This window comes from Fundulus heteroclitus, unplaced genomic scaffold (assembly GCF_011125445.2).
Source record: "Fundulus heteroclitus isolate FHET01 unplaced genomic scaffold, MU-UCD_Fhet_4.1 scaffold_741, whole genome shotgun sequence".
Classification (NCBI taxonomy): domain Eukaryota; kingdom Metazoa; phylum Chordata; class Actinopteri; order Cyprinodontiformes; family Fundulidae; genus Fundulus; species Fundulus heteroclitus.
Window position 1 is genome coordinate 1 of NW_023397188.1, and position 57,212 is coordinate 57,212.

Here is a 57,212-nt window from a genome sequence, read left to right on the forward strand (position 1 = left end):
CTTTGCATTGTCTTTGTACTGAATTGTTGTTATATAAATAAATTTGCCTTGCCTTGCCTTACCGGTAAGTCCATATAGTCAGTGACATGTGACCTGCGGCTTCCAGTGCTTTCTTTCGGTGTCCTACTACTAGGTCGTCCTTATGTTTTGCCCATCTGCCGAATATGTGACGGAGGTTCATGCCTGTTTGGGTAGACACTAAGGCCTTTTTCACACCCGACCTCTGATGGCAGGCCCTGGCGCCATGCAAAGATGCGCCAAGTTTGGCTTGGGCCATATGCCTTCTGTCGGACATGCCATAGCATCCCTTATTGTGACGCTGGAGCAGGCTTTGAGAGCTAATGGCAGTAGTCCTCGTCCTCAGTGCCGTGTGACTGATGATCTGCTCTGTAAAGTCTATGGTTCGGGGTCTCGTTGGGGCGACTTGGCAACTAATTGTCGCATTTATTACTGCGTCTCTCAGCCTCTTTGGAGGGCTTTGCGATTGATGCGCCTACTCAGGAGTTGTTGGACGCACCTCTTCATGCATTTGCTCTTTTGTCAAGGGAAATCGGCCGTGTCCTGTCTACCCTTGTTCAAGCACGCCGCCAAGTTGGCTGGCTCAGTCTCCTCTAACCGAAGCCTGTAGAGGGACCCTGATGAGCCTTCCAGTGGTTCCTGGGGAGTTTGCAGTCTTAGAGTGGTCAACCTGAGCTTTGCTTACCAGGCAGCAGCTGGCCGGCCTGCATCGCAGACGATTGCAACGTCTTGCTGGGAGTGCCTCTGCGTCTCTTTCGCGCACTTATCCTACCCCGACTAAACTGTCCGTGGGGAAACCACGGACTACTCATGGCCAGTGCATCACCGAGCTGGCGGTGGCACTTTACCCAGGACCAGCTCTGTTGCTGGACCGCTCTCGTTTCTGATCCATGGGTGGTGTCTACGCTTACCCAGGATTACACGCTACAGTTCCCGCCACCGCCCTCCTTTCCTGGTACGAGTCATGATGACGGTTAATTCCCGACCAGGTATAAGGCTAAGACTCTGAGCCACGAGATAGATGCCTTGCTGGCCAAGGGTGCTATATTGCCTGTCGACCCCTGCAGGTCCCAGGGAGATTTTTACTCAAGTAATTCTTAGTCCCAAAAGACCTGTGCATGTGCAAGAGTGATTATTCAGTGATCATTCAGTGCTTTAAGCACTGCCTCTGGCGGTCATCCGGGATTCATAGAACCGTAGTTACAGTCGTAACTTTTGGTTTTCATTATTGATGGAACTACATCTGACAAGGAAATCAATAAATTCCACCTGGAAAAAGAATTTCAATGGTTTTGCTATGAATAGCTTTGGCGTATCCAAATAAATCAGGAAACTGCTTCCCATCATCCATTCAGCTTCATTGCTGCGGCTTCCTACCTGCTTTTTGCTGGTTTCCTGCTCCTCCTGGTAGGAGCAGATGGCAGTGGCAGATTTGGGACAAGCAGTGTTCCCGGCTGCAAAAGCGGTCACAGGGAGTAGTAGCGTTGCTTGTCAGCTGAGGACTGACGATGTTTCCTCTCATGGGAGCGCCCACGTTTATGGGCTCGCTCTCTGGAAGCAGGCACGTTCAGATGCCGGCTCTTCAGGTACGCCTTAAATGGAGGAATAATATAGAGGTCGACAAGTTGTGTATCTTATGGGTTTTTAATTTTCATCTCTAACAACTAAGCATTTTAGAGCAAAATCTTTAAGGTGTAGGGTAAGATACCAACAACATAAAACAAACTGATATCGAGTTAAAGCGTGGTTCTTTCATTTGACTTCTCAGGAAACATGTTTGCAAATTTGTCATGATTTTGTTATCACTTTCAATGTTTTGTTTCTTATTTCAGTTCCGTTTATGAATAAGTGGGAATTTCTCCCATTTTTGGAGGAAGAAATGACCCCTGGTCCATGGCCTTATTGTTGAAAAAAGACATTACTGCAGCTATCGTTTGCCATTAACTCTTTTTTTCTTTCCCAGTGAAAGTCATCATGGACCAGCCCTTTCATGTTTTATCTCCAGCAGTCATGGGGAGAGATGTGGGGTACATCCTGAACGGATCACCAGTCTATCACAGGGCAACTTAGAGTCACACAAACATGTACACATACACTCCACCTAAGGGCAACTTAGAGTGACCAATTAATCTAACCGTCATTGTTTTATAAATGCTACCGGTAGAAACAGGGGGATTTAAAAAAAAAAAACGCTACTGTTGTTGCTGACTGACCAGCTGAGCTGGGAGGCTGACCAAGAGGGGTTATCCAAAGACCTCTGTCTTTTTCTCTTTCTCCCGGTCTCTGCGGTGGTGGCAGTGATGATGGTGGTGGTGATGGTGATGTGTTCTCTCCTGCCGCGGTTTTTCTCCAGGGTGTAGTCCCTCAGGTTAACCTCTTGGGGGCGCTGTGGTGCTACAGTGGAGGCTGAGCGCCTCATAGGGCTAGCATCCTTTCCAGACTAATGGAACAAGGAAAGAAAAGACATCAATGACAACCACACAAGTTAGTTATGTGGAACACAAACTCCAAAGTATTACTACACATGATTCTTACCAAATCTGACAGAAGAAATCACATTAGATTCAAAGATGAGGATGTAAATCCTGGATTTCAACATTTCTACATATTAGACGACAGAAAGCATTCTCCAGTTTTCTTTAAAGCTGCGGCAATAATAGCACCAGGCCATATACAGTAAGGACATAGCTGCATGTGTACTGGCACTACTTCTATACATCTATCAATTTTCATTGACACAAATCTAATGTAATTGTTAACTGTAAAAAAAACATGGAGGTACTGAATGACATGAGAGAGAGTATACATACATCTAAATACATCCCTGGAGAGGGGTGGGAGTGGCTATGCTGTGAGGCAGGAGACAGAACACAAAGAGACAAAAAGTCAGCAACGCAAGCAATATGAAACATTCTAAGCATGAATTCTGCTGATCCAGACGTTTATCCAACCCAAAGGAGAGGTTCATCAGCCTATTTAGGGAAAAAGAACGACAACAAGCACTTCTACAAAGTTTGCCAAAGCAACTCTATCTCAGAAATTACTATAAACAAAATAATAACCATTACTTGTTCAACACTAAAAGTTGTATATAAAGTTGTGTATATATATATATATATATATATATATATATATATATATATATATATATATATATATATATATATATATATATATATATCAGAATCAGAGTCAAGACTCAAGTTTAATCGCCAAGTAGGTTTGCACTTACAAGGAATTTGACTTGGTGTTGATGGTGCTGATAAAAAATAAAAATACAATAAAATAAAATGTATATATATATATATATATATATATATATATATATATATATATATATATATATATATATATATATATATATATAGAGAGAGAGAGAGAGAGAGAGAGAGAGAGAGAGAGAGAGAGAGAGAGAGAGAGAGAGAGAGAGAGAGAGAGAGAGAGAGATAGGACCAAACTCTAATCAAGCTAATGACCCCTTTCCAGAAAAAGCTGCTCACATTTCAGCATTTCCATACATTATATTAAAGTCATCTTATTTAAGTAATTTGATTTATAGGTGAAACTAATATTTATTACAGAGATTAATATATTCCAAGTACTTATTTCTATTAATTTTGATTATTATGGCATACAGCTAATGACAACCCAAAAGTACGTATCACAGAAAATGAAATAAGACTTGCTACGTGACAGATTCCAGCAGTCAGACACAACCTCCACAAGGAGGGCAAGCCACAAAAGATTGTTAGTAAAGATGCTGTTGGTTCAGTGCTGTAACCAGGAAAGCATATAGTGCTTCAAGGGCCATTAAAGAGATTGGGGTAGACTCCCAAGGCACAGACTACAGCTGACCGAAAAACCGCCACACAGACATATCTAGTACATGGGCTACAACTGTTGGGTCTAAAGTCGGTCTATCTAGGTTAATATAAATAATTAGTTTCGTTTTAAAATCAAGGTCCCAGAGCCTGGAAAAAGACCAAAGAGGTGCAGAAAGTGTTTTGAGGTCCAGTGTGAAGTTCCCCACCCACACTGATGATTTGGAGAGCAAGTCTGGGTTTGGACCACTGGGTTTTATCAAGTTCAAAGTGATCATAGCTGTCTGTTAAGGATATCTTAAAGCCATTCATGCTTACTTCTGCTGACTAGGATTATGGAGGAGGTACCAATACCTGTGTTATGGACCATGGTATTAGACCATGGTATCATGGTGCTTTACTAGCTACCAAGCTCGCCTAACCTAAAGCCCATGGAGCATCTATATTGTCAAGAGAAAGATGAGAGACACCAGACCCAACACTGCAGATGATCTAGTGATCACTATCAAATAAGTTTTATAATTTTTTTTATGATATTATCATTACCTGAGAAGCTGAATTTTGTTAAATTTTTAGTTTTTAAGTAACCCATAATCATCAACATTAACAGAGATGAACACTAAATATATGGGATCACTCTATATCTAATAAATATATAATAAACAAATTTCACTTTAAATTGAATAAGTGAAAAAATGTATTTTGATGGGATTCTAATTAATTTAGTTGCACTTGTATTTTTTATCTGAACCATAGTCTATAACAACTATACATTATATAATCTGCAATTATATGATCTGTTCTGTCTGGGTTGTTCTATCCCACACCATCCAAAAAGGATTACCTGACACATTGGCCCTTTATGAATCATTGTTGTCACAGAGTTAAGCCCATCCCCTCTAACTATGAGAGGTTAACTGAAACCAGCTCTTCATCCAACGGGTCATGATTCCTAAGTCTTTTGGGTATTACCATGTATGACATTCTGTACAGTTTGTTTGGTTGTTGTTGAGTGGTGTTTGTTTACATTGTAGCCTAGTCCTACCATATTTTAGTTGCAAAAAACTGGTAGTGTGCTATTCCCACCTAAATAAGCTATTCTGTTTATTAGTTATTATATTTATTTTCATCAAATAGTTATTTAAATATTGACTGGAGTTTCTGGTATCTTTAGACTATTCTTTATGTTTGTAAGTATTTAATGATATCACTCAGGTCTCTTGATTTTGTTTATTTTAAATGTCAGTAATGGTTAAAAAAAGGTGGTTAAAAAAGATTTAATTGGAATTTAGTGTTTGTGTTCTTTATTAAAAGTAGGTCATTAGGCAATAGCATAAAATGGCTGCTATTCTTAAAACGTGCAATTGGTGTCAGAGCTAGAAAGGTTTTAGTGACTAGGAAAATAATAAGTCACCAGAGTGTTGTTTAGATTGGGCCAATGCAACCTTTGAAAAAAAAAAAAAACCCAAAAAACACATGACTGTTTAAACCCCAGTCGGTCTAGGCAGATGACCGTTCACACTGAGTCTGGTTCTGCTGGAGGTTTTCCTTCCTGTTAGAGGGGAGTTTTCCTCTCCACTGTCACTTCATGCATGCTCTGTAAGAGGGATTGCTGCAAAGCCACCAACAATGCAGACGACTTTTCCTGCGGTTCTACGCTCTTTCATGAGGAGTGAATGCTGCTTGTCAAGACTTGATGCAATCTGCTGGGTTTCCTTAGATAGGAATCCTTTTGACCAATCTGTATGATTTGATTGAATTTGACTTTGGAAAGTGCCTTGAGATGACATGTGTTGTGAATTTGTGCTATATAAATAAAATTTAATTGAATTGAATTGACTTTATTACCTGGAATAAAAATATTTTTAATCTTGTTTCTTTAATTAGTAATGACTAGCGGGGCAAAGTTACAGCAGAATCCACAGAATAATCAAATCACAAGAATATAATTTATTATATATAGGGGAGTGGTGGCCTAGTGGGGGGAGTGGTGGTCTAGTGGTTAGAGCATTGAGCTTGGGTTCCAGAGGTTCTAAGTTCAACTCCCACAGACCGCCACTCTGGGTCCCTGAGCAAGACCCTTAACCCCCAATTGCTCCCCAGGCGCCACACAGTGGCACCCCACTGCTCCCCAAGGGGATGGGTTAAGATGCAGAAGTGAATTTCTCCATTCTGAGATCAATACAGTTCAATTATTATAATTATTATTTTATTCACTTATGGAAACTCTCCCTAATTTGCAGATACCAATGAATTCTGAATGAAACTTTGATGAGAAGGTCTTTCTTCTTATCTCATTTGATCTTAATCCTCTGGGTGTCGACTTCCCAGACTTCCTGTATGTGAGGCAATGCTGTTCTGTGGTCCTCCTTCCTGGTGATGATGCTTTCCTCCTCTGGTGTAGATGATCAGGAAATGTGCTGAGTTCCAGGGGTAGATGAAACAGTTAAACTGGCAAGGGGCTCACCTGGGCAATTGTGAGCTTGTGAAACAGCAAATTCTGGAACAATTAAGCTCATTCAGATCACCAGCTGCTCAGGTGGAAAGTCTGTGAAAGAAGAGTCAGATCCTGCTCAGCTGGTAAAAATCTCTAAACTCAAGATGGCTGAGGGTAGGTGGAACAGCAAACTTTGATACAGTCAGGTTTTTCCTGCTGTCCAGGTCGTTAATCCAATTGAGAACCACACCATCACAAAATATCCAATGAAAAATAATCCTATTTAGAGCTACGGCGTCTCAAAATATCCAAGGGAGAATAATACAATTTAGATCCACAGCGCTCAAAAATTATCCACAGAAAAATATTCCAATTCACCTAGGAGAAATAATCTATTCTGGAACCACCGCCTTCCATAGTTTCTAAGGAGAAGTAATCTAATCTGGAGCAAGAGGATCACGGACTGTGGGTTGATACTTGCTGGGTGTAAAGTCTTCAGCCGAAGCTCTTTTACTCCTCGTGGCTCCTCTTCTGTTGCAATGATGTCCCGATATCCAGCACAAGGAAACAACGTCAATCCTTGGTGAAACTTCCCTTTTTATTCTCCTCTCCAGGAGCTAGGATGGCCCCTGGTCCATCCTGCTGTTCATTTGTTGCTCTTGGATTAATCAGTTTTTGCTGAAATATCTCTGAAATATATCTTTACTGCATACCGATTTATGGCCTTCCTGCCCCAGACGTCAGAGGCCAGCTCCTCCTATCTCAGTCATATCCCCATAGAGTCAGCTGGGACTTATCCAGGGCCTAGTTCACTGGAGAGCTGTATTCAGCGTCTCTTATTCTTTTGTGGTTAATTTCTTCTTAAAACTTTTTAGACCTTTTAAAATAATATCGGGTTGACAGTGCTTAACAACTTTAAAGAGACTATAGAGATTTGAAGTAAAAAACAGACATGTCTGATCTGATCTGCATGTCTAAGATGGCCTTCAGAAATCAATATCATTGCTGTTGGTAAAGGGTAATAAAACTCCAAAATAATGGTTGAATGTTTTGTGTCAGTGTATGTGTATGTCGGTGAAGGCCAGACTGATCTTGTCACTGCAGAACAGTATGGCATGCTAAAGGCCACGGTGCTCTGGCTCTACTCTAGAGTTCCCATCACACTCCAGCAGGCTGCCTCCAATAGGCCAACATTAATTGAATTGGCTGAAGGATTTCCTGCCCTCAGTTTCAAAAGGTGAGAAAATGAAGACACCAGGTCAGCATACCCTGCTATCTTCCATCTTTTCATTAATCCTTCACTGCAGATCTTTCTCTTTCTCTTTCAATAACCAAATTAGCATTCAGTGAATGTTGAGTCCAGACCCATTTGGAGCCTCTATCATCTTTTCAGTAGGCAGCAGGAGGAAAACAACACCGCCAATGGCTGGCAGCTGGCCAGGGTGTAATCACATTACTGTACACTTCTCTGCTGTGAAAGCAAGCCAAACAACAGCTCTGTATACTGGAACTGAGGAGTGCACTTTAAACGCACAAATCAATCAACATCGCTCAGGAAATGAGCTGCTTCTTATATTTCTGTGGATGTTTCAGCCTAAGCTGGATGAACAGGAAGTCATCTATGCATGCCAACTGCAATATGTTGTGGCTTCCCGAACAGGTTACTGTGTTAAGATATACAATGTCTCATGTTAAAAGGGTTTAGTGGCCTAGTTGCTCATAATAATATCAGGTTTTAAAGAGAACAGGAAATTCAGGCAGCAAAAGTTAAGATGATAAATGAAAAGGGACAAAAACAAGAAAAATAGCCCATTACATGGACCTCGTTCAAATTTCTGAATTTTCTAAAATAAACAAATATTTCCTGATGAACCCCAATTTACTGCCTATATGTCTGTGTAGCTGTTATAATTCCCCAATATGGCAATTTAGCAGGTGCAACCACTTACAGTTTCTCTGCTGAGAATCTTCACAACAAAATCCAGCATTCATATGACAGAGGCAAAACTAGGTTGCAGGTTCAGGGGTCTGTTGCAGACTGGTTGAGTGTTAAGTAGGAAGATCTTGGTGCCCATGTGAAAAACCATTCACCGTTTCATGTTCTTTGAACCAATTAACAGACTAACCAGCTCCAGAAGAACAAGAAGAAAACAGAGAGTGGTACTAAAGTTATTCCTGCACTCTGGATCAACATCTGTCAATAAGTAGGCTATGTGAGCATCTTGGGGTGTGTGGCTGCCATTTTTGCTAGTTTTGTCAATAGGTGTGACGTTATTGGCTACTCCCTCCCCTTAAATAAAGATTTTTATTTGCTGTTTTATCTTGCAGAATTCTTCTGGTTTGACAGAACAGTGTTTGATATAAGTAAAAATATGCACATTTCTTTTAAATGCACCAAATATAAAAGTCTGTATCTATTTACCAAACATTTTAAACACCTTATCTTGGCATTATGTTTGCAAAGATCCCTGATGGAAGAGGCATTTTGCCATTGATGAGTAACTGGTGTTCATGATTAAAGCAGTACCGTGTAACCTTTAGCAACTAGTGGGCACTAGACCTGTAACTTCCTGCGCTGCTGAAGACCACTGGAAGTATTGCACTTATAAATAAACAGTCTCTGTGTTTTGGAATCCGATAGCAGACCACTTTTAGTAGATTGAGAAGTAATTGTAAAGACAAGGGCACGTTCACCCCTCTAGATTATATCCAGAGTCTCCCATTGAAACGGAGAGGGAGATGACAAGGCAGAGCCAGAGGAAGAGGGAGCAGAACTCTAAGAGCCATGGAAGAGAAGGATGGGGGAGGCAACAAGCTCAATCATTTGATTATGAAAGGCTGCAGAAACTTCAACAGAGGAGAAGAGCTGACATGCATGTTTGTGAACTATATTTACTATATTTTGTTATATTATTCATGGCCATGTTAACATTAATAAGTTGAGCCAACACCAGAGTGAGCAATTTAACAGGAGATTAAATGATTATATGGCTCCATTTGCTAAACAAAATATAGAAACTTCAGTGTATATTTCTTACAAGGCATGCAATTAAGTAATGCGTAATTAACACACAATACAATACACATAAACAACTAGTAATTCAAGGTATGGTAAATTAATGAACGGAATTTAACGCATTGAGAATTATGCAGATTTCATTGCAGCGCACGCACTTTAACCAAGGGTATGCTGTTCCGATGGGTATGGTGAACAGTCAGAACACTGGATCTGCACCACTCAAGTTACATAGCTGAGATTTTGAGAAGGGCAGCTTGCACTAGGCATCGATATGTGCCAAGTGATGTACATTTTCCTGAAAAATAATTTATTGAATCTCAAGTTAAGCTAATACTTGGGTCAAAACTTACATGGTGCCGCATTAAAAAATGGAGATAAATACATTTGATTTATTTTTTTGTTGTGGTCATTACATTTTGAATGGTAAATAACTACGATGGTATTTGAAGTACCAAATGGGCTAAGAATAGTTTAGAAGTTTTACCAGTGTCTGGGGGAGAAATAATCTTGAGTTCACAAAAAGAAAATATAGGCCTGAAAATGTGGATGAATGAATGGATAGAAAATTGTTAATTTTCTTTAAGTTTCACTGTCTTTTCCAAATAAATTTCAAAAGAATTAGAAAAGGTTAATAAAAAAAATCTCAATTTAAAGGGGAAAGGATGACTAAAACTGGAAATGCTTCTGTTTCTTTTTCTGAAAATCTGAAATGCACACTGAACTGCTGCCTTTGTTGTCTTTACACAGGCTCAAACCCACCTTGAGTGATTTCTCCGAGTTGGATCTGGCTCTGAGCGCAGCTACCCCAATCCTAGGCCCTGCTGAGTCAAATGAATAGTTTCGCTGGAGCACTTTCAGGCATCTTGCTTGGCCTGTCTGCTAAAGAACTGTGCCACCTGACAGAAGCGGGTGATTCTTCCTCAAAGAAGTTTGGTGACATGAGAAGAACAAAGAAGGTGTAAAATACTTAGAGAAATCTGATAAACTTCTGCCTGACCCTCTCTACCTGGGTACTGAGTTGTCAGCTTGCTGCTAGTTTCCATCACACAGAGAAGAGAACTCAGAGGAATTCTGGCCAGGAATCTTATATGGGCAGAAGGGAGAAACAGGCCATGACAGAGGCTTCCTCCTGGTTAGAAAATTATTCTCCAAAGGGTGGTAACTTTTGCTTATTTAAAATGAAATGTTATGTCATTTAGATATAAATGACTGTAGGCAATTGAGTACACTCTGCACTCAGAGTACTGAGGAACTAGGTCCACAGGTATTGCTATAACCAGTGTGCGATTTGCAAAAAAAACAGAGGGGGGGAATAATTTCAAAAGTTGTATTAATTAATAAAAGTTTTATTAATAATGGTTAGCTAGCAGGTGCTCTTTCAGGTTGCTAGCTAGATCCAATTCAATTCAATTCAATTCAATTTATTTATATAGCGCCAAATCATGAAACATGTCTTCTCAAGGCACTTTACAAAGTCAAGTTCAATCATATTATACAGATTGGGTCAGATTATACAGATTGGTCAAAAATGTCCTATATAAGGAAACCAGTTGATTGCATCAAAGTCCCGACAAGCAGCATTCACTCCTGGGGAACCGTAGAGCCACATGGAGAGTCGTCTGCATTGTACATGGCTTTGCTGCAATCCCTCATACTGAGCAAGCATGAAGCGACAGTGGGAAGAAAAACTCCCCATTAACGGGAAGGAAAACCTCCGGCAGAACCGGGCTCAGTATGAACGGTCATCTGCCTCGACCGACTGGGGTTACAGAATACAGAACAGAGACACAACAAGAGAAACAAAAAAGCACAGAAGCACACATTGATCTAGTAATCTGTTCTACATTAAATGGTCCAGTAGGTTAGACTTTTGTTTTTAAACTTGCGCCATCTACTGTCGGGACTCAGGAGTGGGTATTAGTTTACTTTAACCGCTTTGAGCAGAAAATTTAATAATACTCTTTAAAAACAAACAACAAAACTAATTTACAAATGTGAAGGACACAAGACATGTATTAAGATCAATTTTGAAAAATCCAAAACATTCAGGGGTTAAAGCAAAAATAATCAATTTGGCTGAAAACATTTTCTAGTCAGGCCATATATTCCTGGGCCGTGGACGTCATGCCACCTTAGTAACCTCATTTGGTTATTGTGCAAAGTCCACTTTAACCAAATCTGGTAGTTCCATTGACATTTCCTGTCTCTCTCCCACCTTCCAGCTTCAGAGCCTTGGCGCCATCCTGGACAGCCCTCTCCATAATCTCCTTCACTTTCCACATCCAGAACATCAACTGGTTAACTTTCATATCATTATAATTAAGCATCAAGCAAGTTCTTCCTTCGCACTTTTGCCAAACTGGTCCACAGTCCACTCACCTTTCCACTTTACAATTTCAAAACCCTCCATAAACTGCAGCTAATTCAAAAGACAGCAGCTTGCATCATTACATCATCTTCTTCACACCTGTACATTAACTCTACTGTAACATTCAATATAAATCAATCCTATATACTCTGTGTCCCCACCTCTCGCTCATTGACTGCTGGAGATGGTCAACAGCCCCTCCACGACCTTCTTTGTTACAGAAAAGCGCAGGTGGAATATTATTTATGATTTTTTTTTACTTTTTCTGAATCAGACCCAGTCAAACCGGGACATCGTTTTACATTCCGACCCTTCTTCTTCTTAAAAAAAAGTGTGTCATGCTAAATTAGCTGAGCTAAGCGTTACTCTTTCAGTTTTATATAAAACATAACAGCGATAGACACACTTACCGAGGGAAGTCGTTGTCAGCTGTTCTATCCACTGAACTTTCTCACCTGCTGGTTTGCATAAATCCAAAGAAAACCTTTGACCACCACAACTTTCATTCATGCATCTGTGGTCAGTTTGAGATGTTCTTCCAAAAGTTAAAATGATTGAACACCGATAAACTAGTAGATTTCTGCTTTACAAAGACCCGCCCTACTCTTCTTCTGATTGGCTAATGTCCTGGCTCTGCCAGATTTCATTGGTTAAGCGCAGCTTCTGTTTAAAATCTTGAATAAAAAGTCTACATGGAACATTTTGCGCTCATTTTTCAAATGACGAAAGTCCCTCACAGCGACGGAGAACATTACACCCCTGATAATATTACTTATTCAGATCAGAAGGGGGAGGAATGTATCCCCCCCAGGGATAAAACATGAATGACCAGAGGGGGGGGACATCACAACCAGAGGGGGGGGAAATCTCCCCCATCCCCCCAGCAAATCGCACCCAGGCTATCACTCACTCTTATTTATAACCCACAGTTATATTATACACTGTGAGTTATTGAATAAAACTTGAATTATTTATAAAGTGTTCAACTAAGTGATTTCGTTTTCAAAGTCCTACCCTATCTAGGAGTACAAAACACAATTTTAAATTAAAGCTGCAAGCAGCAATGGTGGCACCGCGGAAGCGTCGCTTGACGACCTCCATGCCAACCGCGGGATTGGTGCTCAATTCCACCTATCACCACCAATGCAATAGTCATAACTAGTGATGGGTAGATGAGGCGTCATGAAGCGTTTCGACACATTACCAAACTGTATTGATTCTGTGTCAATACTGTGTCACTGAATACGGATTCTGCTGGAACTAAAAAATCCCTACAGGCAACCTAGTTGACAGACTCAACTGACATAGATTTGATGACCTAGTATCAGAATAATATAATTTAGCTGTTGCTTCTAGAAAATGGATAAGTGAGAAGACTTTTGTTAGTGACTGTGCATGATTTGCTTTGTGAGAAAATCCAGATCACTCTTGTGTAACCCTCAACAATTGTCTTGTTTAAAGACTACATACTAATATCTCATTTTATTAATAAACTTACTAAAATAATTTTCCCATTTTCTATTTACTGTGATACAAATGTAGTTTTTAAATAAGGCAGAATCTCTTCATTTATCTGCCATTCAAACGTACTGTAATGAAAAAGGGTGAAACAGCGCCAATAGTGGCCGAAAGTGGTATTTATTATTCCATAGAGAATGAGTAGGGCAGTTTCTGTGAAATTCAAATATTTATTAAAATTCAACCGTTGGCCCTGAAAATATTTACAGGTAATGTGGAAAACGTGTTCTAACTGCTAAATTATTTCCATGTAGTTTGACGCAGAAATTGTAGAGAACATTTTTTAGAGCTTATACTGACATAGGCAAAAAATTTAATGTGACCTAATTTAGTCAAACAGGTATGGATTTGCACCAAACTGACAACGTATTTTAGGCTCTGTTAACTGAAGATGCGTGCCCATTTACAAAAAGATTGAGACATGTATGTTGCAGATATAGTGATTTGTTCATTTGACCAACTTTTAAAGATTTAGAGTGACGGACATCAAAAATAAAGCTTGGATTAGTGTGTACCATATGCTTTAATCTATCCAAGGAATACATCCTGAGATTCTGAGCCCATAAAAACAAACGACAGATTTTTGGTGAATTTTTTTTCATTTACCGAATAATAGGTGTTTGAACAGACAAAATGGTGGTTTTGATCCAAAATGGTGGACTTCCTGTGGGGTTTGGACCATGAGTCCAAGCGACTTTTTTGTAGGTCCTCATCTGTTACATATGTATATCCAATTTCAGAAACCTTGGACAAAGCATGGCTTGGGGCTGATGTTTTGAAATATTCTAGAGGGCGCTGTAGAACAAGTAGGCCACGCCCACAGGAAATTTCACTGGAAATCATTTTGGGACTGGACCAAGACCAGATGGAAAATGTGGAATCTGGAGCCAAACGTATGGTCATGGCAAGATGGCTGACTTCGCCACGCCACCATGGCCAGACGCTGCATCCAAATGTCTTTCTACTTAAAAGCAAGTGAGACCAACATGTTATCTGTCTTCTGACCCACTTTCGTGTGGACTAGGTCAGTGGTGTCTGCATGGGACCTTTCCAAGCTAAAAACAACACTTTCTGACCTCAGGGGTCATGGCTTTGACGACGTCATCTTTTGACCACAGAATTTTGTAGGGCACCTGACAAGCATCCATCATGACAGGTTTCAGATTTTTTGGTCTTTCAGTTGGAATGTTATAAGGGTTTGAAATTTTTTTATGAAGGTCAAGTTTGTGCCTTAGCCACGCCCCTAAACATTTTCAAAAACTCATCAATTTCATAAATTTAACTCATGAATTTCATAAATTTAAGCCCTAGGAAGAGTTCGTTAAAGTTTGAGGTGAGTAAAAGTAAAAAAAGGGCCCAAAACGGCCTTTGACCCAAAATGGCCGACTCCCTGTTGATTTTAGGTCATACCCCCAAGAGACTTTCTGTCATGATTTGGGAAGATCTACCTACATTAATTTTTTTTTAATTTTTTGGACTTACCAGTAGCCACAACTCACTTTAGGTGGCACTGTAGAGCAGTTTCACCACACCCATTTTCAACTCCATTAATATCCGAAAAATTTTCATTGGGGTACAACCTTCTGCCAAGTTTCGTGAGTTTTCGTATATGTTTAGACCCCCAAAAAGGCCGCTCAAGGGGTCAAATAATAATAAGAAACCAGACAGATACAATAGACCTTCGCAGCGCTTTGCTGCTCGGGCCTAAATATAAAATAATCATTATCACCATATGGATTTCAGGGGCTTCCTTGGAATATTCCTCCTAAATCCAAAGATTTGAGAATCTTTCATTTAGGAAAGATGTTTGTTTTTTCCTTTTTAAAATACTGTACTGGAATGAATTCCAGTTGGGACTTAGATAAAGGAAGTTTAATACTTATGGTATTGAATTCTCATGGTATTTGTGTGTTCACAATCACACGAGAATCCATCTTGTCCCACTCCCATGTCATTTGTTTGAGCCCCAACCGGTTTTGGTTCAGGCCAATTACTTTGCAGTATTAGTTTGAGGTGGGACATACCAGGTGTTTCACGAAAACAAGAGGTGCCGAGCCCACAGCCGAACTGTCACGATTTGGGTTTTGTCTTGGTTTATGTTATCAGATTTATTAGTTAAGTTTCTGCTTTTGGGGTCTTGTTTGGTTTTGATTTAGACATGTTGTTCTGTTTAGGTTACCTGTTTTCCACCTGTCACTTTATCAGCTCTGTTTGGTCTCCCCTCAGCAATCTGTCAGCTTTCTTGCCCTGATTAGTTTCACCTGCCTTCCCTGTAATTAGTTTTCACTCCATTTCACCTGTGTACTCCACTATATAGTTCTGCCTCGGTCTTCAGTTCTCTGCCAGATCATTTACGAGCCCACGGTGAGTTTTGTTCCAGCGTTCTATATTCTGATTGACCTGTTGATGCAAACCTGATTGCTTTTTGATTCTGAGCCAGCCTGTCCCTTGATCTGTTTTTTCCTGCCCTGTCTGACTGATTGCCTGTTTTGCCTACCCGAATCTGCCAAAGGAATATCCGAGCTTGCTTTATCCCTGTCGGTACTTCTGCCTGATTTTCGACTGCCTTTTTGTGTACCGTTTTTGGACTGCCATTTGACTTCTGATCCTGCCTGTCCCTGTCCTGCTTATCTGAGAGCAATAAAACATCTGAACCCGAAATCTCTGCTTGTTAGCCTGAATACTGAGTCCACCCATTCAGTTCCGTTCATAACACAAACCACAATAAACATGGCAACGATGGAGGACACATGCATACCTGCTGCTATCACATCTGATTATTCAGAATCCACAATTTCTTCTTTGAAAGAAGAACAGCAAGAAGTGTCTTGACCAGTGTAACTTGTTGTGGTTCCTCATGGTGCCTGCAGCTTATATTTTCATTTGATAACGTGATTGGTTAAAATCCATCTTTGGTAGGCAGGCACTAGGTGTCACTTTGCCCAATCAGTGCCTATCTCCAGCAGTTATTGAGTGAGATGTAGAAATATAATTTCTATCAAAAACAGTGATTATTCTGGTTAATTATGTTGCACTGCTTTTGTTTTGAACACAACCCTTTTCACTCAGATACTCACAGGGTGTTATAGTCCTGGAAATGATTTGTCAAATTCTTCTAAACTGTAATGATTATTACATCCTTAAAGGTTCCAGATCAGTAAAAAGAGGAAGCATTGAGGAATGCAGTAATGTGGAACTTGTTATTATTGTGTGTCCAGGTGTCAGCAGAGCTGAGAAAGCTAGAAAACAGCGTGTGTGTGTAGAGTTTGCTGTTAAACAATGCTAGAACTCAAATCTGTCTTTTTTCTGTTGTCCTAATATCAAAGCTATATTGAGTTGATATTCACTGGACAAAGCCTGAAAGACCATGGGTTATTATATTAATCATAAAATAACTTGAAAGCATTTAATTGCACATGTGGTTTGGGTGTTCTGCTTTGGAATGAACCAGATTTTGAGAGCGTTATTAAGTTTGAAATTTACCCAGATGTTGTATTTTGAGACAGCTCTCAATCTTTTTTCAGAAACTCTTAACACATATGGGATGATAATGTTTATACAACTGTTTTCTCCTCTGAGTTGATGTGGTTGGTGAACACCTTAACTTCTTTGGTTTGGATTTTGACCCAAGTGTCATCCACATATCTAAACCAGTGAGTTGGTGCTGTTCCCTTGTGCTGTGCTCTTCACCTCCTCCATGAACTTATTGACCAAAGTGGGAGAAACTGGGGAGCCCATGGAACACCTATGTTTCTATCTGTAAGGGTAGCCCAGTAAAACTGCCAGATGTTCCCTAAACACTTAAATACCTAAAAAAAAACTGACATTCACAAAACAAGGAGAAGGGAAAAACATTTTCTGAAGGGCACCAAGACACATTACGCAAGAGAGGGGAAACACATCAACCATTAAACACTTAGAAAGTGGTAAAAACTGTAAACTGAGATGAAGAACAGGAGAGCAGGGTTGAAGAGGTGACCCAGGTTATGGTTCACATCCAGAGAGAAACAGTCTACCTCTAACCCAGTAAAACTGACAAAGAACAAGAGATATAATCTAACTTTTGGTTTGCATTGAAGATTAACAAAAACATGAGTTAGTACAAATAGGGAACAGTGTCAGACACATAGCAAGAATTACTAAGAAGAGGAAATCTCTTACTATTGTGCTTCTTGTATTTCTTAAAAAAAAAAACGAGACAGAACACTCTAAGCTTAAATTAAAATACCATTTCAGTGTATAGACACATTCATAGCACATAAGAGTAAGAAGATGAGCTTTTACCTGGAGTTCCACGTTGAGTCGAGGCATTGAAGAAGCTCTGCCCTGGCTCTCCAGACCTGATCCAGGGAAAGGGGCTGTGCTGCTGACGCTGTTTTCTATCTTTCTCAGCTCTACTGACACCTGGACACACAATAATAACAAGTTCCACATTACTGCATGCCTCAGTGCTTCCTTTTTTACTGATCTGGAACCTTTAAGGATGTAATGATCATTACAGTTTAGAAAGATTTTACAAATCATTTCCAGGAGTATGACAGCCTGTTAGTATCTGAGTGAAAAGGGTTGTGTTCAAAACAACAGCAGTGCAACATAATTAACCAGAGTAATCTGTTTTTGATAGTTATTATATTTCTACATCTCACTCAATAACTGCTGGAGATAGGCACTGATTGGGCATAGCGACACGTATTGCCTGCCTACCAAAGATTGATTTTTAACCAATTACGTTATCAAATGAAAATATAAGCTGCAGGCACCATAAGAAACCACAACAAGTTACACTGGTCAAGGCACTTCTTGCTGTTCTTCTTTCAAAGACGAAATTGTGGATTCTAAATAAGCAGATGTGATAGATGATGTTTTATTGCCAAAACATCACAAAGGACAAACGTAACCTTTTCATTAAAATCTTGTGTTTGGAAATGATGAATGCCTTTTAGTAGCTGGAAAGACTACTCATTATCCGTGGTCTATGTTTGTTGAAATCCTAAAGCAGAAATACGTTAACACTTAATTTTTTTTCTGTGTTTCTTGCAAGCAATATCATTAGCTCAACATTTACAACCATGATTGCATATTTAAACTCTTTCTATTTATTGTGCAGCATTTATTGTGTATGGAGAATGACTAAAGCTTGTCCTAAATGCGCACAGTATAATACGTCTGTAAATGTACATTGTCTTGTGTCCTGTGATGTTTCATTATAAGTATAATAAATCACTCCCATACTGAGCCTCCAGCCTGTAGAGCTAATTTCAATGAATTCAGTTCAATTCAATTAAATTCAATAAAATGTTATTAATATGGCACTGTCAGGGTTCTCTGTGTTGTCCTGCTCTAACTCTACTCCTCAGGTGTGTCTAGTTAGCTGAGGGGGCGTGGCCCACACCTGCGGCTCGTTGCAGGCGGCTTCCTCTGGCTTCTTAAGCAGAGCGCTGACAGATGGAAGACGCCAGAGCCTTAACCAGTCGTGGTACGATGTGGCCTCTGACCCAACTCCTGGAAACCTGCTTGTGAGTTTTTTCGTCTTTGAACTTTGACTAATTTTGGATCTCCCCGTTTTTGTCACAGTTTTTGGTGCTTGGATGCACTCACCTGTCTTGACGTCTTGTCCGAAGAACCAGATCTTCAGAATTCTCTCGCTCAGATTTTGCTCTGGCTCACCCCTCATACTCCCTGGATGTTACCCAGCGGGGCCTGAGATTCCCCCTCCCGGATTCTACTGGTTCTTCCCTCACTCTGGTCAATCCATCTGTCACCCACTTCCGAGGAGGCTCGCTCTGGATCCCTCACCAGTTACATCTGCCGCCCTCAGCCACTAGCCGCCAAACACCAACAGGGGTAGGATCACAGAGTTCCCTCGGCGCTACTTCCCCCCGGTTAGGTCCGCCCAGCTTTATGGTAAGCAGCGCAGTTTCTAGTAGTTCTCCTGGTTCACCTTCCAAAGTCACTTACTCTTCTCTTTGCAGTCTCTCCAGCCGTGACGTTCTGACCCTGCCGAGTTGCCCGTAGTTCCGTCCTTTATATCTGCCTTTTTTCCTAAATAAACATCTTAAAACTGTGCTTTGCTTCCCGATCGTATCTGCATGTGGGCTCGTCATCTGAAAACCATGACAGGCACCAATTCATGATACATGTCATCTCAATGCACTTGACAAGCAGCATTCACTCCTCCTGAAAGAGCGTAGAGCCACAGTGGACAGTCATCTCCATTGTCCATCGCTTTGCAGCAATCTTTCATACTGAGCAAGCATGAAGCGACAATGGAGAGGAAAACTCCCATTTAATGGGAAGGAAAAACCTCCAGCAGAACCAGGCTCAGTGTGAATGGTCATTTGCCTTGACCGACTGAAGAATAGAAAGGATCCTTTGGCATCAAGTTTGTCACTCTTAAAGTGGTGTTAGTACAACTTTACTGAGACTTTAAAACATAGTTGAAATGTGTAGTACATAAAAAAACGAAAGCTGTCCATGAATGTCTCTACATTACCTGATTGACAGTATCTGATGTGTCCACTGATGGGTCCTTGGATAAGGTTCTTTTTAGTTTAGAATGTATCCCCTCAATGGGCCTCTCCATCCCAAAGGAAAATGTTGACTTATTTCTGGGATCATAACCTGGTCTGCATGATACAACAGCCACATTTCAGTGCAACTATAAGAGCTTCAATTTATATTAAACGTTAGAATTCATTTAAATAAATACATTCGAAAAGTATGTGAGGTTCCCATCACATTGAGGTTCCCATCACTGATACAAGCTGTGGTAAAGACACTGTGAGGTCTGGAACTTACAGGATGCCTCCGTTGTTGATGGAGTTTGAGCTGGCTACTTGATGGAGTGACTCTAGGTTTTGCTGGGATTGATGAACACTTGGTGAGCCCTGCATGTGAGTCAGAGGCAGCAATGGCTTAAACAGAGCCTCGACCTTGCACTGTGGAGGAGAAATTGATGGCAACATGCTGAGGACATTCAGAAGCAGCAGGCATAATATTCTTGGACCCGGGAATAGAAATGTTCCTTTTCGCCACTAAAAAATGGACACTGTGGCCAGAATATTATTTTTACTCATGCATTTAGACATTCTGTGTGATACGTTGTGAATGCAGAAACAAACATGCGTCTGTAAAGTCGATGTGCAATTTTACTAATAACTGTCTGGTTTGAGTAACTCAAGTTTGACTGGGTTCCTTTATAGTGAAATGTCAAATAGCTTAAAGGTGCATAGCCACATAATTTGACATTTTTAAATTTATACATCAGTAACTCACTTTGGTTGCATACAAAGTTTTAATGAAAGATGATCTCTTTCTGCTGGTGTATTAGTTGTTATTTTGGCGTTTTACGCTTTGTTTTTGCTCAGTTTGTTAGTAAATAAAGCCGTTCGTGTTTATAAGAATGGAAGTACGACACTGCCCATGTGCAGGAAGCAGCTAAAGGCTATTAGCACCTCCCAGCGAACTGTGGAAACAATGAAAACGTCCAGGGTGGGAAGGAGGGGTGAAACACAAAAAAAAAAAATTCCAAGAGGGAAAAGGCTGGCATAGTGCTGGGAATACAGTATGAACTTTGGTGTTCACTGAAGCAGAAGCTAAAGCTGCCGAGGCTCAGATGTGACTGCAGAGTTGATGGACGTGAGTAAACGTCCTTATTAATACTGTGATAATAGTAATAGCAATGCTCTTCTTAGCGTACAAACATCAGAAATAAACTGACTGATTTTTACCTTGATGCTGTGTCCCTGTTTACGTTTATGAATGGGAATCTTATTTCTCCGTGATGTTACTGTAGATTGGTTTGTTTAATTAATAACAGTTGGTCTTCGATCACGCCAAGCTGCCGCTTTACTGCGAGGCATTTCAGGGGGCTCAGGCTCGCTTCGGCATTATTTAGTACTGGTTTATTAGTCTCCTTATGGTTTTCTTATTGTTCTGTGGTACTGCCAGTAGATGGAGCCACATCTGTTTATATCTGCTCATCGCGCCCGTTGCTAGGGTTCTATTTAGGCTCAAAAAGGACTATCAAAACACTATGAGGATGGATGCTTGCAGTATACAGCCTTATTTTTTCATGATCAACTGGATTTTGGTCTTTTTGGTATAGGCATATAATGTGGCTACATACCTTTAAGTATGACCAACCTGTGGAAACACAAGTACTTTCCTTGTCTTTCTCAAGTCATGCAGGTGTACAGTGAAATTAGGCATATCTTATGCAAGCTCGATGCCACATGCATTCAGTTTTACATTGAGCGTGCTTCACTGCATTTGTGTGCATGTTTGTGCATATGTGAGTATTCAAGAGGTGTGGAAGATGTGCAGACATTTTACCTGGGCGCCAGAGATGGCCATTTGCTGCAACTGCAACCTCCTTGCTCGATTCTGCTTATAGTAATCGAAGATCATCAGCGCTGCATAAACCTTTCCTACCGTCAGCTCATTGGCTGAGGATGTGAGGGGACAAAAAATAATGTGAGAAGAGAGGAGTGAGACAACTCTGTAAACTTATTGCTTTTCCCTTTGATCTTGGCAAGCACATTTAATTAATGGTTTTGGAAAAAAATTGCTCTTTGTTGTATGCACAATAAATAATTAAATAGATTTTTTGGAGGTATTGCAGCAACTTTATGTAACAATCAAAAAGCCACTAGTGGCTGAGGTCTGGCTTTTCTTTGTCTGACCCGCTCATTTAAAAAAAGGGATCCGCTGAGATCAAATACTGCCTTTGTTAAATTTATTGAGAAAAAAGCAAATAATCAACTTAGAATAAGATGTCTAGATTAACTTAGAATCGCAGCAATATGTATAACGATCAACAGAAAATACATTTTGGGAAGACTTTCATTGAACCGTAAAGGAAATATTAGCATTTACATCCATTTGGTTTTATGTAGGTAATTTGGATCCAAATCTGTCTAAACCAGATAAATATCTTCATAGAATGTTCGTGGCTGCAAGTAAAAAAGGTATTACCAAGCAATGGCTTACCAAAGATCCCCCAAATATAAACCAAGGGCTTACCATAGTGAAAAGCATTCAGTCCATGGAGAGCTTAACTTTTATACAAAGGCTTCAAAAGAGTGGGGTGATTCTCTCTTGGAGAAATGGAAAACCTACCTCATGCTAAGGGGTGATAATTGGTAACAACCAATTTTGGATTCCGAATGAGAGGGGTGGTTTATGCTGATTGATAATCTGATCAACATACATGTAAACGCTGATCAGGATCAAGTTATTCCAAATGAGGCAAACTGACCCAAGTGCGCATGTGCACCTGAATTAAACGTGAGGTGTTTCAGCGTTGTTGAGTGACGAAAATATATCAAGAAGCAAAACTGTCGGGGCACTCAACACAATTTTTCTATTTGAAACTTTAAAAGAGCTTAAAATTATTATTTATTCAAAAATGTTTCAACTTTAATTAGAAGCTGGTGCAAGACCAGTCTGGGCGCTCAGAGCTAAATTACTGCTTTATTGCTATATTTTGTTGTTCAGCAAAGACAGAAGTAATTATTCTTCTTTGTTTTTTAGGGAAATTTGATAGCTGTGCATGTCAGAGTGGTTCTATTCTGAATAACAAAACTCATGTGGGTTGACTGAAAATGGTCCAAAATGTTGCTGCCCTTCCGTTAACTGGTACCAGAAAACGAGAGCACATTTCTCCAGTTTTAGCAACAATTCATTGGCTACTGGTTCACATTCAGATGGATTTTAAAATTCTTTAATTTGTTTTTAAATATCTTCATGGCCTTGCTTTCCAGCATCTGTCAGACCTGCGTCATCTGCACGCTCCCTCTCGTTTTCTCAGGTCTGCAGAAAAGTTTTTATTAGTCATCCAAAAAACAAAGAGTGCAAAGAGGTAACCACACTTTCTCTGTCATTGCACAAAAATCTGGATTCAAGTAGTTTTGTATATCAGGCAGGCCCTTTCACTTTCTGTCGTTAATGTTCTCTTAAAACAGATCTTTTTTCCCAGTTTGAGATGTTAGCTGTTGAAGTTTTATTGTTTGTATTTTGTGGATCTGTGTTTTAAGATTTTGCTTGCTTTAACTTTTTATTCTGTTTTAAATGACTAGTTTTTAGATTGTATAAATAATGTTGAGCTGAGAATGTTATTAATTTTTTAAAAAGGGGAAAATATGGTTGTTTTGCAAGCAGAAGTTCTTCAAAAACAGCTCAATAACATAACACAATACTCCCTGACTTTAACAAGAAAATATTGTAGTTGATTATAAAAGGCACAATGTGAATTATCAGATTCACATCCAGGCAATCAAAACACCACTGATTATCATTAATCTACAGGCTTGTTTATCAATGTAAGTCTATAACCTCATTGGTGACTGAGGCTGAATTTCATCAAGCCTATATGGTTCCCCTCAGCCGCGACACTTGAAGTACAAAGGGATTCACGGTGCGTCTTTATGCATAATCCAGCTGGTGATTTTTCCCTCTTTTCAGCTCTATGCACTTCTAGACTGTTACTGTTTATAACCATTTTTATCACCTTTCGCAGCGACAGATTTGTCATCTCAGTTTCCACCCTGACCAGAATTATCTCCTCTATTCCACAGGGTGCTCTAGTGTGTGATTACGCATGCTAAAGGCGGAGTTTGAAGTTCTCTGCCGAGCACATGTGCTGTTTGTGGTTGGATAAGATGGAATGATTACATTCTGCTTCACTTTTAGCTCACTAATAGTCTTAAATGTGGAATCCTATAGGAAACTAAGCACTTTTAATGCAATACAACCCCAGATTTGATGAGTATAGGCGCAGCTTTTTAAGCTCTTTGCCTCACTCGTTCCTAAGTGAAAAAAAGCACTTTTTTGGTAACGTCTGGTACCAGCATAATTTATACTTAATTATACCGGTGTGAAAGGTGAGCGGATTTGTTCCCCCATTGGTGTGCTGTGCGTGAGGAATAAACAGTGGAAAAAAAGCACAAATAAAGACTGGAAAGGGCTCCTTTAGAGGGAACAGGAGGAATGACGGGTCTGAGCTGAAGCATCTGATGTTACAAGTGACTTCAAATGCCCCTAAAAGTGTGCACCTAAATTACATTTAACTTAATTATGCACACCTGATCCAAGCGCAAGGTGACGCAGCACGCCCACCACAGCACCACTGGTTCTGTGTCGTTATACAAAATAGCATGAAACACAACCACTAACTCTTCTATTGATTTTAAAGATATACTATGCAACCAGGGTTGATTTTCCAGCTGTTCTCAGCTGTTCTGGTTTCTCCGTCAAGCCAGGCGCGGTTGTTTTGAGCTTAGCAGACAGGCGAATGCAACGAAAAGTCGAAAAAACGGCAGTACAAACAATGACTAACACAGTGAAGGTATGAACATCAGGGTTTCCCGCAGCGCTATCTTGGCGAGGCGGCCGCCTCGCCAAACTCACGCTACCACCTCGCCAACATTCAAAAAAAGAAAATAATTTAAATAATAATAATAAAAATAATTATAAAAAAAAAAAACTCGATATGCTTGCATGTTTATTTGACGTTAACACGCGGTTCTTTGTTGCTTTCGCGCGTTCATATAGTGAATGGCAGGGCAAAAACACATGGAGTTCTCGCCGTAAAGCAAGACCGACTCTCGCGGTCTTGCACGAGACTTCTGAGCCTGTGAGTGCGGGCCGAGGGCTCTTGCTATTGCAAGTACGGTATTTCCCCCACAGACCACCAGGGCGGCCAAGAAAACCTTTGTTCGACCTGAAATGACTCATTTAATCATCCAAAATGGTATGGAACACATTAATTAACTGAAAAATGTTGCATAGTATGCCTTTAATTGGGACATTTTGCTATTTTGCAGATGGAAAGACATTAAATGTAGTGGTTCACATTAAAAGACTGGTCTCAGATAAAAGCCCCTGACTCTAAGGGAAGAGAGGGGAGAGGAACAGTAAGAGTGCTGAGACACTGAAACATGGCACATGTAGTTAAAAAAAATGCTGACTTAATTGCTTGTGAGTCTCTGAACCCCATGTGGCCACATGGGTGGGTTGTCTCCCCAGTGAAGAACTCCTCTCTCCTGGAGGGGTCACAGGTTAAAAAGGGTGATAAATCCTAGCAGGCTTGGTAAATAGCAGTGTTGACACCCCCTGCTCTGATGGGCAGTCCCCTGGGACCTGTAAAAGTCTCACATTTCAGTGGCTTTAATCTTACAGTCTGATTTTATCCTCTATGGGTGATTGCACAACACGGTACAACCCAATAATTTTTTGCTTTTTAATCCGAATACATTTCAATCCAATCATGAAATATTGTGCATGTAAACAGCTAATGAAGGCAGTAACCAACAACTGGGAATTTGTTGTATTTTTACATGTATGAAACAGGTTTTAATAATTGAATAAGACTGGGACTCGGTATCAGCTGATGCATATTTTTTAAATGACTTCCATCGGTGTCAGGGGCATAATTTACAGGAAATCATCATCAAAACCAGCAGCTCTAAAAGTAGAGTAGGACTACAGACAGATCTGTTACTGTCTTTTTAAAATTTCCAGATTTAACAACAAAACCTTAATCTAAGCAATCAATTTATCCTCTAGAGCAGGGATTCCCAAAGTGTGGTGCACGCACTGCAGCTAGGGGTTGCGCAAGATGAAAAATGTAATGGTGGTCTGACAGTGTTTTTTCCCCACACCATAAAGATGTGTAAATAAACATTTCCTTTATAAAAATTAAAATAAAAAATAAAAATAAAAATGTAATAAATAAAAAAATGAAAATGTATTTATTTAGTCGAAATCTTCTACGTTTCATTTTAAGATGAAATATAGAGGAAGTTATGTTCTTCTACGCATTGTGCTGTTTATGCGCACCTAGCCTGTGGCCTCTACTTCATTCATTCTCACAAATATGCTCAGTTGGCTGAAACCAGGGAAACTATTAGGCAGGTGAGACATCTAAGGTCAAAGTTAGTGATGCAGGGGGAGAGGAACCAAGAGAGAGAGAAAGAGAGAGAGGAATTGGAGGCAACAGAGGAGAGAATTGCAATGGAAAGCTGTGGTGTGTTGCCATGGGAGTGTTTACCTGCTGAATGTAACCGCTATGAAACAATCAGGAAATAACTTTTTATTTCTCTGATTATTAACATCTTTATGGAGTGCTCTGTTATTGTTACTCTGTGCCGCTCTACCAAAGTCCCTCTCTCTCTCTCTCTCTCTCTCTCTCTCTCTCTCTCTCTCTCTCTCTCTCTCTCTCTCTCTCTCTCTCTCTCTCTCTCTCTCTCTCTCTCTCTCTCATCGGACACAAATCAAATTAAATGTCTTTGCGTTTGTATTTTGCAGCATAAATTAGGCAGACTCAGATTTAATAGATTATCAGAGTTTAGTCCGTGAATCCACCTGAATGGTCTCTGTTATGATGGTTGTGTTGTCATAACTGCAACTGCAATTTTTTGGGGATTTTTTTGGATGGAAAAGATTGAGGGTGCGCCCACCCGGTTGAGAAACAGAAGGTGTGCGGCTAAAAACGTTTGGGAACCCCTGCTCTAGAGTCAAAGCCAACCTGACAATTCAAAGAGGCTTCTCACATAGCTGACACTTCCAGGTGCCTGTACATGAACTTTACCCAGAATCTCACTTTTGATACAGGCGCCCTCAGTTGTAGACCTATACCCAATCATTCCTTTATTTAAAAAAATCATGAATCATGAGGAAGTCTTTTTACTGACGCTATCTATTTCAAGGGTTTCAGTCAGTAATCAAAGCTTGTTGAAGCTGTCATGCCCTGGCCTGTATGTTTGCATGCTGCCACATGCACTGCTGTAGTCTAGATTATCTGATGCACCTATGAGCCACCTCCTTTCTGGTAAGGGCTCAAGTCTACTCTGCATACCAAGAACCAGAACCAAATACGGAGAAGCAGCATTTATTTGTTATGCTCCACTTATCTGGAACAAACTCCCAGAATTTGTTTAGAATTGCTTTTGAATGTTAAGTCTGTTGTGTATCCTTTGCCTGCCTTTTGTTGCCTGATCTCGACCAAGACCTCGTTTCCTGGATTTCCATGTGTCACCTTGCCTTCGTCGGGCACTTCACTGGCTTGTGAAGTTCATGCCCCATGACTTACACCTCTTGCCTGGCCCATGGATTTGTCTGCCTACATCTGCCTTCCTGTGTATGAGGAGGGGCTGTAAATTGTCTCTGTAACTCTGTTGTTATGAGGGATTGCAGCAAAGCCATGTACAATGCAGACGACTCTCCCTGTGGCCCTACGGTTCCCCAGGAGTGAATGCTGCTTGTCGGGACTTTGATGCAATCAACTGGTTTCCTTATATAGGACATTTTTGACCAATCTGTATAATCTGACCCAATCTGTATAATATGATTGAACTTGACTTTGTAAAGTTCCTTGAGATGACATGTTTCATGATTTGGCGCTATATAAATAAAATTGAATTGAATTGAATTGAATTGTAAAGACCCAGCCTGCTGTGATGTCATCACTCTCTTGGCTGTTGTGTTCAGTATCCATTCGAAGCCCAGGGACCTACTGATTGGAATCATTATCCCCACCTGGGTTCACCTGGATTCTAAGAAGTGTGTCCTGGCAGTTTCCTGTTTTCAACCAAAGAATTTCTTAGAATAAACTTCTTTAAAGGCACACTGTACGGCTGAATTTCCCAGTCCTCTGTCTGTTGCATTACAGGGGCACAGAAACAACTACCATAGTGTTTTTGAAATGAGGCTTTCTTAAATTGCTGCAATTACTGCAGGTTCATTGTTAGAGGTTAAGGAGACGATAGGTCAGTCTAAGCCAGCAGTAAAGGCGAGCCATTCAGTGTCAAATACTGAATGGGAAAATGTATCTATGCATGATTATGCACATGAACAAGTGTACTCACGTTCTCACATTGGGAACCAATGCTTTAGATAAAAGGGTTGTTTACGAGCCCATGCAGGACAACTTAAGCTTTTATTAGTTGAAAATGAAGCAGGTACGTACGTTTGTGTGGTGTCACTAGCAGGTCCATGGTCTTCTGAGAGAGGCTGGGCCAAACTGTGGATATTTCTTTCTTTAACTCAGCATCCATTAATCGTTGCAACACCATTCCTGCAAATCAACAATAATAACTACAACCTGCTAAATATATATAGGAAAGAAGCATAAAAATCAAACTGTCAAACAAAAGGTAGATTCTCGTTTATAGATGTGAACCCGTAAAACATCTACATCAGCTCACCAAGCTTCTTATGGTTATTTAATACAATGTTGCAGTCTGAACTAGATGCACTGATCTATCAGGCTTCTCCTGGCTGATATCAATTCCTGGTTTTATTTTAAGGTCTTAACTGCCTGGTCTTACTTACATTTTTAAAAGAAAGGAACTATAACCCAAAAAAGGAGAAACCAAGATTGCAGAATGTTTGACATGGGCAATAGTTCTAAACTTATCAAATAAATTGAAGGACATGTCCCAAACTCCAATCTCAGTGTGAATAGACAAAAAATAAACAAAATAAAAAACTCAAAATACATGTAATAGGTTGATACCTTTATATAATGAAGAGTTTTAATTCTTCGTTATGCATTTTAAGGAGTAGAAAATTTTTTACATTTCTCCCACATTGTTTTAAAAATATTATCATACACATAGGACCGTTTTTAGAGAAGTTTTCATCCACACAAACCTGTATAAATTCACAATTGAACGTTGTTTTAAACATGCCAGACACATAGGGGGCAGTGTACCGTAAAGCTAACACCTGTGTCAGCCAGTCAGAATTCCGTTCAATTCTGTTCAATTCCATTCCGTTGAATGGCATTGTGCCTCTGTATTGGGAGGGATGTTGGTTTAAAATAACTGATCTCCAAGCGCTCTTTCTCCTTTGCACCTCAACATACTGGAGCAGTTGAGCTTGTAAATACAAACAAAAAGCCTCTCAACCAACTGTAATGTTTATAACGTTCCATGTATGGTTTTACTTTGAAGTCTCTATATGGAGGTGAAGACAGGAAATGCTGTGTGGTGTCAGAGGTAACAGTTGGAAATAAACCAGCAGAGATGCTATAGGTTGGTGAAGTTGTCCAGTTTAACATTGACAGGACACATATCTTAAACAGTCAACCACAACACCAACGTAGAAATCAGTACCTCTATGACAGCCTTAATTTTTCACTCTACTGTATTGCCAAGTCCATAACGATGGTAACAGGTAACATCAGTGGTGTATTATTTGTCACAGACTGTGATGCAGGAGACCCTAAATCTCCATCTTGTCATGTACACATGCAAAAAAATGACTTTTTAAAAAATTCCTCTTTGTCCTGAGTTTCTGGAATAATTAGTTTTTAGAGATAAAACAGAGTTTATGTGTGCATGAAAGGCCTCACCACATAAAATGTGTTTCCTAGATATCTGGCTATGTGTGGACTAGTCCTCAAAAACCATTGAATGCTTTTTGTCATTTTGTAGATGTTTGAGTTTATCTGACCTGAGGCTAGCTTGATCTCCAGTGCAGTGCGAATCAAGGCCATCAGTGTGGATGTAAAGTGAACTGTGTTGTCATCAGCGATGGGCATGTTCATTTTGACAAGGCGCTGCGGAGAGAATTAGGTGATAGAAACAACATTATGGTGTGATAAAATTTCAGTTTGCAAATATCCAATCCACTTAGAGAACTCCATCTGTGTGCTACTGTAACAAAGTCTTCTCTATTATTTATTGATTGTTTTTTTAATGTTTGCTATCATTTTCTTTATAATTGCCAAATTTACTCAGACTCAATTTAGCACACAAAAAGTCTTCTCTACATACATGTACAGACAAACTAGACATTCACATTCATTGCTATCGTCTACATTATGCACTACTTTGCAAGTCGAAGTGCACTGGTGCAAGACCGACATTAACAAAAAAAAAAAGTGAGAGAAGGCATGTAACGCATAACCATGAAGGTGCCTGGACAGTTGCAGGAGCTCGACTCTGTGGTTACTATCCCAACAATCATGAACTTGGGAGTTGAAGAGACTGAACATGCTGTAGATGTAAAGTGGCAGCTACCAATAAACAATCTCCATTCCACCAAACTGGGCCAGCCTTAGAAAAAATATTCAAAGGTAGATTTATATGACACTAATGGCATCACTAGAAGCAAAAAAACAAAACAAAACAAAAAAAACAACAACAAAAAAACCCCCAGAGACTGTTGAAGAGTTGAGCTCCCCTGAACACAAAAAGCATTCATCTACACATTCTAACAGTGGCAGAGCAGAGGAGAAGACCAGAGAATGAGGCGGGGATGGAAAGTTGAGGGTCCACACACACACACACACACACACCCCACACACACACACACACACACACACACACACACACACACACACACACACACACACACACACACACACACACACACGCACACACACACACACACACACACACACACACACATACAGAGTCTGTTAAGAAATCCACTAAGCACACAAACAAGCATGATTAGGGATAACATTTTTATCAGATAGAATTTGAAAGAAAATAAGTTATTGTTTGCAAATATGAAACGCTTGAATGAAAAATCTGCTGTAAAGGGAGTCTGATACCTCAATTAAGCTCTTGTGGTGCACAAAAGGCTGTTATGAGACTATTTAATTATCGAATTACGCTCAAAGCTACATCGGATATCCAGTAATGTTTCCTGAGCTTGGCAAGAGCTGAAAATGTCAACTTTACACATGTGTATTCCCATCTCACAAGCACATCACACAACCACATTAAATATTGAAATGAAAACAGTTGCTATGAAAAAGTTTGGAAAACAATAACAAAAAAAAAGATTATAAAAGATCAAGAAAAGTTTCTTTTTTAGACTGATAAACCGATGGAGGTTAAATCAATTAAAAAAACTTTATTAACCCCAAAGGGTAATTTAACGATGGAGTTCCCCATCGAGTTGTTGTAGATGGTGATGGCTGGAGGCAGGATCTCCTATAGCGGTCTGTCTTACAACAGATCTGGAGAACCCTCATATAGGAGGTCAATGGCTGCTTTCATGACTTTTAAAGTCAGAATTTGGTCCACTCAGTCAGATTAATAATGTCTTATTAATGACCAGTTTAATTACATGAATCAACATTGAAACTATGCAAAGTTAAAACCTGGAGCCATCACACAATTTCAACCTGGACTTTTCAGTTGTTCAAATAATAATGTGATAAAAAAAAATACAATATGAAGATTAAAGAACAGAGACCGCAGTCATAATAGTTACCTACAAAGCTACAAAAACAGTAAAGTAGCAAACCTAAAGGAAAAGTTATTTTTTTTTTCTGCAGTTAGGGGAACAAAAGAAGCAAAACAGACTGCCTCAGCAGATGAGCTGTTGAAACAGTTCCTCCTTGCCTCAGAATCTTTAAACTTTTATTTGTATCTGATACTGCAGAACTGTTTTATAAAGTTGAGTCATATTGTTATTCCTTTCTAACTTGTCTGGAGTTCCTATGGGCAGCTATGGTTCTGATTATTTTATACCACAGAATATGTCGCAACGGTGCCATACTTGCATAAAAGATGCAGTGTTTCCTCTGTCATAAAGGAAAAACAGTGAGGGAACCTATGCTGGTACTTAGCGCCACCACAGGAGGTGAAGATACAGATCCATCATCCCAGCTATCATCAAGAAAAATGTAAGATTACTTCCCAAAAAGTTAGACAAGGTGGCAGCACTCGTCCTGCACATGAGAGAGGCTTCTTCACTGCCCACTTTTAAAACTCACCTTAAAACCTACTACTACTCTTTGGCTTTTACCACTAGCGAGACTTAGTTTTCATTTTAAATTGGTTTTATTGTTTCTTTTAAGTGTTTTTGTGCGTTATCTTAGTTTTTTAATGAACGTGTTTTAGCTTGTAGCAATGTAGAGCACTTTGTTTCAGCTGTTTTAAGGGCTTTATGAATAAAGAACGCATGGTGTGGTATCCTGCTAAAGACAGAAAATCAGCATTACATTAGAACCCGGACCTATTCTTCCCCTGAGAAAACTCCCACAGCCAAAAACGTATGTATCTCTTTATTTACCATAATCTTATAAATTTTGATTCCACCACCATAAACACACTGCAAGGAAAAACGTGCTTTGAAGTTGCTGACATTAGCACACTTCCCTGAGTTATTGCTGCTCTTAGGGCAAACATTAGGAGGTGTTGAATTTCTGGGTGTTGAACTACTGGCAGCCCTTTTCTCCTGCTGGCCAATCAGTACATTTATTCCAGTCCCCCAATGTTACAAGCCCTTAGAGGATTTACCCTAGCAATGCCTAGCATCAATTTTTCCAGACAATTTATTTCATATCTCAGCAACAGCGCAACAAAGAGAGGCACTGGAAATATTGTGTGAAAGCCCAGCTTTCTCGCCATCATTCTCGCAAGACTCTGTCACTCAGAGAGAGAGCTATCAAGAATCTTTATTGTCATTATATGTTACCATAATTACATTTTTGATGAGGCAGACACCGGCTCAGGATGCACATATTTACACATAACATGCAAACATAACGAGACAAATATTTCCATTTTTTGTCCTAAACAGTCGATTGCACTGGCCAACAACAACCCTTCCTCAGGGTTAAAGTGTACATACAGTCCTTAGCAGCTAATGGATTCATTTTCAAGTCAAAACGTTCACAGCAGTCTACAATATGGTGCAATAAATTTAGTTTTAGAACTGTGTAATTTGTATGTCTAAGCAGACAATCCCTGAAAGATTGAAGCGTGTGAATACTCATTTTAAAGTGAGAGGCAGTACAAATGATTCTCATCCAATCAGAAACCTGTGTAACCAGTAGTGTGTTTGTAACAATTAAACATCATGAACTGGGCTGATCGTTTATAGATTTTCAGCAGGGGGCAATAGCCCTCACAGCTTTGGGAAAGTAGCTGCTTTTACTTGAGAGAGAGAGAGAGAGAGAGAGAGAGAGAGAGAGAGAGAGAGAGAGAGAGAGAGAGAGAGAGAGAGAGAGAGTAAGAGAGAGAGAGAGAGATATTGAGTTAGTAATACAGAGTAGTTCAAACATGCAGATATTTCTATACTCAGCACAGTCCAAAAATATGCTTTCAATGTTAATAGGCCTCTTTAAATCGGCCTTAGGACTAGGACAGGGTGTGCGTCCCTAGTTGTTTGGCTTGTGGCTATTAGAGCAACCTACATACAAATAATTGTAAGGCATCAAATGCCAGTACTGTTGCTTGAACACTGAAAGCAAATTTCATAAAAGTGAAAGACACAAGCAAATTTATGTTATTCCATCTCATTACATGTTAAAGACTAGAACAGACTGGCGGATGTGAGACTGGATCAGTATGAACTTCACCACACCTACAGTAAAGAAGGAAAAGTACAGTCTAGTTCTGATCTAGTTCATGCAGCTCCTCTGATCTAATGTAATATTCAGATGTAAACTTAATTTCACTTAGTGGTATATTTCAATCATTAGAAAGCATATGAAAAACAAATGTTTTCTTCATTGTTGTGCATTATTTGCAACTGCTGATTTCCAGCAACCAGACTAAAATAAAAGGGGTAAGAGAATGGTAGGGAAGGGGCAGAAAGACAGACCCTCAGAGAGGAAAGCACAGTGAGACAGTATTCCTCCTACAATAACGTAAAATCGGCCACGATAACAGCATATCTGCACACGCATACACACACAAAAAAACCTATGGTGTTCCATTTAAATATGATATTGACCAAAGATCCCAAACCATTGTAAATTTCACTTAGTTAAACCACTACTCAATGACAATAGCTCACACAAGCAGCTAGCTGAGCAAAACAGTAAAGATGGGGAAAATAAGACTGGGGCTTACACCAAAAAGATATCAGCACACTAGCAAAATAAAGAACGCACAAGGAGCACTGCAGAGCACGCCACTGGGAGAAACGCTGTTTTTGCACAGGGAAGAACATGGAAAGAGAGTAGGGTCTACCTTGTAGGCGACTCTTGGTGGACATTTCTTTCCCAAACCTAAGGGTGGGGGCATGTGTAGCAGCATCTGATACATATCGGAGTACTTGATACGGCCACTTCACAGGGTTGGAAGAAAAGAAAAAAAGAATGCAAACAGAGAAGGATGGGGAAGAAAAATCAACAGGAGAACAATGTAGAGGAGAAACAGAAATCTGTTGTCAATAGATTTCCTTGAGTGAGATGTAGGGTGGATGCCATCCTCAGCCACTGTGTTGGGACAAAAGGATGCATCGCTGTAGAACTCAGGATTCCTGAGAGGAAACATGGAATGGTAAAGAGTGAGTCTGCTCAGAGAAGATAGAAGGAGAAAAGGGGGGAGAATGGGTTGACCCAACACGCAGATGCTGATGGGTTGGAAGAGAAATGACAGCATTGTAATGAGAATGTCTGCCCTGGCATGCTTGCAGACATTCCACTGGTACTTCAATCAGGGTGCATGGAGACAAAGGTTTCAGTGCCAGCCTGACTTGTTCTGTTTCAATTAGCAATCTCTCCATAGGCATGGAAAAAGTTTTTTTTTTTAAATATCTTTGACCTCGTTCAATATAATTGATTGAATAATTTCACTGATGAAGATATTTAGGATTTTACTCATCTGGAATGATAGGAAAACAAAGATTCTGATGCCTAAAGTTTACAGACAAGAAAGCTGGCAGGGGGCATGTTGGGACAATGCCACTGCTATGAAAGCTTTGTTTCCTCTTCGGCATCATCAACCAAAGCCAGACAGTTTGGAGAGGTGAGTGCTAGTGTAAAGGTGATTTCATTGGTGCACAGCCATTCAATTAAAAAGTCTCTTGGCATAGAGGTACACAAAGCACCCTAGTGATGAAAATGTCCGGTATTTGCAAACCTTGTATGCTACCCTATTAGGGCAGTTCTTCCCTAAGCCAAGGGGGGGTGAGATAACGCGTAACAAATTGTACATATCCATATAGGAAATCCGTCCGCTGTGGAAAAGAACAAGCACATAAATAACTTTCAGGATACCTTCAACTTAAATCATATTCATCAGTGGGCTCATTGCATACAATGAGGAAGGAAGACTGAGAATGGGACTTCAATAAACCCCATAGCCACCAACAGAGATGAGAAATGAGATTAGGGTGCTTCTCTCCACTTATACTGTAAAAAGCTGTGTCAAGAATCAGAAGGGGCCAATAACATACCAGGCAGCCGGGTCATACTCGGCCCAAACCCGAATGAATTCATCAAGATGATGAGGTCCCAGGATGGAGGAGTCTCTGGTGAGGTACTCAAAGTTATCCATTATGACAGCCACAAAGAGGTTCAGCATCTAGAACACAGACAGTATGTCACATTTAACTCCAGATTTTGTTGTGGTTGCTTGAATAAAAAATAAACAAGCCATGAATAGTAAGCTAAAGTAGGGTTTTCAGAGATCTGACTCGATTTTTATACCTGACAGCCAAAACTGTTTACCAACTCAATAGTAATCCGCTTCTGTGTTTATTGGGTAGTCGCTATGTGATTACAACTATCATAGACAAAGACAGATATACTGTCCCTAGCTGCCTATGTTTTGGGTAAAATGTTACTACTACCATTGAAAAGCTAAATGTTACTACTACCATTGAAAAGCTAAATTTTTGATAGCCAAGATAACTATTATCAGTTTTAAATGGCTTACAGCCCTCACAGCAACTGAAGGACTTGGTATTAAGTAGATCACTAATGTTAAATCCTGTAGGAGAACTTCACCAGTGTTTGGCCTATCAGACAGACAATAATTTAGATATGCTGTCTGGCTGCTGCATTGAGCTCGATTATAACTTAATGCTGATCAATGTAATGATATGAATAGGCCTCCAATACTTCGATGAGGAAGTCTGTCCACACACTTTGTAAATTACTTGAAATCTTTGAGACGAGTCAGGATGTTACAAACGTAAGGAGCCTGCTCTTAGTATTTTGTTCCAGGCACAACCATTATAATGAGAAAACGTATAAATATTATGATAGTATAAAGGGATCCTGAGTTGAGCAGGATTATAGCAATAAGAACCCAGTCATCGCTTTGAATTCGTTTGGAAATCGGCCCCGGGGGGCAGGCTTGGGACGGCTCAGGGATGTTAACTACCTGTTAACGATACTGGTTAGCTATCAAGCAACAAACTATGAATTTCCTTTACCTCAAAAGTGAGAAATTAGATGTTGGAATGACATCACACAAAACTTAAGCGTTACCAAGATCAGAGCCAGTGAACTGTTGGAATTTGCTTATTGATGTATTTGCCTATTGATGTATTCAGTGACCAGACTGACGCATATTGGCAGTTTAAATTGAGAAGAATTACGTCCCCATAGCTTTTTCCAAAAAGATCCAAATTGTGCGAAGAGAATAACCAAGTTATTTTCAAACTTTGACTTTTTTTAAAAAAAAAAAGTATGATTATTTAGAATATGTGTCCAAGGTTCATTTCTTTCTTGTTTTAATTTGTTTTATTTTTTTTCAGTCATCTACAACATGATATTTGCCGTTGTATTAAACAAGGCCAGATTTAAATCTTTTTACCACTATAATCCCACTAATATTAAATAATAGACCTGAACAATAAATCAAATCAACGTAATAAGCACTCTCAAAATTAACTAATAGAATAGTTTCTGGAAGGTCAAATAAACTGTTTGAAAAAGCAACCCCAGTTAGATGCTGACCAGGAAGGAGCAGAGGAAGATAAATGAGACAAAGTAGAAGTAGGCAAAATCACTGCCACACTCCTTGCCACTGGTCCCTGAGCGCTCGTCACAGGCTCGATGACTCAGACAGGACAACATGATCTCATGCCATGCCTCCCCTGTTGCACTCCTGAGTGACAGAAAAAAGAGAACACAGGCAGACAAAAGATCAAAACCATTGAACACCAACTGCTTTTGTGTTGCATTCACCTCTGATCTAGGTGATTGCTTCATGTAAGAACAGTTTCATAATAATTAATACACAAAACAATTGATCTTCAGGTTAATATGTACAAATTTGGGGGTAAAGTTCAACTGAAAAAATGATGTGTTTTTCAGGAATGGTAAAAAACGAATTTGCTTAATAGCTTAATAACAAGTAAAAATATTAAACAAACTAAAGGAAACAATCAAGTCTGCCCTTTTCTCAAAAGTGCTAATTTAAACATGGTACATGTAAAAAAAAAAAAAAACTTAGAAGAAGTTCATATTGACAGACGGAAATCAACTATTTTTGGGGAAAAAAAGCAACAATATTTTGATTTATAGTAGAGCTGCATAATGTTGGGAAGATATTTAAAGGCATACCTACTGTGGCAAATTACAAAGACAATACTAATTGAGATTACTGACATTTTTCTGACTCTCCAGAATCCTCTGAGCTTTATTATTTCAGCCACTAAAAATATAGATCACACAAGGCGTTAAGGGTCCATTCACCTGCTCGATAGGTACATTGTGCAGCTCTTATTTATTAGCTGGAGTCTAGCACATCAGGGGCTAGGGAGCTAGGGAGGTCATCCTGTAGCCGGCGGGTTGCTCCAAATGTCTGAGTCATTGTGTCCTTTGGACAAGACACTTCACCCATGTTGTCTGTTGGTGGTGGTCAGAGGGTCCGGAAGCCGATGTATGGCAGCCTCGCTTCTGTCAGTCAGCCCCAGGGCAGCTGTGGCTACATTATAGCTCACCACTGTCAGGGTGTGAATGTGTGAGTGAATGGGTGACTGGCTGAATGTAGAGTGAAGTGCTTAATCCAACAGCAGGGTTGCTGCTTGATACCAGCAGCAGTGGTCGAAACAACTTTTCGACCACTGGTCTTTCACTGCGACCTTGTTGAATCAGCCAGTTTTTATTCAATTAAACTTTCATCAAGCAAGAAAAATACGAGCCAGTAATGTCATGGCAAAGGATATTTAGTAATTTACATAGAAGCACTCTGGGAATTCTATATCCTCCATTCCAACACACGTGCATAGGTGGCCGTATCATAAGCTATGTACATACTTCAATGATTGGCTTTCTCCACTGGCTTTCTCCACTTTTCTGTGAAGTACTTATGATCAGAAGAGATGTTCAGTAGTGGATGAAATGGTATATGGCTTGTACTTGCAAAACACTTTAACTAGTCCAACGACCCCAAGCAGACCGACAGCAGCAAGGTTGCCATACTCTGACACCACCACCAGCAGGTGAACTGAGATGGTTGAAGCGGGGGATAGAACCGACAACCTGCCAATTGCAGGACGAACTCCCCAACTCCTGCACTACTGTCACCCCAGTCATCAGATTAGTCATCTGTGAGTGGATGTTGATAAACATGGATATTGATTAAGGCATTAATGTTTCACCAAAGGCAGTTCATTTGTTTAGATGTATTTTAGATACCACGACATAGTGTACATGGGAACATAAGGAACCATGTGAAAGAGGTTAGAGCATTTCTTTGCCAGAAGAGGGTTAATCTTTGAAAGAAAGAAGCTAACAAATGGCAAACAACATAATTAACTTATTTTCATTAAATAATTAGAATTTTTGTTTTGAACTTCCAATAAATCACACATTCGTCCCAAATCCTTCTCATAAAATCCCTCAACTTTCTACATCAACTTTCCTTCAACTTTTAACAACAGTGCAGTTTATGGTGTCATCTAGAAAACATTTGAAACGTTACAAATATTGGAGTTAGGCCTAAATTAACTAATAAATGCTCATAAACTATTTCACAAGCTAAAAGATTTAAACTAACTTTGATAAAGCCCATAACAGCAGTGAAATGAACTCAGCATGATCCCAGCAGTGATCCTGCTAGAGAAAGTTGTGATAAACCTAAAGTTTTAGCATTTTTGTTTCATCACTCTGTCTGTAAGACAAAGAGTTAAATAAAAAAGCTGCTTATACCTAAACAGCAGCATGAGAGCTTGGAGGAAAGTGCGAAAGTTGTTATGGTGGTTGATAGCCGTGTCTTCGTTCAGCTCAATGTTCCCAAACACCTGCAGCAGAGACAGTTAAGAATGTATTAAAGATATCACCTTTAACACTGCCAGACCTCAGAATAACTTTAAGAATATAACTGTTCCTTCAATCACTGCAAAGCTGTTTCACACACCTGCATCCCAATGATGGCATAAATGAAGAACAGCATGGCAATAAGCAGGCACACATATGGCAGGGCCTAAAGGCAAGGACACCAAAACACACTTTGTTATTTACGTTCCCTCAGAGTTAGTTCAGTTTGATTTGTTTTAGCAGCAAGTTGTTGATTAGAACAGTGTGGCATCAGGAAGTATGTATGCAGTATGAATGTAAAAGTCCGGTCATTCTATGTTGTATGAGAGCACCTTAAAAGACTGGACAAAGGTCCACAGCAGGATGCGGATTGTGTAGCCCTGCCTCAGCAGCTTAATGAGCCGAGCGGCTCTGAAGAGCCTTAGGAAGCTCAGGTTCAGCAGCCTGTCCTGTAAGGCATAAGCAGTACATCGACAGTCTTTTCATTATACAGTAAATACATCAAGGCCTAGCTGGTCAAAAAATTAAAACTGAAAATTAAAATATAACCGTGTGATTCCAAACTGGCTTTATTGGATTATCTCATGTTCTAAGTGTATTCTGCTTTCTCATTATCCAGTCACAGATAGTTCTGCTGTGGTTTGTACACAGAAAAGAGAGAGACAAACATTTGTCTTCTGACTCAATCAGTTTCAATATTTCACAGCCATCATGACCTCATCTATAATCAGCGGTAAGGGTCGGAGTTATGATGTTTGTGCCAAAGACCCCTGGAGTGACAGAGAACTACATGATAAACATTGAGTATGAATCCAAATCAATGCCATCACCTACATGTTGTGTGGTTATTGGAGGCATATTGAATTGAATTGAATTGAATTGAATTGAATTGAAAGCCTTTATTGTCATTGTACACAGTACAATGAGATTTGGAGAGCAAATCCATAAAAGTGCACACATTAAAAAACACATAAAAACACATACACATACAATACATTAGAGTAAATCTGGATGAAGGTTGAGTATGGTGACGGCTTTGGGGAAGAAGCTATCCCTGAATCTGTTTGTGCTAGTCCGTATTGACCTGACATATAACGTGACAAGAATTAGTGGGGCAAAGTTTCATTGTGAAGAATAACAAAACAATTACAGTCTGACTAATATGGTGACTGTCAAGTTTTTTAAATCTAAAATCAGGAAAAAGGAGGCTGACTCAAGGTAGAAAAATCTTTTTTTTTTTTTTTATCTGAGGTTAATTTCTCCTTTTATTTTCTCAACAATATTAATTTCAACCATGGATACCAATGCCCCCTTTAGGTAAGAAGCAGTGTGAACGATGAGGAGCACGGCTGGTGAGAATTCTGCACAAGTGAAAATCCCTGACAGGCCAGTACTAGTGGCCGTTTTTCCCAGCTGCCCATCAATGCCTCATGTAGTCTAACTGCTGGAGAATTAACCCTAGTAAAACCTTTACAGCTTTAACTGGTCTGACGACCCCATAGCGCTTTACACTACAGTCAGTCATTCACTCATTCACACACACATTCACACCTTGATGGTGGTGAGCTACAGGGGTTCGACAATGAAACTGAAACACCTCTCATTTTAGTGTGGGAGGTTTCATGGCTAAATTAGACCAGCCTGGTGGCCAATCTTCATTAATTGCACATTGAACCAATAAGAGCAGAGTGTAAAGGTCCAATTAGCAGGGTAAGAGCACAGTTTTGCTCAAAATATTGTAATACACACAACATTATGGGTGACATACCAGAGTTCAAAAGAGGACAAATTGTTGGTGCACGTCTTGCTGGCGCATCTGTGACCAAGACAGCAAGTCTTTGTGATGTATCAAGAGCCACGGTATCCAGGGTAATGTCAGCATACCACCAAGAAGGACGAACCACATCCAACAGGATTAACTGTGGACGCAAGAGGAAGCTGTCTGAAAGGGATGTTCGGGTGCTAACCCGGATTGTATCCAAAAAACATAAAACCACGGCTCCCCAAATCACGGCAGAATTAAATGTGCACCTCAACTCTCCTGTTTCCACCAAAACTGTCCGTCGGGAGCTCCACAGGGTCAATATCCACGGCTGGGCTGCTATAGCCAAACCTTTAGTTACTCGTGCCAATGCCAAACGTCGGTTTCAATGGTGCAAGGAGCGCAAATCTTGGGCTGTGGACAATTTGAAACATGTATTGTTCTCTGATGAGTCCACCTTTACTGTTTTCCCCACATCTGGGAGAGTTACGGTGTGGAGAAGCCCCAAAGAAGCGTACCACCCAGACTGTTGCATGCCCAGAGTGAAGCATGGGGGTGGATCAGTGATGGTTTGGGCTGCCATATCATGGCATTCCCTTGGCCCCATACTTGTGCTGGATGGGCGCGTCACTGAACAATTCTGGAGGACCATGTGCATCCAATGGTTCAAACATTGTATCCTGAAGGAGGTGCCGTGTATCAGGATGACAATGCACCAATACACACAGCAAGACTGGTGAAAGATTAGTTTGATGAACATGAAAGTGAAGTTGAACATCTCCCATGGCCTGCACAGTCACCAGATCTAAATATTATTGAGCCACTTTGGGGTGTTGTGGAGGAGCGAGTCAGGAAACATTTTCCTCCACCAGCATCACGTCGTGACCTGGCCACTATCCTGCAAGAAGAATGGCTTAAAATCCCTCTGACCACTGTGCAGGACTTGTATATGTCATCCCAAGACGAATTGACGCTGTATTGGCCGCAAAAGGAGGCCTTACACCATACTAATAAATTATTGTGATCTAAAACCAGGTGTTTCGTTTTTTTTGTCCAACCCCTGTATATTTGTAGCTACAGCTGCCCTGGGGCAGACTGACAGAGGTGAGGCTGCCAGACATCAGCCACCGGGTCCACTGACCACCGCCACATCAGTGAAGAGAAAAACAAACCATTTCAGTCTACTCAACTTACTGTAAAAAATCATTGCTGACCCTTGTTTTGCTGGAAATTTCTTTCTTTTTATAAAACATGATTTTTAAAAAAAAAAAAAAATCTTTCTCCCTATGCCCTGAACAGCTCCAGGAAGGGTTGCTGCAGCAAAGCAAGACTGGATGCAGACTGCATGTTTTAATTGATAAACAACATTTTACTAGGTCACATTTTCTATATAAAACTGACCATATTGTATGATGTAATTTGAATCAAAATCTGATTGTATTATATTGAACTCCTTTGGGTTGTGGATTGTGCATAAGTTGTATCACTCACTCAGTCTTTTAAAGAGGACATCATGCTTTTAAATCCTTCCTGTCCACATCTAAATCACTGTTGTTGTCATGTGTAGTAGATAGAAGAGCCAAAGCCAGAGCGTATTCGAGACCAATGCGTTATATAATGAAAACTCAAAACTTACAGTCACAGAACATGGGGAAGGCAGGACATGGAGCACGGGCAGGGAAAAAAACGGAGATGGAAAACAGTAGAAACCAGTGATGTGAACATGAAACCAAACTGTTTAAATAGTTGGAGGAGAGGGAGAGTGAAAGCAGGAGAAGCAGGTGGAATCAAATGGATGATCAGTGGACACTGGTGACAGCAATGAAAGTTCAGCAGAGGGAGTGGGAGAACAATGACAGGGCAGACAGGGAGGAAAACAAAAATCTATCAAGAAACAAGGTGCAGGAAGGAATAGACATAATCAACACAATGAAGAAACAAAACTAAAAGGTGAAAACCTGGAGAGTGCACAATCCCTGGAACATCGAAAACAAGTATAAATAAGTCTAGTCCTAATAGTGACAAATGTGGTCTATTTAAAGTGGAATTGCCTATTTAAAGTCTGAATTCCTTGTTATTGTTGCCCCACAGTAGCCAGACTGACTAACATGGTGTGTAAGTCAGTCTGGTAAGGCTCCATACTCTCCGTTCCGAAACAGAATGGACCAGACACAGTGCAGGAGGCAGGACTTTTCAATGAGTCACTCAGCTCCAGAATTACTCATAATATAGCAGCTCTTTACTGTAACCATAATAGTCAAAAATATACTGAGATTTTTGTTAAGAAAGTACATGTGAATACACCATGTATTGTCCGATGTTTTAGACAAAAGTGGCAAAAATCTTTCACTGGAGAGTTTGCTCGATGGTATGACAGGTTTCACGGACAACAAATTACAAAAACAGAGAGCGTCGTTTGGAGTTTTTTTCGTCACATCCATAGTTACCTGATTGGTTCTAACCTGTTGACACTGACTCTGTTAATCCCGTCTTTCCAGACTGATACGCGGCGTGTACGCTGTAAGCCAGTCATGCTGATCAGGCTAGCCCCACAGCCCCTCTTTTACCCGCATTCTGAGATTTGTCTGAGAGCAACTGGTTTTGGTGCTGTCTCTTTAAATGCAAGTAATGGACTTCACCCCCCCCCCCCCTCCCCCAGCTCACAGAGCATTTCACTCCACCATGTTCAGCCATTTTTGTAGTATGCTGGGGACGGCGCAATAAATTGCGTGGGCTAATGCACCCAGCAACCAGACATTTTTGCTTACCCACTTGTAGCCACAGCATCCTTCAGCTTGGACCATAACATGGCAGCGAAAAATAAAAAGTGGCAGATTTGCAAAATTGCAAAAGTCGGAAGTCCATGACCTTTTATAGCTATACTGCTGCAAATACTGTAAAAAATTAATAGAAAGCAGAGAAAACTCAACAGAATGAAAAATATAACCCAAACAGAATATAAAGATATCTATGCAGCATCTGGAGACATTACGTTCAACTTTTCTGGTCTCATAGAAACTCCAAGCACACAACAACAGGTAGTTATGGGTGAAAAAAGTGGATTGTGCATGATATGTCCTCTTTAAAATGGTCTTGAAAAAACTGTTTTTGTGAATCGGTGCTATACAAAAGAACTGAACAGAATAAAAACTAACTTGGAGGATGTGGTTTATGATACAGCATCTTCAATTATCACACTAATACACACACACACACACACACACACACACACACACACACACACACACACACACACACACACACACACACACACACACACACACTGTCTACAGTATGATAGTCTCTGTGTGTTTAAATAAATAGAAGAGGAATATCCTTTATTGCCCAACAGAGGGGGAAATCAGTTGTACCAGCAGCAAAGAGAAAGGCAAAGTACAGTTTGATTAATAAAAAATGGCATACTTTCTAAAATTAAAGAACTAAAAAATGTGTATACTTATTCTTAAAATACTAACAGAATATTTACAAGAAAAAACAGCAAAGATTATCAACCCCTATTGAGCTTGTTGGAAAGAGTGGTGGTTATAAAGTCTAAGCACTGCTGGGAGGAACGATCTGCAATAACGCTCCTTAGTGCACCTAGGATCCAGGAGTCTGTCACTGGCTGATGGAGCATCCTAGGACAGAGCGGGGCTAGACGTGACAGTGTGATGGATGTTACATTCAAGGTGGGCATAGAAGACCAGCTTCTATCATTGATCTAGTAGGAGTTGACACTGGACCTGAGTACTATTTGGGTGACATGACTTATTGTATATCCTCACTAACCAGGCAGAAAGCAGTGGGCAGCATCATAGCAACTCACCGTAGTCTGAAGATGTTTGGGATCACAGCACGGCAACAGCGGTGACAACAATCAACAATAAATGTTGGAAGACGTGGTGGTGGTGGGAGGAGGGTGGGGGACAATAAGAAAGAAAGGGAAATAAATAAATACAGAAAGAAAGAAAGAAAGAAAGAAAGAAAGGACAGAGGAAAAGAGGCAGGAGAAGAGGAACAGTCATATTGTACATTCACAACAGACACTACTCAACAAATACATGTGTTAATAATCAATGCACTAATATAGGGAGTGCAGTGAGAGGAACAATTTGGGATGAGTAACTCCACTGCTGCGCAACATAGAGAGCAGGTCAGGTCAGAGCTCAACCAAAGACCAAATATTCAACATTTATCTGAAAGGGAATTTAAGATCCTGGTATGGCTCAGAGTAATCCCTGCTATCACCAGGCAAACATTCCCTTCCTCGTCTACTTAACCAGTCAGGCCCTCTGCACTTCTGTCACACACCTGTCTTTGCCACTTTGCTTACTGTGCTTAGAGCTTCCTGCACAGATAAAGAGCTCTGGTCCATTTCACCATCACGATCTCCGTGTTTCATGAATACAGTGTAGAGTTTTCTTACCTTGATTTCAGTCACAAGGATGTCAGTAATGCTTCCCAACACTGTCACAAAGTCAAATACATTCCAGGCATCTTTTAAGTAGTTCTGAGGAAAAACACATGGATGTGTTCAGATTCTATTTATCTCCCAATGCTTGGAGAACCAACCTATAGCTAATACTCACTAGGGGGCCAAAGGCAATGATCTTGAGGACGCACTCCAGAGAAAAAAGAGTGGTGAACACTACGTTGAGGTACTTCAGCATTGCTTCATAAAAGTCTGGAGCTCCATGAAACTAAGAAACCAGGATAAATGGAGCATCATAAGCACTTTTATCAGTGAATCTGTCCCAGCCTGTGATAGCTGGACAATAAGTAAAATGTGCATCTTACCTTCATCATGAGTACCACAGTGTTGAGAGCAATCATGATCATAATGGAGTACTCAAACGGAGCTGAGACAACAAACTTCCACATTCTGTACTGGAAGGACTGTGTGTCCTCTGGCATGTAGCGTGTCAGAGGTTTGGCGTTTATGGCGAAGTCAATACAAGCCCTCTGCAACGCACAAAGTAAAACAAACTTACATTGATCTTCTCACAAGTTTGCCCGAACTCTCAGTGCATGAACAGCAGCTGCTAACATGCATCGCTATTTGCTCTGATCTTATTTGCTAGTAGTGGGCTGCACAGTGGCGAAGTGGGTGGTGCCTTGCAGCAATAAGGTTATGAGTTCAAATCCAACCCTGGGTCTTTCTGCATGGAGTTTGCATGTTCTCCCTGTGCATGCGTGGGTTCTCTCCAGGTACTCCGGCTTCCTCCCACAGTCCAAAAAACATGACTGTTAGGTTAATTGGCTTCTCTAAATTGTCCTTAGTGTGTGTGAATGGCTGTTTGTCTCTGTGTTGCCCTGCGACGGGCTGGCAACCTGTCCAGGGTGTACCCTGCCTCTCGCCCAGTGAACGCTGGAGATAGAAACCAGCAACCCCCGCGACCCCATGAGGGATTAAGCGAGGTCAGAAAATGGATGGATGGATGGATTATTTGCTAGTGTCTAAAACTGACCAGCATGTTTCAGTGCTGGAAAAGTGTAACTCCTTAGATATTTCTTCTGTTTTTGCCTCACAATGATCAAATGATGATTTATTAAGGGTTCCTGAAAAAGTAATTGACACCTAAAATTAATAACTGGTTGTGCTGCCTTTGTTGACAACTGCCATGTGTAACTTGTGATAGCTGGCAATGAGCACTATGTCCCTGACATTTCAAAAACCCATTCAACAACATTTGAACGGGCAGTCTAATGTCATGCCACAGAATCTCACCTGGATTTCCAGACGTTAACTTGGTCACCCCAAAACTTTTATTGCTTTTGTTACCCATTAAAACTTGCTTTGTTTTTTAACCAAATTTAAATGATCTGTTTTAAGTGTATATGCAAAGCTTTGGATACATTACTACTCTGTGGTTCCAGTGCCTCCTTTGTTGGCAAATGAATTCTTCAGACTTATGCCTTTTAAAGGGTTTGTAGTTAGAAAAGTGTGCATTGGTGCACCTGATGACATGATTATGTAAGAGAAATTCCCAGCATACCTCATTCTTTTCCAAGCTGCATTCAGACAAAGCCCTGTCTCCCTGCTCTTGGAAGGTGATAATAATCAGCGCGACAAAGATGTTGACAAAGAAAAACGGAAAAACTACAAAGTAGACCACATAGAAGATGGACATTTCTATCCGGTAGCCAGGAGAGGGGCCTTGGTCTTCAAAGGTGGCATCAACAGAGTGCTTCAGAACACTGTAAGAAAAGAAAGAAATAAGACACAGCAATACACCGCCTGTCAATGGTAGCCATTTTAAGAAGAGAAAAGTATACAAATTACTTTATTAATAATACTTAAGGCAAAGGTTTGTACAAGATTCATAGTCTCTTTTTTGTACCATAATCTCTGTAGTTAGGCTCAGCCTGAAAATTATTAGTCAAGTACCCATTTTTAGGAAGTGCTCCAAAGCTTCTTCAACTAAATTTAAATGCTCTTTTTGCTATTTTTTTCTTAATTTGTATGAAGATAATCTCTCAGTAATTTATCAATTGTTAGGACCAAGATCTATGCAGGCTGCCCCATGACATAAAATGCTGTTTTTCATTTCTGTATTATCCTGGGGGTGTTTTTAGCCCTCTGCTCTGTAGCACTCTGAGGTTTATTTGTAATGTAAAGTACATTATAAATAAAATTTATTTATTTATTATTATTATTATTATTATTATTATTATTATTATTATTATTATTATTATAACAAGTTTTCCATTGTGTTTTCCATTGGGGATCAGTTATGTTTAATAGATTACATAGTTAAAATATTTGGCAGCATAGTGAAAAAAAGCTATTACTGGATGATTTTGAGACACTTTCTTATATTTGTCTGATGGCACTTTTCTGACTTCATGATAGGATTTGTTTTACATTATTTATAGTTACTGTCATCCAAACACCCAATGTGTCTAAAGCCTAAAACAGACTACAGGTTAGAAAAAGTATTTTACTGAGAAAGTGTAATTGAGACAAATTAACCTGTGTACTTTTCACTAAATCTAAACACTGTTAATTATTTCTTCAGCACTAACTGGATAGTAATATAACTCAAATAGGAAGAATCAGTCACACTTACGTTGGCCAGCCCTCCCCGGTTGAGACTGTAAAGAGAGTGAGAAAGGCCCACAGGACATTGTCATAATGGAACTCATATTTTTTCCACTCTCTGGGCATTGCTGCCACTGTCTCTTTGTCGTAGTCAAGAAATTGTCCTCTGGAAGACATAACGTGGTGATTGATTATTACACAAATACACGCCAATGTTTAAAAATGTATGGCTTCAGGCACAACAAATAAAAACTTTCAGGTGTTTCAGACTGACTTGCAGTCTTTCTCCAGAGCTTTGGACTCATCAGTGCAATAGAAGAATTTTCCCTTGAAAAGCTGAACCGCAATAACAGCAAAAATGAACATGAAGAGCATGTAAACGATGAGGATGTTCAGCACGTTCTTCAAAGAGTTGACCACACAGTCAAAAACGGCCTGAGGACAGAGAAAACACACTTTATAGTCTGCATGTAGTTGAAAGTCTACCTGCAGCACGGCTATAACTGCACAGCTTGTTTGTGATTGTTAAAAACTGTACAAAGAAACTGGGTGCACAAGCAGATTTACAGTTAAACCAGATATTTACACATTGTATAAAAAACTACTTTTTAAACCACATCATACCAAACTAAACCTCTCCTGTTTTAGGTCACTTAGGATTACCAGAAATATCTATTTGCTAAATGCTAAAATAACAAGAGAGAGAATGTGTTTACGGCCTTGTTCAAGGACAGAGGTCAGGGTACTCTAACTGATCTGATGCTGAGAGGCTGACCAGAGATCTCTAATGACTGAAAATTCCCAGCTGTTAGACTGATGAAGGAGGAAATTTCTGCACACAAGCTGATTTTAAACTGACCATACAGTTAAAAGATGGACATGCACTGTAATTCAGTTAGAATTTGAAAATCCACTTAGCTTACAACACTTAAGTATGTCAAGTAACTTTTAAATGGGGCAACATTTTTGTCTGAAAGACATAATTTGATCCACCTATTGGCTGACTCATGCTTATCATCATAAACTAAAGAACATATTCGTGTGGGCACAGGCAGTGATACAGTAAGATTTTAGAACCTTGAGCTTGGGCAGACGTTTGATGGTCTTGAGAGGCCTAAGAACCCTGAGAACCCTCAGTGACTTGATGGTGCTGATGTCTTTGCCTTTAGTCCCCCTGCAAACAGCAGATTCAATTTCATCAAATATGCACTTAACAAATTAGATACAGTTCATCAAATTCATGAATTCAAATTCTTCTTAGGTTTGAAATGTGGCAGGATGTGAAATGCTTTCAGATCAGCCGTGCAAGAGAGGCAGATGGTAAAAGCTTTTTAATAAAAACATTTTTATTAAACAGAATGCAAGAAGAATGGGGAACATTTAGCAAACATCTTTGTTTCAAATCAAGAGCTTCTCATGTGGACTTAACTCTGCATATAGTGTTTAGTAGTGGCTGTTTCTGGATTCACTTCTTTTATGATAGTCGTTTATGTCAACATTTATATGTAAACGGATCGTATGAAAAATAATGGCAATGAATTTCAGAAACACTGAATCATTATGAATTTCCTTCAAACTACACATGGTAAAGTTAAATGTACATAAAGCAATAAGCAGAGCTTAAGTTTGTAGAGTGGCTCTTTCAGGGCACAAGGCCCAGGCTCATTACCTTCTCCTTAGTGATACTTGACTACAGCTTGTAGTTTTTCTTTGGCTACATACAAAAATTGCAGCATTCCTTGGATTTATCAGTTTCTTAACATTGGGTAAGTTGGCTAAGAAGAGGAATTGCTGAGAGCAGATGGACCAGGGAAGAAGGAGGACTACCTCCAAATTATTTGTCTTCCCTCCAAAAGGACACTCATAATCAATTTGCTTTGAGTTGCCTGTTTAAATTATTGACTGAAACCTCATTAAGTTCAGTCTGTCATTCAACCATTCTTTACCTTCCTTTATTCAGCCACTGTAATGTGTTTTTATTGTGCTTTGTTTTACTATGTTTTAATCATATAAACTACTTTGAATTGTCTTTTTGCTGACATTTGCCACACAAATAAACTTGCCCTTCCTTCATCCCAAACACACATCATAACTTGTTTTGGAATGGATACAGCAATCTAACATTAACCTGCTCCAATGGCCATCTCCTCAACTCTATTCAAAATGTGTGAACTATGCTAAAAACAGGCATGCACCACGAAACCTACACTTTAAAATGAACTGACAAGAAGAGTGATCAAATACCCAGGTGTTTGAGAAGCAATTTTTATTGGAATATAATGTAGCTATATATTGGAGCTTGTGTAAATGGTTTTGTATCCATGAAATTAACCTTTTGCAACCAACACTAGCTTTTAAAAATGGTTAAAAACAGTTCAAATAAATCACTGTTTTAAATGTTATGGCAATCAGTGTAATTGCCTCACACCTTGTCACAATGTATCTGTTAATCTGTGGTAGACGTCATCCTGGTGATCATCAGGAAGAGAAAAGAGAAAACTTATGAATTGTTGAGCCTACTTATTTTTTAAGTTGGCTAATGGGCTTTTATTATTAATTTCGAAAGGTCCTTATGTATAGTTATGGCTCATGATGAAGTCGATTTGTGATTAAAGTCTCATATGGAGTGAAATTGAACATCTGAGAGGAACATTTCACCACTTTACCATCTGTGTCATCTGTTTTCACTGGGACCACACATTCAGATGTCAGGTTTCTCTCTATAGATCACTATCTTTGTCTGGAAAGTGACGTAACCAAGACGTAGTCTCTGTTTGGTGTGAACAAAAGCTTTAGAAATGAGACTGCAGATTCTCACAGTGCACAACTAATAGTTTTCCTGTTGATGGAGTTTCTTCCCTGGGCTGAGGATGTCTGCAGCTCCACCGGGGTTACCATGGGCCTCTTGACTGCTTTTCTGATTAATGCTATCCTTGCCTGCCTGTCAGTTTAGTTGAAAGCCATGTATTTGTATGTAATTGCATTTTCAGCTCTGTGAGATGTTCAGAACTTGGGATGTTATTCATCGCAACAACCCAACCTATAGTAACTTAGACGGTTTTACATACTTTTACAAGGCACTGTATGTCTTCAGTCCAGAGAAAGTGTACTGTGCCACTGCCAAAACGTCAATAGTGGCATATATGTGTTTTTTAAAACATAGATTTTTAATTTCTTCCTATGCATTTGCACTGTTATGTTTTTAAACACCAATAAAACTCCACATGGAGGTAATCAATTGTTAGAGCAATTATAGTTGAAACACTTCAACAAAGTGCAGTTTAAAACTTAAACTCCAAAAAGCACAGACATTTTCAATCAAAGAACCTAATTCCAAATTTTTCCCACTCAAATATTGTACTTCTCTGAGTCCAAATTCTGTTTTCAAATTGTATGCTTTTGTCTTTTGACAGAATAACTGCTGTGACAAGTTGAGTAGGCAGAGATATGTTTCAATCCAAAGCTTTGCTTCCCACGAAAACAAGCTTTACATTGACTTCATGGAGCTGATCTGAACATTAGTATGATTATGGGGGACAGGGTGGGGCAGGGGGATAGGATTAAGCTTGTGGGGTTACAATGAAGCGTGGGCAAGCATAGGGGGGTTCCCCACCTGGTCACACCTTGCTGCGATCTACTTGGGGGAAAACAGTGGTAAAACAAGGTACAGCACATTTATGGATGCTTTATACACACAAAATAAAGCACATATTTGAATCAAATGACATTATTTAGTTCTTTTTTTTAACAACAAATGCAAAACATTGCATGCTTTTGTTTGTAGCAGGCTATTGGCTGAGTAAACCGAACTATGTGATTGAAAATTACAAAATATGAATAAAAGCAGGGTGTTGTTTAGAAGCAGCTTCTTACTAAAAAACACCAATCAAATGTCTTCAATTGCAACAACCAATTACTCTGCTGTATTAAACTCCACCAAAACATAACAACTTAAATGCAGATACAACTCTCCAAATAACAGTAATTTTTATATATATATCTATATCTATTTATAGATATATATACTGCTAAAAGAAAAAATAAAGGGAACACTTAAATAACACAATGCAATTTCAAGTCAATCACACTTCTGTGAAATGAAACTGTTCACTTAAGAAGCAACAGTGATTGACAATCAGTTTCACTGCTGTTGTACAAATGGAATAGACATTAGGTGGAAACTAGAGGCAATTAGCAAGACACTCCTAATAAAGGAGTGGTTCTGCAGGTGGTGACCACAGACCACTTCTCAGTTCCTCTGCTTTCTGGCTGATGTTTTGGTCATTTCTGAATGCTGGCGGTGCTTTCACTCTAGTGGTAGCATGAGACGGAGTCTACAACCCACACAAGTGGCTCACATAGTGCAGCTCATCCAGGATGGCACATCAATGCAAGCTGTGGCAAGGAGGTTTGCTGTGTCTGTCAGCTTACCAGAACCTCCACCATTGTGCAAGAAGGAACAGGAGGAGCAGTGCCAGAGTGCTGCAAAATGACCTCCAGCAGGCCACACATGTGCATGTGTCTCCTCAAATGATCAGAAACAGACTCCATGAGGGTGGTATGAGGGGCCAACGTCCGCAGGTGGGGGTTATGCTTACAGCCCAATACTGTGCAGGATGTTTAGCATTTGCCAGAGAACACCAAGATTGGCAAATTTGGTGCTGGTGCCCTGTGATCTTCACAGATAAAAGCAAGTTCACACTGAGCACATGTGACAGACGTGACAGAGTCTGGAGACGCTGTTGAGAACGTTCTGCTGCCTCCAACATCCTCCAGCACCAACGGCTCTGCAGTGGGTCAGTAATGGTGTGGGGTGGCATTTCTTTGGGGGGGGGGGGGGGGGGGGGGCGCACAGCCCTCCAGGTGCTCACCAGAGATAGTCTGACTACCATTAGGTACAGAGATGAGATCCTCAGACCCATTGTGAGACCACATGCTGGTGTGGTTGGCCCTGGGTTCCTCCTAATGCAAGACATACTAGACCTCATGTGGCGTGAGTGTGTCATACAGATACGTAAAGGCCACACACACTACTGAGCCTCATTTTGACTTGTTGTAAGGACATTACATCAAAGTTGGATCTGCCTGTAGTGGGTTTTTTCACTTTAACTTTTAATGTGGCTCCAAATCCAGACCTCCATGGGTTAATATATTTGATTTCCATTGATAATCTTTGAGTGATTTTGTTGTCAGCACATTCAAATATGTAAAGAAAAAAGTATTTCATAAGAATATTTCATTCATTCCGATCTAGGACGTGTTATTTTAGTCACCCCTTTATTTTTAGAGCAGTAGGCTATATAAATATTTATCTGGAACCTGTTTAGGAGCAGCTGAAGACGGAGACAGCTCTTCAGTTTGCTGCATCGGTTGTGAAAAGCACCAAAAGCAGAAGTGTGAACGCTACACCTGTGGTTCCAGCAGATGAGAGTCCCACACTTTTACATTTACATCCTTGCAGTCTTCAGATAAGGAGAACCAAAGTAAATGCAGGCACTACAAGCTTTTGCAGTCATGCAATGATTAGTAGATGATGGCTGTCAGTCTAATGAGCCCCCTCCACCCCCCCCCCCCCCCCAAAAAAAAGAAAAGGCCTTCACAAACAGCTTCTCTGAGTAGGAATTCAAAAAGAATTGGATGCCGAAAAGCAGCTGGAGACTGTATGAGTAGGAGTTGGTTTGTCCTTATTCTATGTTATATATATGCCTCTCACTTCCTCAGCTTAATGGTTTATCTCATGTTCACACGCCTTTATGTTTGGTAAAAAAAAAAAATTCCCACCTTATTCATTTCTTCTTTGCTTTTTTTTGTCACATTAACTTTCCTACGTCATCAAATGAATTTTATATCACACAAAGATAACCTGAGTGAACCCAAAAAGCTTTTTTTAAACAAGGATTTTCTTATCTATAGGAAGCAGCCATACAAATCCACCTAGCATTCTGTAAAAAAGTAATTGCCCCCATAACCTAATAACTGGTTGGGGCATCCTTTTATAACAACTGCCATCAAGCAATAACCGTCAATGTTTGTAAGCTACATTGGAAGGTTTTCAGGCAGATGTCGACCAATATTTTGTTGATATTTTGAGCTGACATTTAGGTATCGGCATAGGCCGATACATACATGTGTTCGCCGGTCCATGGCTTGAGATCACTTGAAGCGCATAAATTGATGCTCCCTCCCCGGCTGATCATTTTTGTAAGATTAGTGCCAACAAAAACAAGGCTAAGTTTTCCACTTTTAATATATTTTCAACTGTCTAATTTAGCTGTATCTGCCCTTTGAAAGTCTGTCTCTGTCTCACTGTGAGTAGGAGGGACCAGCAGTGTGTCTGCTTCCCCCTGAGAACAGGCAGGTCATCAGAGCGGTGTGTTTTTTACTTTGTCTTTCGCTCTGCCACTGAAATTAATTATGTTTAGTCTTTCTTTTAATAAAAAAAGTCATTTGAAAATTGCCCTTTTTATTCACTGAGATTATCTTTGACTTTGGTGTTTTAATTATCTGAAAGATTTAAGTGTGACAAAAAACAGCAACAACCAAAAACAGAAGAATTATGTAAAAGGGTTGTTTCTTCATAGCACAATAATGAAACTGTAATGACACACTTTATATTTTTTATCCTGTAAAAAACAGCTATGAAAATAAACGTTATTCCACTTAAAAAATGTTTGAGAAAATTTAGAAGTCTACCCACATTAACTGATGAAAATGAGGTTATAGCTTCAAGTGGAGCTGCGGTGAAGTATCATGCCAATGAAAACAGCTCTTTCAGGAGAGTAGGAAAGGTGTAATGAACAAGCTAGTGTCACGTCCCTCTGTGCTATGGAGTGGGGCATGGTGAAATGGTTTCTCACCAGGCAGTATGACAGCACAATACAAGGACATATCAGATGGACAACGTGATGAGAGTACATCCCAGGCATCACGGTACACACTCCAAAAAAGACAAACCCTGCAAATTCCCACAAGCAATTTCACGTCACATACAATGTCTTACAGCACAGAACCATTTCAAATGTAGCTTGGGATTTGATTTTAAGAAGGTCTCCCAGTAAGCTTGACACAACTATCATGGCAAGGACTAAGGCAGATGCACTGTTTGTGTTTTTACAATAAAAAAAAGAAATCAAAATGCATTAGATTTCTTCTGTCTTTTTTTCAGGTAAGGGATATTTTCTGAGCAAGAGTTTTTGTTAACATGCACTATACTCAGTCAAGGGCCAAACGTTTTGAGACAGAGAGAAATTTTGTTCATTACAAACTTACATTCTTCTGATTGTAAATTGCTTAAGTCGAGGATGTAGAAAAAATGTCATATGAATGTAATAAAATGTTATTAATTGCAAAGTTAAAGTAGCTGTTAATATAATTCCAGTGGTTTTCTGGTTAGCTCAGATGAAAGTTCTAATAACTACATTGCAGCTGGGTGGAATTTGGAGAACCAAATGGTCAATTGAAAAAGAAGGTGGTGCTGCAAATAATTTCGCTTTTGCCAACATGGTACATTAAAAAGGATATATATGGTGTCATCACTGCTTTGTCTCAAGAGGGTTTAACAGGCAAGGACCTTGCTGCTTGTAAGATTGCTTCCAGTTAACCCAAGGAGGAAGGGTCAACTGCAATGCAATTTTTTGTGTGGAATGTTGTGTAATATATATATATATATATATATATATATATATATATATATATATATATATATATATATATATATATATATATATATATATATGTGTATAGTAAAGTATCAAATACTTAATGTTGAACTTGACCAGACTATAGAAACATATGATTAAATACCACTAACATAAGTAAAATTAAGAGGACCTGCCTGTCTCAAAAACATTTGGTCCACAACTCTACAAGGCAGAAGAGTTTGAATGAACAAATTCTGGTCCAGATAAACAGTATGCATGGCGTCAAAATCTTCAAACCCTTTTGCCCTCTAAGATTTAAAGTAGGAGACTTCTTGAAACGACGTTACTGTGTGGCACAAAAACTATGTTGTAGTGCTGTTCTTGGATTAAAGACCTATTACAGGACAGATGATAAAAAACTACACCACTCAGATTAAATACACAGAATCAGTCATTTACCTTTTGATCTAAATATGTATCCTAATTGTCTTAATATTTAAAGTCAGTCAAGTATAAACTGTTTCTGTTTGTGTAAGACTCAACATATGAGGAAATTCCTTGTTTTTGCAGTGTTAGCTATGTATGTTTTCCTTCTCACATACATAATGAGATAGACAGGCACAATAAAAGAAGTAGAGGAGACATTACCCCATGAAGCTCCTTCAAAGAGATCCAATAACAGAGACAGGAAAAAGGTTAATGTCAAAACTGATGCACACAAACACGCACACGCAGGAACACACACACACACACACACACACACACACACACACACGCACAAACATACAAGACTGACAGAAAAGAGGGCTATTTCGACTCTGTGACCATTTCTCTTCGGAAATGAGCTCCAAGTCTTTGAGGTTGGAAGGCCTTCTTGCCATCACCCTAATCTTTAGCTCAATTCAATTTGATTTTATGTTTATATGCCCCGTTCACAACACATGTCATCTCAAGGAACTTTACAAAGTCAAATTCAATCAAACCATACAGACATCGATCATGAGATATATTCAATCACTTGACGTTTTATTAATTTACATATACACAATTCAACTGTGATTAATTTTTACGGAGGTATTTGTAGTAACATTAATCCGCTTAAATACGTTGCTTAATAGATGTAAAATGAGAGCTATGAAGGAGAGTAAAAGCTATATGACTTCAAAGTGTTTAATGCAGCACAGAGACGCAAAAAGAATTCATCTTCTTTGCTCCTCCTAAATGCTTTTTACACCAGCAGCACCTTCTCATGACGATCCTACCAGTTACACCACTGTAAACTACAGGGTAGAAAATCACACCTCATTATCACAATACTACTGCTATGATGAGATGGTAGCCTAGAAAGGACCAGCTGGTAAGCCTGGGCAACATCTACCACCACCTACAACTTGGATGTGGTGCCACCACAATAATAAAGGACCTTGAACTTTTGCATTTCCTGTAAATCCTCAGAGGACTCCTACAACTATCCCAGCTTGCTCCCCGATGCATTCCTAAAATACCCCACAAGCCAAAACCCTGCAAGTGGTAGTGGACCTTCATCCAGTGTGAAAGCACCCTAAGTGATAGCGGCCCGCATCCGAAGCATTCCGTGATAGCTCCAAGCTCATTT

General features: G+C 39.8%; 1 protein-coding gene across 4 annotated transcripts; it reads right to left on the reverse strand.

The window, feature by feature from the left end:
- Nucleotides 1–2,413: 2,413 nt before the first annotated feature.
- LOC105915367 (voltage-dependent N-type calcium channel subunit alpha-1B-like) lies at nucleotides 2,414–52,199 on the reverse strand. 4 transcript variants are annotated; one of them, XM_036134121.1, is made up of 20 exons: nucleotides 51,571–52,198; nucleotides 49,035–49,131; nucleotides 48,232–48,392; nucleotides 47,986–48,123; nucleotides 46,912–47,113; nucleotides 45,713–45,877; nucleotides 45,505–45,615; nucleotides 45,342–45,425; nucleotides 44,742–44,747; nucleotides 39,486–39,602; nucleotides 39,254–39,319; nucleotides 39,046–39,137; nucleotides 36,847–36,997; nucleotides 35,337–35,464; nucleotides 34,127–34,223; nucleotides 29,640–29,745; nucleotides 28,150–28,257; nucleotides 17,466–17,585; nucleotides 2,829–2,867; nucleotides 2,414–2,458 (listed from the first exon to the last, which is right to left on the reverse strand). In XM_036134121.1, exons 1-19 carry the CDS (start codon nucleotides 51,630–51,632, stop codon nucleotides 2,863–2,865), a joined length of 2,016 nt encoding a protein of 671 aa, XP_035990014.1. In that variant the 5' UTR covers nucleotides 51,633–52,198; the 3' UTR covers nucleotides 2,414–2,458; nucleotides 2,829–2,862. The 4 variants fall into 4 exon arrangements, 3 of the variants coding, with proteins under 3 accessions (XP_035990014.1, XP_035990015.1, XP_035990016.1); XM_036134122.1 differs by lacking the exons at nucleotides 2,414–2,458; nucleotides 2,829–2,867; nucleotides 17,466–17,585 and adding an exon at nucleotides 25,014–25,225 and having other exon boundaries at nucleotides 51,571–52,199; XR_004930310.1 differs by lacking the exons at nucleotides 2,414–2,458; nucleotides 2,829–2,867; nucleotides 17,466–17,585 and adding an exon at nucleotides 35,021–35,117 and having other exon boundaries at nucleotides 28,172–28,257; nucleotides 51,571–52,199.
- Nucleotides 52,200–57,212: the final 5,013 nt, after the last annotated feature.

Coding starts and splice junctions, on each gene's coding strand:
- LOC105915367 (XM_036134121.1), bottom strand. CDS start 51,632: ATGTGCTGTACCTTGTTTTACCACTGTTTTCCCCCAAGTAGATCGCAG. Junction 34,224..35,336: donor GAGTATGACCCGGCTGCCTG/GTATGTTATTGG, acceptor AACCCTGTGAAG/TGGCCGTATCAAGTACTCCG. Junction 29,746..34,126: donor CACCAAGAGTCGCCTACAAG/GTAGACCCTACT, acceptor TTCTCTCCGCAG/CGCCTTGTCAAAATGAACAT.